Source organism: Neomonachus schauinslandi, chromosome 5, assembly GCF_002201575.2.
Source record: "Neomonachus schauinslandi chromosome 5, ASM220157v2, whole genome shotgun sequence".
Classification (NCBI taxonomy): Eukaryota; Metazoa; Chordata; class Mammalia; order Carnivora; family Phocidae; genus Neomonachus; species Neomonachus schauinslandi.
The window spans coordinates 62289924-62361420 of NC_058407.1; the positions used below are offsets into that span (position 1 = coordinate 62289924).

At 41.3% G+C, this 71497-nt stretch overlaps 2 protein-coding genes across 2 annotated transcripts; one reads left to right on the forward strand and one right to left on the reverse strand.

Moving 5' to 3' along the window:
- Positions 1–4072: 4072 nt before the first annotated feature.
- Positions 4073–41898, forward strand: SLC11A2 (solute carrier family 11 member 2). Its single transcript, XM_021704913.1, has 17 exons — positions 4073–4129; positions 20009–20080; positions 21557–21705; positions 22378–22503; positions 22940–23059; positions 24470–24576; positions 25107–25177; positions 25285–25352; positions 27032–27187; positions 27848–28006; positions 28805–28891; positions 29652–29771; positions 29930–30079; positions 31678–31751; positions 32347–32500; positions 34658–34711; positions 40625–41898. The coding sequence occupies exons 1-17, from the start codon at positions 4084–4086 to the stop codon at positions 40700–40702; spliced, it is 1791 nt and encodes a 596-aa protein (XP_021560588.1). The 5' UTR covers positions 4073–4083; the 3' UTR covers positions 40703–41898.
- A 2689-nt stretch (positions 41899–44587) lies between these two features.
- On the reverse strand, positions 44588–58716 carry HIGD1C (HIG1 hypoxia inducible domain family member 1C). The gene is made up of 3 exons (XM_021704912.1): positions 58623–58716; positions 54420–54554; positions 44588–44652 (listed from the first exon to the last, which is right to left on the reverse strand). Exons 1-3 carry the CDS (start codon positions 58714–58716, stop codon positions 44588–44590), a joined length of 294 nt encoding a protein of 97 aa, XP_021560587.1.
- Between the last annotated feature and the right edge of the window lie 12781 nt (positions 58717–71497).

Sequence of the window (71497 nt, forward strand, 5' to 3'; positions counted from 1 at the left end):
AACAAAAACATAGAGGGAGCATCCTTATGAGGTTGGTATCATACCCAGTTCAGATAAAGAAATGAAACACAAAGATTTAATAACATATCCATGGTTTCCCAGCTGGTGAGACCTGGAACCCAGGTCTACTTTACTCTTAAGAGGTTGTTCTTTCCATTATTCCAACCTGTCCCACAAATGTCTCTAATGCTGGGTGGGTCCTGGTACTATTACATTGAAGTTGCTGAGATTAGGTAGAGTTAGAGGACTAAGGATTGAAACTAAGGAATGCCTACATTTAAGGAGTAGGAGGAAAGAGAAGAAAAACAGCAGTTGAAGAAAGTCGAGCAAGAGCAATCCAAATAGGAGAACTAGGGACGCCTGGCTGGTGCAGCCAATCAAGCGTTTGACTCTTGGTTTTGGCTCAGGTTGTGATCTCAGGGTTGTGAGATCCAGCCCTGTGTCAGGCTCTGTGCAGAGTCTGCTTGAGGTTCTCTCTCCCTCTCCCTCTGCTTCTCCTGCTCATGCTCTTTTCTTCTCTCTCTCTCTAAAATAAATCTTTAAACGAAACAAAACAGAACTACCCAGCAAACAGAGCATGATGGATTCCAAAGAAAGAAAGAGCTGGAAGAGGAGCGGTACAACATTTCGAATGTGGCAAGAGCTGAAGAGTTTGTGGGTTCTGACCATAGGTGGCCAATGATGATATCACTTAGCTAACAAGAAAGTAATTTCAAGGGTGGATCACAAAGGGTGGAAAAATAAATGAGTGTTCAGGAAGTAGAGTGAGTGCAGATCACTTTTTCAGAAACACTGATTTTGGGTTACAGGAAGAATTAAGAAGAGAAGCCAACTCAGATGGAGGTAGCGGGTTTATTAGGAAGTGATCTTGAGATCACCAGTAAGGGAAGGGAAGGAAGCAAATCTGCACAGAAGTAGAAGCTGGGCTGTGACATAGGACAAAGTCTCAGCCAACCTTCAGAGCTGTCCCTGGTTGGGATGAGAAGGCTGAATCTTTATACTCCCACGTAAATCAGTCATTCATCGTGGGCTGCCTGAGAAAGGCGCATGACAGGACAGCTGAGGGCCATCTGCCAGCAGCATTCCCACTTCAAACAGCTGGAGTCCTAAGTCCTTCATTCTCAAAGGGGGTCCTGCCTGTGCATTCCAGCGTTTATCACAGGAATAGCCTTACAAGGCTAACAGAAGTCAAGGGAGGAATATTTTTAGGATTGGTAAGACTCAAGAAATAGATACATAAAACTTTAGAAATAGATACATAAATAGAAACAGATATATCCTAATTATTATTTTGTAATGCCCTGTCAGGCAACATGTCAGCCATAACATATTAAAAAGTGGGCTAATACATTTATGAAACACCTCCCATATATTTGGCCTTTGTTAGCAGCAGATGTACAAAGATAAGATAATCACCCCTCTATTGAGAAGTTTACAATTTATTATTGTTATTTTTATTTTTTCTTCTTCTTATTTTTTTTTAAGATTTTATTTATTTATTTGACAGAGACAGAGACAGCGAGAGCAGGAACACAAGCAGGGGGAGTGGGAGAGGGAGAAGCAGGCCTCCCGCCGAGCAGGGAGCCCGATGCGGGGCTCGATCCCAGGACCCCGGGATCATGACCTGAGCCGAAGGCAGTCGCCCAACCAACTGAGCCACCCAGGCGCCCTATTATTGTTATTTTTAAAGATTTTATTTATTTGACAGAGAGAGAGATAGCGAGAGAGGGAACACAAATAGGGGGAGAGGGAGAAGGAAAAGCAGGCTTCCCGCCCAGCAGGGAGCCCGATGCAGGGCTTGATCCCAGGACCCTGGGATCATGACCTGAGCCGAAGGCAGACGCTTAACGACTGAGCCACCCAGACACCCCGAAGCTTACAATTTAGTGGGAGAAGAAGAATGTACAAAAACAATAAGCCGGTAAGGGGCTATGCTTATCTTATTTGTGCTTGTATCTGTACCACCCCATGTATGCCCAGCACATAGTAGGCTCTCAAATATACACAGAATGAGCCAGTGGTAGAGTAAAATAAGAGGTCCTTGGGTAGAAGACAAAATGTAGGGCTAATACTGCCTGGAGGAGTCAGGGGGGGTATATTTTAAGGGAAGCTTAAATAATAATAATAATGATGATGATGTTTTCCAGATAAGGAAGGGGAGGGGTGGGAGTAGTTAAATTCCATGCAGCTGTTTCAGGGAAAACAAAAGCACCAAAAAGAATACTTGGAGAGTGAGTAGAAGGTAAGTATGGAAAGAAAAGTCTTCTATTTCAATAAAGGGCACACATGATGCAAATACATATTAACATCTACACAGAAATGAGTTGGCTAGGGTGGTAATGTGGAATGTTCAGGGAACTTACAATAGGATGTTACGAAAGATCATTTTTGAGCTAGATTTAAATGAAAGGGAATTGTTTTAGATGTACACAATAGAGGCAGTACGGTGTGGTAGTTGAGTGCTGGTTCTTGAAGAACAGATTTGTGTTCAAAGACTGGCTCTACCACTAACTAGGTGTATGTACTTAGGCAAGAAACCTTCCTAAGACTTACGTTCCTAAATTGCAAAATATAGTTCCCGCCTTACAAATCTCTTGTGAGGATAATTCATGTTTGTGATGTTAAATATGGTGTTTGATATAGATACATAAGAATTTAATTAATGTTGTCAGTAGGAATTGCAGACCTGGAGTATATATGAGTGGAGTGTGTATGTCGGGAGAAACTGCTGAGAAAGGAAACAGGAGATGTGGTAGAGTCTCATTGTAAAATCCATTCCTATTTTTGGAATTCCTCAAACAGGGCTTTTTCCTTCAACATTTTAGTTCGTGGATGATTTCATATGAACTTCTATTTTCCTGTGAAGCAGACAAATTGGTGGCCAACCCCATCTAAGGCAGCTCTATATTAGAGACATTGTCTGAAGTAGAACAAGGACAGGGAGCAGGTCAAGTTGTAATGATATGACTTTTAGTGCAGAGATCTTCATCTGGGTCCAGGGCAGGAGATCATAGATCCTTCTACTGACCCTATGACTGTTCTGAGTAGGAAGCAGAGCCATTTGCTAGAAGCCTACTTTGACTAATATAAATCTATTAGTCTTTTCTTTCTTTTCCATTCGAAGATTATTTCTTTCTATCATACATATTTGCATATGTTTCTTATGGTATTAAGCAGATTTTCTTTAAAACTTTAAAACTCCTCTCTGAAGGCAGCCACTTCTTGCTCCCAGTATCCCACCTCATTCTCCTCACCTCCCCCTTCTGTCTCCTTTCCACCTGTGCCTCCAGCTGGCCTACTAAACTATTTGCCAGAGGCATCATTTCCTCATTCTTTCAGTTCCCCTCCTCCCAGATTGAGAAATTCTGGACTTGTTCTGGATTTGTTTTTCTACAGTCTCAGGGTTTTGTTTTTTATCTTTTTCTTTTTTATCAGGCACCCCAGTCCTGGGTTTGCATGGCTTTGTGGTCGGCCTATGGATCACTGATTAACCAGGCTGATGCCAGCAGGTCCCTCAGATCCCAAGGAATAGACTAGGCGGTATTTTTACCCGCACGCTGAGACTCCTCATAATTGCATCAGTGCTGTACACACCTATGGAAAATACTAGTAGACTGTCGGGCTTGGGGTTAATTGGTTTCAGCTCACACCTTAGGGGAGCAGAGTCCTAGCACACATGCTAGCCTGGTACAAGTGCCCAGACTGGCTTCACACTAAGGGGAGTGGCATCCTGAAGGAACGCAATTCCTTTTCCTCCACCCCTTTTGTCCACTGGCACTCACAGGCCGGCCTCCAGCTCCTGCCAAACAGATCAAAGATGTAATCTTAGAATAAAAGTTTTCTTTCTTTAATATCCAGGAGTGGCCGATATATGATGCTTCCCTTTTCATGGCAGGTCAAAGGTGAAATTTGATCAGGCTTTGAAGGTGTGGCTTGCCTCTTGAAACTCACCGCGGTTGTCTTTACCAATGTGGTGTTGCTCAGGGCAGCCCAAAGTGCCCTTATCTAACCAAGGGAGGTGCACTTGTCTGCATATATAGAGGCAGGAGCCGACACTGGGAAAAGTCAAATCCAGTCGGCCCAATGAAGAAGCGACCTAAGATGGAGGAAGCTCCACACTGTGAGCTCAGTAAGTAGCCAGCAACTATACAAAAGCCCAAGGAGATTGCTCAGCTGAGCAGACCTGGAAGGGTGACAAGAATGGCTCCAGCCATTTTACTTTCTAGTTGCAGCAGAGGTTCCCAAAGGAAAGGTTCTGGTCTGGAGGGACTTCATCAAGTCTTGCTGAAACTACCCAGGTGTTTTGTTCAGAGATTGTCAGAACTAATTATTGTGTGTGTTTTTTTTCTCTCCAGGAGAAATTCTGTATGGAAACCAGCCTGTATCAGATAACTGATGATGCTCGGCCCACTTTTTTTGTCCCTGAGTTTTTTACTTTGTACTTGATTTGGATTTTTCTTTTTGCAGTTCACTCTCCTATCATCCTCTCTTGGACTCTTTTTACTATCTAATAAAATTTTCTCCTAGCAGTTTTTACATGAAGAAAGAAGTTGGAGGGGTTGATGCTTTTCCTTTCTAGGTCTACAATTTGGTCAAATAAGCTCGGTTATCTTTAATGTAAGCTGTAGGGGGGTGTCTAAGAATGTTTCTGGATGCTCTAAAGGACATTGTAGAAAGTGAGGGTGGCTTGTCAGACCATTTTTCTTCCCTCTAAAGCGCTACTAGTCTAGCCATTATCTTCAGGGAAAGACTGGCGCGTGAGGTTGAGGCTGGGGCTGGAGCGGGTTTGCTTTTAGGTAGATAGAGATAAAGCCTGGGGGAAGAAACGAGACAGACAGGTAGGATGGGAGTAGGGCACCTGATGCGGTGGAACTGGCCGCACTAGCTGATGTTCCGCGGTTCCTCCCAGGTGTAGATTGCTTTTGGTGAGGCTGCAGATACTATGATGTGACTCCAGGGACGAGAGGAGACGGTCCTGCCGGGTTGGCTAAACTTTATATAGTGGAGCCGTACCTCGTAGAGCAATGCCTACAGAAAAAAAGGGGCTCGACTGCCAGTATCTAATGTGAGGCAGCGGCTAACTACGGTAGGAAATTTAAGTGTCCCGGGAGCGCCCGCGCCGTGGGAACTTCCGAATCCGCACTCCGCGAGTAGGACCCACGCAAGCCAAAGGCTCCACTGGAGGCACCTCCCGCCGAGACCGCTGTGGCCCCGCCTCCAGCCTGACCCGGGGGCGGGCGGAGCCTCGGGACACCGTCAGCTGGCCACGCGCGCCCGCAGCTACGGGGAATACGAGGAATCCAGCCAATAGGAATGTGCAACTGCCGTCCTGTTGGCCAATCGCGGGGCGTGTGGGGGTTGGTCCGCTTGGCGCTAGCTCCGGGGATATGGAGCTGCCAGCGCGAGGGCATCTTGTCAGGTGGTTGCGGAGCGGGTAAGGCGGCGGGCAGGCGAGGTCAGGGGTCACGCGAACGCGCCGCTTTCCCTAGGCGGGCCGGGAGGGCGCAGGGCGGCTAGAGGGTGGGCGAGGGAGCAGGCGCCGGGGCCAGTATGGGGTGCGCGGGGCGTCGTGCGGAACAGCGAGGGGCGGTGCGGAATAGCGAGGGGCGGTGCGGGCCGGGAGGGCCTAAGGCGCGGGGGGCCAGACGGAGCCGCATTCTTCGAAGGAAGACGGAGAGCGGGGGTAAGGGGGGCGGGAAGCGGACGCCTGAGGTTGTGGGGGCCTCGTCCCTTCCCCGCCGAGGCCTAGGAGAAATGGCCGAACGCCCGGCTGGACCTGCCGCCGCGCCGGAACCCGTGACCGAGGGTGCGCTAACAAGCTTCACGCCGCGGAGGAGGCGACGGGCACAGGGCAAGGTCCCGGCACCCTCCTCCTTATCTGCAGAGCTCTGGGCCCGCGCCGGCTCCCTGGGCCTCCCGCCGCACCTCTCCAACAATAAAGTTCACTTTAGTGCAGCCGACATCCGTAGAGCGCTTTCCAGTGCAGGGCCTGGGGAGGCCGCTGAGTACTCGTGTGTAGATTGGTTTTAGGGCTGTTTGTGCGCCTGCCAGGCTCCAGGTACTATTACAGGGGGCACTGTAGCACAGGGTGTGTAAGTGGGGTGGATGCTCTCCGACTGTTGGGTTTCCTGTGTCCCTACTTTTAAAGCTGTCGCTTGTATTTTGATATTCCGTCTTTGGATTCCTTTCCACTTTTGATTCCCCCCAAGACCCCACTTCATGTATCCGAGGATTTCAAAGAGCTTCCTTAAGGGAGAAGTTGAGAAACTTGGGCTCAAGTTTTCCTATGCATAAAATGAACATATTTTCATATTGTCTATTGCCTTCAGAGGAGTGCTGTGAAGTTAAAGGAACGTGGCATATCTTTAAAGTGGAAAACAAAAGGAAAATTCTGTGGAAGGAGAGGCAAGGGCAGATAGGCTTCCAGAAACTTTTGCTGGCCATTAATTTTAGTGAATATTGGTGAAACCGGGGGCACTGTTTACCTTGACTCCTGTGAAATCGAAGGCCTACCAGTTTGCACCACTTCTTGGCTGTGTAACCCTTTGAGCAAGTTGCTTAGCCTCTTGGTTCTTTTGTTTCCAGGGACTTAAAATGGGGATTGATAATATCAGACTTACAGGGTTGTTGGTGAGTATAAAGTAACAATACACATAAGGTGTTTAGAACAGTTATTGGCATGTAGGAGTTTGTATTGCTTATCTGTGCCTTCCTTCCCCTAAAGATTCCAAACTGAAGAATTCTGACATTACTACTTATTTAATTTTTGCTCAGAATCCGGAGCCTATTGTGAAAGAACCCTTAGGGCCTTGTTTTCCATCTACGGCAGTAATGTTGACCTGAAGGTATAGTATAATTCCACATGATTAGAGGCTTTCTACTGGGTGTTTATTTTTACCATTAAATAAGGTTGGAAACTATCTCTATACTAGGTATGCCTGTGATAGCTGTGTTGGGTAAATGAAACCTCAGAACTTCTTTGTTTAGTTTTTCATCAGAAAATACTTCATTTACAGTCTTAGGCTAGGCACAGTTTGTTTTGGATCCAATACCAAAAAGGCCACGATTGCAGCATACTTGGTTTCTCATGTTTCCGGGATGGCTATGGGACTCGGGAGGGGAATTTCTGGGCAGCCTGGCAGCACTTCTTGTTAGTGAATGGGGAAGCTTGGTATGAATCTAATCTTTACTGTTAGGATCTCAGCAGTGGTTCCTTGGATTACTCTATAGAGCAACTACTAAGCAGCTTTATTTCAGTTTTGACTCAGGGAAGTGAGGGTTAGAGGTCAGAGAATGGTATCCATAAAGTAGCATCTTTTGAGTGGGTGCTGTGGAGTCAGACATCTTTATTCCTTGCCTTCTCTCCATATACACAAATACAAATGTCTGCTGACAGATACATAGCCTTTCTATGAGCTTAAAAGTCTCAAGTTTTCTTGTTATCTGGAAGGCACTACTGGAAGACTTCTGTCTTCTGATTCTTCCCTTCCATGAAAGCTGCTGTTTATACACATAGCATAATCACAAAATGAGAAACTCTGAATTTATGAAAAAGAGCATCGCTTACTGCAGCAGTATGCTGGCCCAATTTGGGTGAAGTATGGATGCTTTAAGTCCACTTATTTAGCTTTGGAATGAGATAGTTCAGTAGTTCTAAAGGGTTGAAAGTTGGATGTTGGTTTGTTGAGAGTACAGTGTCTTCTTGGAATCTCTTTACTTGTGCCTGAATAAAGAGGAAGGGGAGTGACATCTTCAAAGAGTTGAGTGTTTGAGGCAAAAGGGAAGCATTTTGCCCTAGTATTGTTGTCATCTTTGTCATCTGAGTCTCTGGTTTGAATAAAATATTTTGGAAAAGAAGGCAGGGAGCATTTGGATGTGCAGAATATAAGAATTTGGAAAACATTGACCCTTGTTGTCTCACTCATCAGATGACATTTATTCTTTTGAAAATTTAACAAACATATATGGAACAATTAACATTTATTGGCCCATGGAGACACAAAGAACAGCCCTTCAGCTATCATCAGGAATATCATGGATAAAATGCAACATTGTTTGTATTATAAACTATAATAACATCAGAATGGAATATTAAAACATTTGGCTGGGAATGATAAAAATACATTTATTGTCTAATTCCTCTTCCACTTTTAAGTCTAGAATAACTTACATTTTTTTTAATGTAAGGATCAAAATTTCCAGGAAAAACTTAAATTTGGGAAGTTAGGGTCTTTTCTTTGTGCTTATTGCTAGTAGGTCGTCTTGGATGGGTTATTTTTGTTTTTTTATTAAAATTTTTTTTTTTAAGATTTTATTTATTTGCGAGAGAGAGAATGAGAGACAGCATGAGAGGGAGGAGGGTCAGAGGGAGAAGCAGACTCCCTGCTGACCAGGGAGCCCGACGTGGGACTCGATCCCGGGACTCCAGGATCATGACCTGAGCCGAAGGCAGTCGCTTAACCAACTGAGCCACCCAGGTGCCCCGGGTTATTTTTGTTTGTTTTGGTCCCATTTATCACTAATGATCAAGTGTCTGTTAAAACTCCTAGGTAATGAAAGGAGAAGACTACAAGTTAATTATTAAGATTTTAACAGGCTCCAAAGAGCAAAAGGAGGCATATATGCAGTCAGAGAATCTTGTAGTAAGTGTTGTCTGTCTGTACATATAATTTTTCTTTGCTTTAAGAAAAGACATGTCGAGGAAAATTTGTACTCAAATTGTTAAGGCCAGGCTACATCCGAGAGACCAATATGTGTCATTGGAATAAATGAGTTGAATGTAGTCTAATAATAATCATTCTTCACATTTAATTACTCAAGCAAGTATGAGGGCAGAACATTTTTTCTGAGGCATGAGTGGGTATAAGTTGGTTTAATAGACTGTCTTATTTCAATATAAAGGGTCTCTGAAATTGTTCACAGAGCTTGGAGTTGTGTTCTGGGATTGATGTGTCAGGTCGGGAGGCCAGGTTGGTTCTCCCAAAGGGAAACATGCTGCTATATACCTCTGATCAGGAGGAAATCAGAGGAAGTTCTCTGTATGAGAACTGAGAGGAGCAAAGACCAAGCTATGTAGAAGTAAGACTTAGTGCCCCTGACATGTCAGCAGCCAAAGAGGTGTGCTGGTTAAGCCTCAGCAATGGGCAGAGAAAGTGTTCTGTTTAGTAGGTATCAGGCCCTTCTAATTCTGAAGTCTGGTTGATGAGTGATATTTTTGTCTAAGAGATCAGTACTTCTTGACAGCCTGGCCACATTTCTCCCAGCTGTTATCGTCTTTGACACCCAGGCAGCCAGTTTCATTATCAACTGTCCTCTTTCTCCCCATATCTGACTCCCTCCCTCCTTGCTGCTTAACATTTTCTTTTTCTTCTTTTTTATCATTAGATGTTCTCAATGTCAGGTTTTTCTTTCAACTCTAAAACATAGATTCTCAGAAGTCCAGCTCAGGTGAGAAACCACAGGCTTGATGTTGAGTTGAAATTGTGGTCTCTGGTAGATTAAGCAAGATTCTCCCAATTTTGAGATTATTCTATGGTATATAAAGTCAGTAAAATGAAGAACAGCCTAAGCTGGTATCTTAATGGCCATTGTGCTAGAGTGAGAAAGACACACACATACAGAAGCCCTGTTGTGTATTAAGTGCATGATACAATAGGAGTACTGTTTGTACTTTATGAATTGGGCGTGTTTGTGTGGCTTTTGGCTGAAGACATTCTCTACTTAGGTAGTGAAGATTAGAATTTCGAGACTTTTTTCTTTTTCTTTTTTTTGAGACTTTTTTCTTAAACTGACTCCACAGGGACTTTTCACTTTGCTTCTTCGCAGAGTAGGTGTAATCAGTCCTCAAACCTATCTTTTCTTCATTTTATGTCAAATTCATTTTCATAAGAGAAAAATAGGATACACTTATACCTAAATTTTAAAAATTCTAAACTTCACATCCTCAAGAATAATTTAGAAATTCACATGGCTTTTTAAAAAACTAATTATTATAGTTGACATACAATGTTACCTTAGTGTCAGGTGTACAACAATGATTTGACAATTCTATACATTATGGGATGCTTACCACTGGTAAGTGGAGTTACCATTTGTCACCATATAATGTTATTACAGTATTATTGACTATATTCCCTATGCTGTACTTTTCATCTCCATGATCTATTTATTTGATAACTGGAAGTTTGCACCTCTTAATCCCTTTTCACGTATTTTGCCTATCTTCCCTCCCACCTCCACTCTGATAACCATCAGTTTGTTGTCTATATTTAAGAGTCTGTTCATTTGTTTTGCTTTTTAGATTCCACATATAAGTGAAATCATATGGTATTTGTCTTTCTCTGACTTATTTCTCTTGGCATAATATCCTCTAGGTTCATCTGGGTTGTCACAAATGGCAAGATGTCATTCTTTTTTACGACTAAGTAATAGTCTTGTGTGTGTGTGTATTTATCACTTTTTCATTATCCTTTTATCTATCTATACACATTTGGGTTGCTTCCATATCTTGTCTATTATAAATAATTCTGCAATAAACCTAGGGGTGCATATATCTTTTTGAATTAGTGTTTTCATTTTCTTTGGGTAAATGCCCAGTAGTGGAAATACCAGATCATATGATATTTCTATTTTTAGTTTTTTGAGGAATCTCCATACTGTTTTCTACAGTGGTTGCACCAGTTCACATTCCCACAAACAGAGCACAAGGGTTCTCTTTTCTCCACATCGTCATAAACACTTGTTTCTTGTCTTTGATACTTGCCATTCTCACTGATATGAGGTGATAGCTCATTGTGATTTTGATTTGCATTTCACTGATGATTAGTCATGTTGAGCATCTTTTCATGTGTCTGTTGGTCATCTGTACGTATTTGGAAAAATGTCTATTCGTGTTCTCTGTCATTTTTAATCAGAATTTTTTTATTTGTTTTCAGTTTTAGAAGTCCTTTATATATTCTGGATATTAATCCCTTATCAGATATATCATTTGTAAATATCTTATCCCTTTCTGTAGGTTGCCTTTTTGTTTTGTTGATGTTTTCCTTTGCTGTGCAAAAGCTTTTTATTTTGTGTGGGGGCACCTGGGTGGCTCAGTTGGTTAGGCATCTGCCTTCGGCTCAGGTCGTAGTCCCAGGGTCCTGGGATCAAGCCCCACACCTGCTTCTCCTTCTGCCTCTCTCTCTCTCTCATGAATAAATAAATAAAATCTTAAAAAAAAAAAAAAAGAGGGGTGCCTGGGTGGCTCAGTCATTAAGCGTCTGCCTTCGGCTCAGGTCATGATCCCAGGGTCCTGGGATCGAGCCCCACATCGGGCTCCCTGCTCCGCGGGAAGCCTGCTTCTCCCTCTCCCGCTCCCCCTGCTTGTGTTCCCTTTCTCGCTGTGTATCTCTCTGTCAAATAAATAAATAAAATCTTTTAAAAAAAGAAAGAAAAATTTTTTATTTTGGTATCGTCCCAGTAGTTTATTTTGCTTTTGCTTCCCTTGCCTGAGTTATATCCATAACTATGTTGCTAAGGCCAGATGTCCAAGAGATTACTTCCTATATTTTCTTTTAGGAGTTTTATGGTTTCAGATCTCACATTTAGGTCTTTAAATCATTTTGAGTTTATTTTTGTGTATGGTGTAAGAAAGTGGCCCAGTTTCATTCTTTTGCATGTTGGCTATCCAGTTTTCCCAACACCATTTGTTGAAGAGACCGTCTTTTTTCCATTGGATAATCTTTCCTGCTTTGTTGAAGATAAATTGACCATATAGTTGTGGGTTCATTTCTGGGTTTTCTGTTCTATTCCACTGAACTATGTGTCTCTGTTTGTGCCAATACCATCATCAGGGAAGTACAAATCAAAACTATAAGGAGATATCACCTCACACCAGTCAGAATGGCTAAAATTAACAACACAGGAAATAAGAGGTGTTGGCGAGGATGTGGAGAAAGGGGAACCCGAACCATCTTGCACTGTTGGTGGGAATGCAAACTGGTGTAGCCACTCTGGAAAACAGTATGGGGGCTCCTCAAAAAGTTAAAAATAGAACTCCCTTAAGAGCCAGCAGTTGCACTACTAGTTGCTTACCCAAAGGATACAAAAATACAGATTCAAAGGGTTAGGTTAGGGATTTCATTGAATCTATAGACTGCTTTGGATAGTATGGACATTTTAACAATATTAATTCTTCCAACCCATGAGCGTTGGTGAATCTTTCCATTTGTTTGTGTCATCTTCAATTTGTTTTATCAATGTCTTGTAGTTTTCAGAGTACAGGTCTTTCACCTCATTGCTTAAATTTATTCCTAGATATTTTATTCTTTTTGGTGGAATTTTAAGTGGGATTGTTTTCTTAATTTCCCTTTCTGTTACTTTATTTTAGTGTATAGAAACACAACATATTTCTGTGTATTAATTTTGTATCCTGCGACTTTACTGAATTCATTTCTTAGTTGTAATAGTTTTTTGCTGGGGTCTTTAGGATATTCTGTATATAATATCCTGTCATCTGCTAATAGTGCCAGTTTTACTTCTTTACCAATTTGAATGCCTTTATTTCTCTCTGATTGTTGCAGCTAGGACTTCCAGTACTATGTTGAATAAAAGTGGTGAGAGTGGATGTCCTTGTCTTGCTCCTGATCTTAGAGGAAAGGCTTTCAGCTTTTTACTATTGAGTATGATGTTAGCTGTGGATTTGTCATATATGGCCTTTATTATGTTGAATTATGTTCATTCTATACCCACTTTGTTGAGTTTTTATGATGAACAGATGTCCTATTTTGTCAAATGCTTTTTCTGCATCTATTGAGATGATTTTATGGTTTTATCCTTCCTCTTGTTAATATGGTACAGCACATTGATTCGTAGATATTGAACCACCTTTGCATCCCTGAAATAAATCCCACTTGATCATGATGAATGATCCTATTAATGTATTGTTGAATTTGGTTTGCTGATATTTTGTTGAGGGTTTTGCATCTATATTCATCAGGGATGTTGGCCTGTAGTCTGTCTTTCTTTCTTTCTTTCTTTCTTTCTTTAGATTTATTTGAGAAAGAGAGAGTGGGTCAGGGTAGGGGCAGAGGGAGAGGGAGATATTGAGAATCTCATGCAGACTCCCCGCTGAGCACAGAGCCCAACATGGGGCTTGATCTCATGACCCTGAGATCTTGACCTGAGCTGAAATCAAGAGCTGGATGCTTAGCTGACTGAGCCCAGGTACCCCTGAAGTGTTTTGTTTTGTAGTATCTTTGGTTTTGGTATTGTAGGGTTATGCTGACCTTGTAGAATGAAATTAGAAGTTTTCCTTTCTCTTCTATATTTTGGAATAGTTTGAGAAAACTAGGTATTAACTGTTCTTTTTTTTTTTTTTTTTTATTAATGAAAGTCAGAGAGAGAGAGAGAGGCAGAGGGAGAGAAGCAGGCTCCCCGCCTAGCAGGGAGCCCGATGCGGGACTCTATCCCAGGACCCCGGGATCATGACCTGAGCCAAAGGCAGATGCTTAACCATCTGAGCCACCCAGGCGCCCCGGTATTAACTGTTCTTTAAATGTTTGGTAGAATTCACTTGTGAAGCCATCTGGTCCTGGACTTTTGTTTGTTGGGAGCTCTGATTACCATTTCAATTCCATTACTAGTAATTGGTTCACATGGCTTTTCTAAGCTGTTTCTTTCCCCCTCATTCCCAGTGGGGGCAAATTGAGTTTTGGAACTAATGAGATTGACATCCTCAATGGAATGACTCAGAAAATGGTACTTTTTTGTTGACCTGGAATGGAAAACAGAAAGCAATAATCTCTCTCTTTTTTTTTTTTTTAAGATTTTATTTATTTATTTGACAGAGACAGTGAGAGCAGGAACACAAGCAGGGGGAGTGGGAGAGGGAGAAGCAGGCTTCCCGCTGAGCAGGGAGCCCGATGTGGGACTCGATCCCAGGACTCTGGGATCATGACCTGAGCCGAAGGCAGACGCTTAACGACTGAGCCACCCGGGCGCCCAATAATCTCTTATTAAAAAAAAAAAAAGAAGTGGCTAGTAATTTTCCTTATTAAAATACATAGGGTTCAGAAAACAATTAGCCCTGTTCAAACCACTTGAATAATTCAGAGTTTTGTTGACTCCCGATCATCCAGGATAGGAGCTTACTTTCATGAAGAACATCTTATACGACATAGGTGTTAGATTAATAATAATGGTTTAATAGAAATATCAAGTACTTTAGCCATAAAGGAGACTTTTAGGGAAAAGGATTTTAGAAGGATCCGGAAATTTTTACATTTTCTTCAGGACAAATGGAATTTTTCTTTTTATCACAGCTCCTTGTTATTCTCAAACAACTCGGATATCACTTTCTAAAGCCTACATCTCTGCATTTGGCAGTTTTGACTGTGTCACAAGCATGTTGCTGGCACTGATAAATTGGCTGAGGGAAGCACCAAGAGGGAGAACAGGTGGCTTTGCCAGTCAACTTTATTTTATTTAATTTATTATAATCTCTATTTTATTTTTTTCCCAGAGAACAGTTTTTGGTCAGTGTTTAAGGACTTAGCTCCTTACATAGGCTTTGGTGGAGGTTTTGGGGCAGCCGGGTCTAAATCGGGGTGGAGGTGTTTGGTTCTTCCCTTTTGCGCAAGAGCGACCCCTGACTACCTTGCTGTGAATTTTGCCAGTCAACTTAAACATTCCTGTTCACATTTATTTAACCAGTTGCTACCATGCAAACACTTCTGGTTTCCTCTATGAGAGTTCTTTTCCTACTTTAATGCTTCCTTTGATTTTATTTATATAGGGAAGCAGAGGTAAAAAGAGGGGATGAATTAGAGGACTGTTCAAAAACATTCCTCTTTAAACCTTATAATTAATTTTAGGGAGACCTTTGCAATGTTGAACACAGCTCTGAAATCCAGTGAAATAATTTTGAGGACCTTTGTTCTCTATAGGGGAATTTTATAAGAAGTATTTCAAATTCAAACTTTTTTTTTAACCGTAGGGGGAAAACAGTTAAGTTATATGTTTTTTAGTATTCGGTATTTCAGACTTTCTTAGGGGCAAATTTTAAAACAGATTTGGGGGACGCCTGGGTGGCTTAGTCGGTTAAGCATCTGCCTTCAGCTCAGGTCATGATCCCAGGGTTCTGGGATTGAGTCTCTCATCGGGCTCCTTGCTCTGCGGGGGGCCTGCTTCTCCTCTGCCTCTGCCTCTCTCTCTTTCTGTCTCTTATGAATAAATTAAAAAATCTTAAAAAAAAAAAAAAAGACCAATTTGGGCTATCTAAGTTCTTTCTTTCTTTCTTTTTTTTTTTTTGAGAGAGAGAGAGAGAGCAAGAGTGAAAGAGTACAAGCAGGGGGGGGTGGCAGAGGGAGAGGGAGAAACAGGCTCCCCGCTGAGCAGGGAGCCCGACATGGGGCTCCATCCCAGGACTCTGGGATCATGACCTGAGCCTAGGACAGATGCCCAACCGACCGAGTCACCAAGATGCCCCTATCTAAATTGTTCTTAAAAAAATTGTTCTCGAGTTCTTGTGAATGTTAACAGAACACATGAATTCATGTTAATTAGATGTTCAGAATCGATTAAAGCTAGTATGTGTTTGGGGGGATACCCAAATTAAGGAGTCAGGAAACTCTTTCCTGATGACGTGGCCTCTAATTTTTTGCATTCAAGTGAAACTCCTAGTTCATAATTTCAGAGCATGGCTGTTTGGGCACTAAGACAAAGTAGTAGTAAGTTAAGGTTATGACAGTGTGTGCCTGCCAGCTGGATAGGTATAGATCTCTGATTATCCACGACCGAAGTTTTGTCAGACAGAGTTCAACTACACATCCTGAAAGTGTTTGTTCAGAAGCTGAGTGAATCCATATGACCTTTATATTTTTAAAAAATAAATAATACAAGTACATGACAAAAAAATTTTTTAAGTGCAAAATGGTATACAATGTATATTCAGTGAGAGGTCTTCCCTTCATCTGACCTTGTTTGTGCTCCCCCACTCCTTCATCTTGGGGACAGCATTAGCAGTTTTTGGCATGTCCCCGGGGGGTAGTCCATACATGTACAAGGGTGGATTATCTCTCTTTTTTTCTTGACATAAATGATTGCACACCATTCTATACAATGGGTTTTTTACTTGAAAACATATCTTGTTGTTTCCTATCAGTACATTTAGATTTGCTTTATTAAAATAGCTGCATGGCATTCCATCCTGTAAATGTACATAGTTTATTTAACCAGTCCTCGACTAATATCTAGGTTGTTTTTAGTCTTTTGATACCACAAACAATGTTACGGGAAACTTCCTTGCACATACTTCCTTGTGTGAGTATTTCTTTAAGATCCATTCTTAGAATTGCTGGGTCAAAGGGTATGTGCACTTCTGGCATTTTAGACAAAAAGTGTAATTTTATTAGTCTTTTTATCTTGTAAAACTTTTTTTTTTTTTTAAGTAATCTCTACACCCAGTGTGGGGCTTGGACTCCTGACCCTGAAATCAAGAGTCACGGGCTCTACTGACTGAGCCAGCCAGGCACCCCACTTGTAAAACATTCTTACAACCTTTTTTGGGTGGGGGGGAAGGAAGAGCAGAGGGAGAGAGAGAATCTTAAGGAGGCTCCGCACTGGGCGATGTGGGGTTTGATCTTACGACCCTGAGTTGGACACTTAACCGGCTGAGCCACCCAGGCACCCCCATTCTTAACAACTTTTGATAAGGAATGGGATAAAATAGTTATATTACATTTAACCAAGAGTGCCATTTTTTCTGTTGTTGACTGCTGTTTGACAGGAGGAAACTTACTGGATTTGGAAGAAGGTGACACTTTATGGTTGAGGGTGAACTAGAATATAAAACCTATGTTACTGATAATTATCAAAGTATTGCTGGATTGATTCTGGTTGCTTGTATTTCAACTTGATCTTTTCATTAATGTAGTTAAATGACTGAAACAACCTGGTGGTATGGTCCTAGAGAGCAAAACTGTTTTAATATTAACTGCTTCTGTATGGGTCTTAAGTTTTCAAGGAGATTAAATACTGTGCAGCTCACCAGGTATAACTGACCCACTCTGTTTCCTGCCCTAATTATGTTCTGTAGGCACTGGAAGCAATAGAGCTTATAGTTTGCTGACTAAAAGTTTTGATGAGAAAGTTGGAATCTAGAATCGTTTTTTCTTTCTTGGAATAATACATTCCTGAGATTTCAGAGAAGACCAGACTTCTTGTATTTATTAGCTCTGTATGTAACGAATATAGAAATAATCCCTTAGGATACTAAAAATAATTGTTTAAAATTTTATCATGAAATATTTCTGCCTAAAATTATTTAACTATAACCTTTTTTTTAATTTAATTTTTTTTAAAGATTTTATTGATTTATTTGACAGAGAGAGACACAGCGAGAGAGGGAACACAAGCAGGGGGAGTGGGAGAGGGAGAAGGAGAAGCAGGCCTCCCGCCGAGCAGGGAGCCTGACGCGGGACTCCATCCCAGGACCCTGGGATCACGACCTGAGCCGAAGGCAGACGCCTAACCGACTGAGCCACCCAGGCGCCCTATAACCTTTTTTTTAAAAAAAAGATTTTATTTATTTGAGAGAGAGCGAGAGCATGAACACAAGTGGGGGGAGGTAGAGGGAGAAGCAGACTCCCCACTGAGCAGGGAGCGTGATGCGATGTGGGACTCCATCCCAGGACCTGGAGATCATGACCTGAGCCGAAGGCAGAGCTTAACCGACTGAGCCACCCAGGCGCCCCTAACTATCACCTTTATAGACTACAGGCTCAGGGGAAAACACTACTATCTCAATTGTTAAAAGCTTATTTTGGGTAGGAAATTTCCTCAGATGCATTAAACACTTCTGTGACTTACACAGGATATCAATCATCACTGCAAAAGTAATCTAATTTAGTCAGTTCTTGGTGAGTAGGGCCACATTAGAAGAAACCTGAGTTATTCTTTTTTTTTTTTTTAATATTTTATTTATTTATTTGACAGACAGAGACACAGCAAGAGAGGGAACACAAGCAGGGGGAGTGGGAGAGGGAGAAGCAGGCTTCCCGCAGACCAGGGAGCCTGATGTGGGGCTCGATCCCAGGACCCTAGGATCTTGACCTGAGCCAAAGGCAGACGCTTAACGACGGAGCCACCCGGGCGCCCCAACTTGAGTTATTCTTAATAATAATATAATTAATAATAATAAAATATTAATAACATTATTTTTAACAACAACAATAATAATGTTCTCAGAGTTGGTCAAAGTATAAAGAAGGGCTCTTTGCCTCATATTAAGTGGTCCAAGACCTTTTCCTGTAAGAGTTAAAGTCCCAGAGCTGATTTGTGGTGTCTAATTTATTATGGGTTAGGATAACCTTATAACCTGGCTTCTTAGAATTATATGTAAAATAAAAGGATAAAAGCTCTGGGTGGGGCCAAGGGGCTGAGCTGTGATTGGAATCCAAGTGTCTAGGGCTAGTCTCAGTGGTCAGATATGTAAATCCCATTCAGATAAGGTGCTAAAGAGGGTTTGAATGTAGTCAGTATTACTGGCATCTACTGGCTGGTGTTAGCCATCTAGTGGCTTAAAACCTGATAGGAGGGACATGGCTAGTTGTCCACTGTAACAAAATACTTGATATTGGTGATTATAGAGGTAAAAGATTATGTTTTCCAAATTAGCAAGTGGTGGTATGTTTTACATCTGGGAAGATGGATGAAACCTAGAACCCTTCAGCTCTGAATTCTTTAAAACAGGTACAGAATATATTGGTAGATTATCTAAGAAAAGAAAGTACAAGAATGTTCAGATAGGAACAAGGGAGAAGAGAGAAAGACTTTTCAGTAAAAGATAACTAAGGAGAGGCTTTATAACCTTTTCAGTAGGATCGTTCTTAGTGGGATTTAAGTAGGGGTTGGGGCTAACAAATATTACGTCTTTCTCCTTCTAAATTTGAAATCAACTGCGAAATAGATTCCTTAATCAGTAGATTGAAATGTAAAAAAAGTCAGCCTTATTGGTGGGGTTGACTGGAGAATATTCCATAGATCTGTGGCCAAATGGGCTTACGACCATCCTCCTCCTCCTCCCCAATTAAACTTAACCTATCAGGGCGCTAGACCTCTGGACAACCCCTCATCGTTAACTCCCTTGCATGATGGAGAGAAGTGCTGGCATCCTGCAGACTATGCCTAGTCCTCCTGGTGCCTCATCTCTCCCTGAGTGCCCAGGAAGGGAGAGCCATGGCGATGAGTTTCTTTTGGTTGTTGAAGGGTTGGGGAATGAGAAACGTTATAGGGGAAGTCTCTCTATCCTCAGGGAAATAGGAGGCTGGGAAATAATGGCCCTCCACGACTAGTATGGTGGTGAGGTGCTATTCTCCCCCCTTTCCAGAAAATTGAATCGTGAGTTTAAATTGTTTCTTAGATCAAAAAGAGTCATAGATCTTTGTCCTTAAAAACTTGTGAAAGTTGGGGGAAATCCATCTGGTTTGGGGGCACCTGGGTGGCTCAGTCGTTAAGCGTCTGCCTTCGGCTCGGGTCGTGGTCCCAGGGTCCTGGGATCAAGCCCCGCATCGGGCTCCCTGCTCAGCGGGAAGCCTGCTTCTCCCTCTCCCACTCGCCCTGCTTGTGTTCCCTCTCTCGCTGTGTCTCTCTCTGTCAAATAAATAAATAAAATCTTAAAAAAAAAATATTTGAGTTAATCTGGAAGCAAAGGCAGAGACTGGGGGATTGCTTAGCAGCCTCTTTGTGGATGCTTATTAAAAAGTACTTGCCTACTTCCCTGAAATATCTTTTGCTTCAGTTTGGTTTTAAAGTCTTGCTAGCAAAAAGTGATTAAGACTTTTTAATTTTTATTAAATATCTCTTATTAATCATACTCTGAAAATTGTAATTATTTTCAAGGTTCTTTAATTTAGTAGAAGAATTATTCTTTTCATCTAGTATGGGGTCAGTTGTATAGAGTAACAAAATGCTGGTTCTGAACTTGTTAGTTTATTCTTGCTGATTCCTGTCTCCCTTTTCTCCTTTCCAGAATCCTATTCTAAGGACTTGGACACTCAGGCATCCACCATGGTGTTGGGTCCTGAACAGAAGATGCCAGATGGTAATTTACAGCTGTGTTATTGTCTGATTTTTACTAGGAATTAGGTTTAAATCGGTAATAGAAATTGACCACATTTTCCTTCTTGTCATCTATTACAAGCAAAATTGTCCATAAATCCTCTTCCCTAGCTAAGAGTATCATCATAGAGACCTGCTCCAATCAGGTCCAATCCAGTCACCATCTAGTAATTTAGGCTGTAAATGATAATCATAAATATCTGTCTCGTATCTTATTTCCAATTCTGAGATGAGCCAAGATGAGCTGCAAGTTTGGTTTCTGTAGCAGTAATGCTTGCAAGGGCAAGTATTCATCACAGGCCTGGCATAAAAACCTTTAGAATGCTTTGGCTTTTCACAGCACTGCAGATACTTACATTAAGGAGCAGTAAAATACCGAGCAAGCGCATTAAACTTTGTATTCCATTAGAGCTTCTGGAGTGTTTTGACTAATTCTTTCTAATTCTAAATTTCCCCTTTGGAATTTTCATTCCTTTTCTTTAAATTTCCTCATCAATTCAGGGCCATTTCACAGTTCCTATAGAAAGAAAGCTTTTGTTTTTCTAGTTGGGTGTTGCAAGGATTTCTTGGAAACCCTGACATTAGAGCTCTGTGTTTTGAAATTGCCGTTTGATGGCTACCAAACTGGGCTTTGTATCCTTCTGGCAGATTAGCCCTTTTCTCTCAGACCCTCCCCTTCCCAGCATTTAAGATTACCTGCAAAATGCAGGACTCGGAAACACTCATAAGCAGTCTAAGATGAGCCCTCCTGTCACAAGGGTGCCCACACCCCGTGACCCGAAGCTCTTCATTGCAGGCCTTAGTCAGGAGGCAAAGGGTTCCTGTTTGGTGGTTTCCCTGCAGCTTCAGATTTTAGCCTAACCATGGCAGGATTTGTCAACTTCCACATTTTTTGAGAAGCCTGACAGAGATATAATGTCCAAGGACGATTCTTTGGCTAAGTCCTACCAAATAATGGATGGGGGTGGGGGCGGAGGAGGGTAGTAACCCACTAGACGGACTTAGTTCTGTTCTTCGAAAAGTTAGGATTTTAGGTTACCAGCGTGGCTAGTCGGGGAATGTTATATTTTGAGCCCTAGGCATCAGTGTTTTTAGAAGAAAATGAAATGGTTCTAAAAATTGCCAACTGGGTATATAGAAGTGTGAAAGTAGGAAAACCATTGTGAGATGAGCGTGAAAACTGATCTAGAGCAAAGTGGCTGGGGAGGAGGGGTGAGAGGGAGCTTTTTTACCATAAGCTTTTTTTATTTCCTGAATTTCCATCCATGTGAATATACTGCCTAGGTAAGAATTAATTTATTAAAAATATAGATGAAAATAAAATATTAGAAATAAATCGAGTAGAGCCAGGTTGGTCTTGTGCATTTAGGTATTAAAAAGATTTAATTTAAACGTTACTAAGGACAAGTTGTTGGTATATTTTGTTTTTTTTAATTTCTTCTCAAACCTGTTAATTTAGATGATGTTTCTGGAGACCATGGGGACTCTCCCAGTCTTGGTACCCTCAACCCTGCCTATAGTACCTCATCTCTGCCCCAGTCCACTGAGCACTCACAGGAGCCCTTTACCACCTACTTTGATGAGAAGATCACCATTCCTGAGGAGGAGGTTAGTGACAAATCCTTGGAGGAAAACATTATTTAGGGAAGACTTAGGATGAAAAGTCTGCTGGACAACTTAAGGTCAACAGCCTCAGATCTAATTTGGGCAAGCAGTCTCTGAAGGCTTTTGTAATCAGAGTAACTGTTTACAGTAACTGTTCAGGAAAATGAGGGCCTTGAAAACAGTTGCCACATTGTACTAGTGATTATTTTTTGATCTAGTAAGTATGAATTTCATGTTCTTTTTTTACCATGGCTTTTGACCCTTTTGGGTAGTGATTGGGCATAAGGGTACTGATACTGTTACTTAGGTTTTAGAATGAGAGGCTGATTGATGGAAAGAGCAGGTAAGGGAATGGTTCCTATTTGGACAGAGAAGTGGCCAGTTTATTGATAAGAAGTGGGTAAGATGGGAGTGCCTGGGTGGCTCATTCAGTTAAGCGGCTGCCTTCAGCTCAGGTCATGATCCCAGAGTCCTGGGATCGGGCCCCGCATCGGGCTCCTTGCTCGGCGGGAGCCTGCTTCTCCCTCTGCCTGCCACTCTCCCTGCTTGTGCTTGCTCTCTCCCCTTCCTCTCTCTGTGTCAAATAAATAAATAAAATCTTAAAAAAAAAATAACATAAATTAGATCAGTAGTTTGGAGGTGATAATTAGTTTGATCTCTTCCTCTCTTGTATAGTATTCTTGTTTTAGCTTTCGTAAACTCTGGGCTTTCACGGGACCCGGTTTTCTTATGAGCATTGCCTACTTGGATCCAGGAAACATCGAATCTGATTTGCAGTCTGGAGCAGTGGCTGGATTTAAGGTGAACATCTAGTCCTACCCCTGTCCCTTTTAAAAACACACAGTACACCCTCACATCCTTTCCCCCTGCTCTGCCTGTTGGATATCATCAGCCTTGGTGGTTATATGCAGACACTTCATTGGCAGTGACACTTAGGTGAAAAGTACTTTGCCATCTGGTTTTTAAAATTTACTTTATACACGTAGTTAGCTTTAACATTTATTTTATTTTATCCACTCCACATAGTTTTCCTTGAACAAGGGAGAAACTAAGGCTCAGAAAGGTCTGAGGTGACCTAACAGGTTATGTGTAGACCCTGAAACAGAACTCAGGTTATTTGATTCCTGACCTGGGCTCGTTCCTGAATGTAGTATTTCTCATTCACATTACCAAACAACCAAACGAAAACACTCCAGTTGTGTAGTAAGTGTTATGATGGGATTTTGTTCTTCTCTAGTTGCTCTGGGTTCTTCTGTTGGCCACCCTCGTGGGGCTTCTGCTCCAGCGCCTTGCAGCCAGACTGGGAGTGGTCACGGGGTTGCATCTTGCTGAAGTGTGTCACCGTCAATATCCCAAGGTGAGCCTGTTTGTCACTCATCTCAGAGGAACCTGTGTGCTTGGTGGAACGTGCTGGCGTCGTGGTATACTGAAATAGTGGAGGACTTGGTGGTCAGTGCCCTGCTGATGAGTTCCAGGGGAAACTCCATAGCCCTTCTTGCTGCCAGCCCATATTTCTGTACTACTTCAGAATTTAACTTGAGATTCACTTTTTGCCAGAAAGCTTCCTTAGAAAAATTCAGTTTGAGTAAATATTTACCATTCATTCTGCCTTCTGACATCTAGCAAGTGCCCAGCCCATGGAGGGGTGGGAGTGCTCTTTCATTCATACATCCATATTCCTATTATACACACTTTTTTTGTTTGACTTTGTCATCAATTTGAAAAATAAGGTTTTCTCTTTTACTGCAAACTCTCTGTGGCAGGATCTTTGGATTTGTTAATAATTATTTTTCAATTTGCCCTGACCCTGGAGGTTACATTGTCTTCCACAGCTTTTTTCTGGACATTTTGGGCCTTTCCTGGTATCTAAGGCAGGAATGGACTGGAAGATAGTTTTAACCTAGCTTCACCTTTAGATAAGATAATGATTTGCCTCTGGTTTGACCTAAATGTTTAATCTCCTTTCCTGGCTGTGAAAAACTGTGCTTATCTGCTTTTTTCCCCCTTATATGCTTCTTTAAAAAACCTTAGTAATTTATAATTTCTTGTAGTTTCTCTTCGTGTATCTTAACAGTTGTTTTTTTGTAACAATTTTTTTTGTGTAGTAGATACCTGGAAGGTGTTTTTTTTTTTTTCCTTGGCCTCTGTGAGCCAGTATTAACTAAATTTGTCTTTCAGCTGGATTCTTTGACCAGATTAGGTTTCTGTTTTGTTATATGCAACTCAATTTCAACCAGTTTGCCCTGAGTCCCTTTACATATTTGTCCTTTTTCACTTGCTTATATATTGTCATTACATTAAAGTTGACTCCAGCCTCTTCATTTTTGTTTTGTCTCTTCGGCCACGGTCAGGATATTTTCTTCTATGGTCATTTTCTGTTCTCTCCTGAACAATACTTTGACCATATTAGCATCCTCATTTTCCCCTAAAACTTTTGGATTGTTTTTAGGCAGGAAATTAAGTGGAAATTAATGATTGGAAATTCCCGTTCCTCTATTGAGTGGAAGGTAAGAGAAAAAAATTAGGATTAGCTGTTGTCCTGACCTTGGCCCATAGGCACCACCACACAGAAGCACCCTTGCTTTCTCCAGGTGGGGGCCACAGTGCAATGATGGGCTAGGTGGAGCTCAGTTCTGGTTCTTCATCTCTAGACCGAAGCCTATGGAGGACTGTTGATGGGTCAGTGCCAAATGTGAATTCCAAACTATAGGGAAAGTTCTTAGAAATGATTAATTGGAACCATGTTTTTCTGCTGTTTGGTATTTAGGTCCCACGAATTATCCTATGGCTGATGGTGGAGTTGGCTATCATTGGCTCAGATATGCAAGAAGTTATTGGCTCAGCCATTGCCATCAATCTCCTGTCTGTAGGAAGGTGAGGGGGTTTTCCTCCAGAAAGTAATATTTTGCTAGATTTCAAAGCAAATGTAAAAACAAAAACCAAACTAATTTTTAGTTTTCAAGATTCAATTTAAGTATTATTTTTTCTGTGGAACCTTTCTGGAGCCACCTTCTCTCCTAGCAGCTGTAGGCTCTATATGTTCTATGTTCTCATGTCAGGTTATGTATCCCTCTGTTATACAGTGTGGCCTTGTGTGTTACAATTATTTATTTGTATATCAGTTTGTCCCACTAGAGAGTGAGCTCCTTGAGGGGTAAGACCCATACTTTTCAGCTTTGTATCCTAAATGTCTGACTTAGTAGACAGTCAATGTTTGAATGAATGTAGTTCATTCAGTTGGTGCTGTGATCCTAAACTACCCAAGGCCTGACTTCCTGCCACTGTCCCCTCTCCCGCGAGTCCTTGCTTTTCCAAGTGTTGTGTATCCGGAAAGCTGTTGGAAAGAAAGTGTTTTGAACATTTCCTTTCTTCCTGTTAATCTCCATTTCTTATCTCTGACCTAGGGTTCCTCTGTGGGGTGGAGTTCTCATCACCATTGCAGATACCTTCGTATTTCTCTTTTTGGACAAATATGGTAAGGAGAGTGGGAATGGAGGGGTCAGTCACACGAGCTACTTTCCATCATGAGGCTGATGGAGAAGTCTGCATTCTGTGAGCTCACTGTTGCATTTTCCCCTGTAGGCTTACGGAAGCTAGAAGCATTTTTTGGCTTTCTCATCACCATTATGGCCCTCACATTTGGATATGAGGCAAGTGTTGCAGGCTATTTACATTACTTTTTATAACCAAAAAAGATTTTTTTTGCCTTTTCTTTTAAAACTGTATAATGCTAAGATGGTTTAATTGTATCACATGTGTTAACAAAAAGCCAAGTCAGCCTAGGCCAGTTTTGAAGAAATATGATCTATAGAGACTAGTCTCTGGGAAAGCCTGCTGGGTCTCCTAGGTCAAAAATAACAGATTTTTTAGGACTTTGTAGACTAGCCTCCTTGGTTCCAGGTTGGTTAGCCCCACAACGAGCAGCCTCGGAGAGGGTTCGGGAGGGAGCTGCAGGGTTATTCCTGGCTGTTAACTTGGGGAGGAGTTCTGGTTTTGCTTATCCTGGCTTATACCAACTGCAGCTTGAATTTTCTCTGTATTGCGACAGTTAATGAACTATAAAGGATATAGTGGATGTTTCCTGGTTTGTGCCCCAACCCAGATACTCCTAGGAATCAGTACCATTATATGCAGTAATAGTAGCTTTCTATGTCCAGTTGTTATAAACTCATTTTTGCTCATTGGCCTGGCTAAACTTTTTTTTTTTTTTAAGATTTTATTTATTTATTTGACAGAGAGATAGCTAGAGCAGAAACAAGCAGGGGGAGTGGGATAGGGAGAAGCAGGCTTCCCGCTGAGCAGGGAGCCTGATGTGGGGCTCAATCCCAGGACCCTGGGATCATGACCTGAGCTGAAGGCAGACGCTTAACAACTGAGCCACCCAGGCGCCCTGGCCTGCTAAACTTTTAAAAGTACATGTAATCTGGGGCGCCTGGGTGGCTCAGTTGGTTAAGCGTCTGACTCTTGATTTTGGCTCAGGTCATGATCTCAGGGATCTGATTCTCTCTCTTCCTCTGCCCCTCCCTCTGCTCACGCTCTCTGTCTCTCCATTTCCAAAAGAAATAAAATCTTAAAAAAAAAAAAAAAGCACATCTAATCTGTCAGTAGATTATGCAATAGATTAGTCTAAGGCTTCCAAGAGAAATGCTGAACCAGGAAAAAGTATGTATGAGAAGTATTTATGAATGAGTCTCAGCATACATTAGTGGCAAACGTAAGTGATTTTTAGATAAACATAGGTGAATAGAGGCGTAAGTATGGATAATCAAGAATTGACTGTATTTTTTTTTTTTTTAAGATTTTATTTATTTATTTGACAGAGAGAAACACGGCGAGAGAGGGAACACAAGCAGGGGGAGTGGGAGAGGGAGAAGCAGGCTTCCCGTGGAGCAGGGAACCTGATGCGGGGCTCGATCCCAGGACCCTGGGATCATGACCTGAGCCAAAGGCAGACGCTTAATGACTGAGCCACCCAGGCGCCCCAAGAATTGACTATATTCTTGGGTCTGTCTCATAGGAGTTGTTGTGAAGCTAATATCAATGAGGCCCTTAGCAGCCATCTAATTCTTTAGAATATAAATGACATTCTCCACACATCTACTTTGTATATCTAAAATATGATGTAAAATATTTGGATATCCCAGTCCTGAATTCTCAGACCTGGAAGCAAGTCCCTCGTACTGCTTGGTTTTCTGATGGTTCTATGTTCCTCATTATTCTAGGTGGTTGTTGAAGAGAGTGTTGTAAGGAGCAATGGATGCTGAGTGTTTCCTAGTACTGTGTTACACCCTTGGTCTCACATTCTAATAGTTGTTATGTTGGTGTGTAGTATGTTACAGTGAAACCCAGCCAGAGCCAGGTACTCAAGGGCATGTTCCTGCCATCCTGTTCAGGCTGTCACACCCCACAGGTTGAGCAGGCTGTGGGCATCGTGGGAGCGGTCATCATGCCACACAATATGTACTTGCATTCTGCCTTAGTCAAGGTGAGTATGGCCCTTATATCCGTGTCATCCAGATAGTTCATGTTTCCTTTAGTTGCAGGGGACACTAGTTTAAAAGCATTAGAGCCCTAAAGGAGTGAAAGGTTTTTCCACGGTTGGATGTTTATAAATTTTACACACTCAGACTCTGTTTTTGTCACAAAGGTTGCCAGAAATAAGTGACCCCACAGAGAAACTGGGACTAAAATTCTTCATAGAAGGTCCAAAAGTACACCAGATCTCTTGTGTTTAAATCCCAAAAGACTGAGTGACCTTGAGGAGATGAGGAGTAAAGAGCCCAACCAAGGTTTTATCAGTCAGTCTTATACAGTAGTTTCCTGGAAGATTTCAGAGACCTTTATAATTAAGGTTGTTAGGACTGAAAATCAGGTTGTTTTTGTATGTCAGTGGTTCTTCTAACCACAATAACTGAGAGCTCAGTAGTACATAGTCATCATTTCCTGTTTGGGGAACGTGCAGTGTTGTCAGAGGGTCATGAAGTCCTTACTCACTTAATGAACTGGGATGTAAGTCAGTTTTCTCACATTTCTTATGGTCAGTTGTTTGCCCTCTAAATCTTTCAGCTAACTCCAAACTCATGAAATGTTACTAGGAATCTTGTTCTAACTAATCAAAAATGACTACTGGTGTTTATCTCTCTAGTCCAGACAGGTAAACCGAGCCAATAAGCAGGAAGTTCGAGAAGCTAATAAGTACTTTTTCATTGAATCCTGCATTGCACTCTTTGTTTCCTTCATCATCAACGTCTTTGTCGTCTCAGTCTTTGCCGAAGCATTTTTTGAAAAAACCAACGACCAGGTGGTGAGTAAGCCAGAGTCATGAGTGGTAGTGAATGTGAGGGTAGTGAAGGCTGGAATGGGGTAGGCAAAATAACAGTGACTTGGAGCTCAGGGAAAACAGATCTCCAGCCTCAGGGCTGCCCCCTCATCACTGCACTAGTCAGGGTCTAGGGTCTGGGGGCAGACCAAGCCTGGACCCATGTTTCCCAGCTATTGGCTCAGAAGGGAGTTTGCCTCAGAATAAAGGTTGCCTTACGCTGTTGTGTTTGTGGCTTCATGTCTCTTTGGCTCTTTGTCATCCCTCTTTGTTTCCTGTTTATCAACTGCCAGCCTGCTTGCCAGTCCTGCCATTTGGAGGTGAGGACAGGTAGGGAGGAGTCAACAAACAGAAAGCAGAAACTGGCTAAGATATACTCTTTTGCATTTTGAATTCTCTATCATCTTGATTCCTGATTGCCTATCTATAGGACCTCTGACTCCTGGCTCTGCTTTGACTAAGGAGTCCTCTCATATTTCTTAAGGGCCCTTTCTTCCTGCCATCACTTAAAGCCAGCCAGCAATCACATATTACCATGTACACTCTTAACTCAGTAAATGTTTTTGATGGCATGAGGGTATAGAAGGATTATGGAAGAAGACCACAAGTGCTTTTGCCGCCAGTCCCTGCTCCCATTACAACCTGTATCCAGTGTCTTACCTCCAGCCTGTGTCTCCTAGATAACTTGAATGTAACCTGTAGTTTGTGATCTGCAGGAGAATTCTTCTGGTCTGGTCCTTGCCTCAAAAATAAAAGTTGCCCCTAAACTGCTTTGCGTTCCAGATTGCAGTCTGTAGAAATAACAGTAGTCCCCACACTCACCTTTTTCCTGACGATAACTCGACACTGACTGTGGACATCTACAAAGGGGTAAGCCTTTTCAGATTTGTGATCACTACTCCTGAATCAGTATTCTTGGCACAGTGTCTGATCTTTCCTGTGGGTTCACTTCGGAGCTGAACCTATCTTCTCTGGAGTGTCATTTATTTCAGAGGTCTAGATGCCAGACAAGCATTTCTGGATTACATGGGAGGGAATAGAGGATCAGCTGAAAGAAGAACTGTATCAGCAATTCCCAGAGTTATGTTGATATTGTATTGTTTTATAGGATGTTAATTGGGGGAGACTAAAGAAAGTACTCCTAGTAAAGTATTCTTCATTGGGATCTCTCAGTCCTTTTTATGCTGGTTATGTTATGAACCTCCCAAGAGTAGAATACCTAATTTATGTAGTATTTCCTGAATGTATTTGCCCTTTCTCTTCATTCCTGTTACTACCTTCCAGAATAGTGTGTTAAGTAATATAATTTGGGAAATGTTGTGTAGACTTACTTTCTTTTTTTTTTTTTTTTTTAACATATTTAAGATATAAGTTGAGGATGAAGGCTTTAGGAACTTGGAGAAAAGACTAAGCAGAGGAATGAAGGAATATCCAGCAAAGTTTAGGTTGAAGGCCTCTAAAATGAGGTCAGGTCCTGAGTCTAGCTGCTGGGGAGTAGTGCCCAGCACAGTACTTGGTGTAGGTTGGTACATAGTAAAAGAAGAGGGAGAAATGCTGCAGAGAAATTCTGTTTTGGTCATTGTCTAAGCAGATCATTGACACAAACATCTTTCTCTCTTGCTTCTCCCAGGGTGTTGTACTGGGATGTTACTTTGGGCCGGCTGCACTCTACATCTGGGCAGTGGGGATCCTGGCTGCAGGACAGAGCTCCACCATGACAGGAACTTATTCTGGCCAGTTTGTCATGGAGGTATGTGCTGTTTTGACTGGTATAGATTAGAGGAAGAAAACATTGATTGCCCTTTTGTTACTTCTTAATCCCATGTTTCTAGGGTCCTCCTGAACCTCCCCAAACCTTTCTTTGTTTCCTGTTCTAGGCATTCATCCTGCTTCTGTGTTTTCTTCCAGGGATTCCTGAACCTAAAATGGTCACGCTTTGCCCGAGTGATTCTCACCCGCTCTATTGCCATCATCCCTACTCTGCTTGTTGCTATCTTCCAGGATGTAGAGCATCTAACAGGGATGAATGACTTCCTGAATGTTCTGCAGAGCTTACAGGTGAGGAGGGAGCCGGAAACTCCCATCCCATTTATTTTTTATTTTATTTTATTTTTAAAGATTTTATTTATTTTTCAACAGAGAGAGAGACAGCGAGAGAGGGAACACAAGCAGGGGGAGTTGGAGAGGGAGAACCAGGCTTCCTGCCGAGCAGGAAGTCCGATGCGGGACTCGATCCCCGGACCCTGGGATCATGACCTGAGCTGAACGCAGATGCTTAATGACTGAGCCAACCAGGCACCCACTCCCATCCCTTTTAATCAGGCAGCATTATGTATTGCCTGTAGGTACCAAGCCTATAGTGCTGGGTGCTGGGGAAAATTCAGAGGAAGAAAGAGGCATAGTCTCAGTCTGCAGTAAATGTATGGAATCCCTGGTATCTAAAAAGCTTTTAGAAATGGTTTGGTTTATAAAAGCGTGTTGAGGGGCGCCTGGGTGGCTCAGTCGGTTAAGCATCTGCCTTCAGCTCAGGTCATGATCCCAGGGTCCTGGAATGGAGCCCTGTGTTGAGCCCCGCATCGGGCTTCCTGCTTAGTGGGGAGCCTGCTTCTCCCTCTGCCTCTGCCTGCAGCTCCCCTGCTTGTGCTCTCTATCTCTCTGTCCAATAAATAAATCACATCTTTTAAAAAAGGGGCGCTTGGGTGGCTCAGTTGGTTAAGCATCTGGCTCGGCTCGGTTTGTGATCCCAGGGTCCTGGTATCGAGCCCTGTGTCAGGCTCCTTGCTCAGTGGGGAGCCTCCTCCCTCTGCCTGCTGCTCCCCCTGCTTGTGTTCTTTCTCTCTCTCAAATAAATAATATCTTAAAAGAAAAAAAAAAATCTTAAAAAAAAAAAGCCTGGGGCACCTGGGTGGCTCAGTCGTTAAGCGTCTGCCTTCGGCTCAGGTCATGATCCCCCGGGTCCTGGGATCGAGCCCCACATCAGGCTCCCTGGTCTGCAGGAAGCCTGCTTCTCCCTCTCCCACTCCCCATGCTGTGTTCCCTCTCTCGCTGTCTATCAAATAAATAAATAAAATCTTTAAATAAAATAAAATAAAAGCCTGTTGAATGGGAATTATCTGCTATAATTACATATAGAGTATAAAATTACTGTTTTTTTTTTTTTAAAGATTTTTTTATTTCTTTATTTGACAGAGAGAGAGACAGCGAGAGAGGGAACACAAGCAGAGGGAGTGGGAGAGGGAGAAGCAGGCCTCCCCGCTGAGCAGGGGGCCCGATGCGGGGCTTGATCCCAGGACCCCGGGATCATGACCTGAGCCGCAGGCAGACGCTTAACGACTGAGCCACCCAGGCGCCCCTAAAATTACTGTTTTTAATCCAAGCAAACATTAAATAACATAGGACACTGCTAGGTGCTATTGAGGTTAAAAAGGCAAGGCAGATATGAATGTTTATAAAGACACAGGATCAGAATCAGTGCTAAGTTAATGACGGCTCTACAGGTTTCAGCATAAGGCGTGAGCATCTTGGGATGATAGGAATAATTTCTCTTGGGGTGGATGAGGCAGGATGTGTGTTTCCCTTGTGCTAACAGTGCTGCTCTTGGGGATAATACAAGGATTTCCAGGAGCGCCATCTGATCCTCATTCTTTCTTTTCCAGCTTCCCTTTGCTCTGATACCCATCCTCACGTTTACGAGCTTGCGGCCAGTTATGAATGACTTTGCCAATGGAATGTGAGTGTACTTCTCTCAGTTCCCCAAAAATATGTGGGGGAAGCATGTCTTCATTGAATAGGCCAGTCAGAAAATGAGTCATGTAGGGGAACCACATGTTTTGAGAGGTGAATGCTGGAGCTGCCCCTCAGTCTTTGGCTCAGAGAACAAAGACTGTGAATGTGGTAAAGAAGGCACACACGTTTTTCATTTCTAGCAGGAGAAAGTTCCGCTCTTAGGGCTTTAATTCTTCAGCTTCAGTCACTGAAGTGTAAAGCACCTTAATTCCATGTTAAATGATCTTGATGAGAAAACCATAAACAAATAACCTTTTATATATATCTTGAAAGGGTATGGGGTTTTTTAAATTGTTTGTTGCATCTCTAGGTACTCAGGACTTGTTGAATTTCTAGGGAGTTAAATATTAAGGATTATCTGAGAGTATTTTCCCCCCTCTTTCTCCCTATTGGTGTCTTACTTGGGACATAGTAAGAACAATTTTCAGTTCATTTTGAGATGCCTCTTACTCCTGTCCTGTCTACCCCACCAGACAGTGTCCTTTTCTGCTTGTGAATGGGTTGGATTGTTCCAGCAGTGACTGATGATTCTTTTACAGAGGCTGGAGGATTGCAGGCGGGATATTGGTCCTTATCGTCTGTTCCATCAACATGTACTTTGTCCTGGTTTATGTCCAGGAACTCGGGCATGTGGCATTGTATGTGGTAGCTGCTGTGGTCAGTGTGGCTTATCTGAGCTTTGTGTTTTACCTGGTAAGTCAATTCAGGAGGGGCAGAGGTGTAGGTATCAGAGATGGTAGAGATGGGGCTTATTAACACCAAAATGAAAGGACCCAAAAGAGCACATAGCAATCTTTTCTTTCTTTTTTTTTTTTTAAAGATTTTATTTATTTATTTGAGAGAGAGAGTGAGAGAGAGAGATAGAGCACAAGAGGGGGGAGCGGGAGAGGGAGAAGCAGGCTCCCCGCCGAGCAGGGAGCCCGATATGGGACTCGATCCAGGGACTCCAGGATCATGACCTGAGCCGAAGGCAGTCGCTTAACCAACTGAGCCACCCAGGCGCCCCAATCTTTTCTTTTTAAAGCACATAGCAATCCTATCTCCAGGTTAATGAGACAGTTTACATGAAATTAAGTCACCTGTGGTTAAACGGTATTTTTAACCCATAAGATTTATTTTGATTCTTAAGAGCTGTCATGTCACTTCTGTCTGGTTTCCATTCTTAATAATTCCTGATAAGAGGAGCACCTGGGTGGCTCAGTCAGTTAGGCATCTGCCTTTGGCTCAGGTCATGATCTCAGGGTTCTGGGATTAAGCCTCATTTCGGGCTCCCTGCTCAGTGGGGAGTCTGCTTCTCCCTCTCCCTCTGCCCACTCACGCTTGTGCTCGCTCCCTCTCAAATAAATAAATAAATAACTTTAAAAAAATTCCTGTTAAGAGAGTGTAGTGTGTTTGAGGAATTAAAAGAACAGTATAGAAAGTAGGGAGTGGCACAAGATTTTAATAGCTGTCTACTGAAGAAAGAATAGTGATATTCTCTCATTGAATTACTCTAGAGTTATTTAAAAATGATGGTTATAAAATCATAGCTACACAGAAAATGAATGCAGAATAATGTATTCCAAGATAATAAATTTTTTTTTTAAAGATCGGGTAAATTATGTAAAAAATGGTGATAGTAGTTGTGTTAGGATGTTTCCTTGATGGATGGATATATTCTTTTGTTTATTTTCCAAATCTTCTGTAACATTACTTATAGTAATGGAAGATAGTTCTAGCAACAAAAACAACAAATGTTCCTCCCTGTTCTGTACAGATTTCTCTGAAAAAATGCATGTGTGCAGGGTTAGGGACAGCAGAATTTATACCATACATGCTGCAGAGAATGGTTAAGGATGGAGGCTGGAGACCTGCTGATCTTTTTAGCTCTTACCTAGTCCCCATGCCAGTAGATTGAGAAAATCACTTTAGTGACTATTGAAAAATTATGTCCTGGATTTATTTATTTTTTCTTCTTTCTTCCCCAGTAAACCTTGAGCACTCTAGGGTTATGCTGAACCTATATTCTAGGGATTTACTCCAAGGAAACCCAAGTAACTGAACATGTCCTTGACAGGAATTATTTTAAAAATTCACTATAGAAGTTAAGGGAATCCTTCCTTCCTACAAATTAGCTATGAAGAGACTGAGTTGTCCTCAGTCACCCTGAGACTGTCAAGGTTGTTGAAGGCCCATTTTTAGGCTGAACACTGATCCAGGGTCGGTTACTGCTGTTAAGCCCCAAAACACGTATTTCATAGAGCAGTTTGGGATACTATCCCAGTTGTATTGGTCTGTCGGTCATTACCTCCACCTCTGCCTGCATCATGAGAGGAATGGGGTAGGACTGAAGAAAAATGGTCTTCAGGGAACTCCCAGTTGGCAAAAGAAACGAATGACAAACACAAAGCAGCAGGAACTGGCAACTCGATACTGAAAATAGTATGAAGAAACTTTGTTGAGGAAGGCAGATTCCAGGATGTCTTGAAGGGGGTATGGGGTTGGGAGAATGACTTGTGTAACCTGGGTGGTAGGAGATGAGCAGAGCTAGATAGATGTTCAAGGAAGAGAGCAGGGGGGCACCTGGGTGGCTCAGTCAGTTGAGTGTCTGCCTTTGGCTCAGGTCATGATCCCAGGGTCCTGGGATCCCGCTTCTCCCTCTGCCTGCCTGTCGCCCTGTTCGTGCTCTCTCGCTCTCTCTCTCTCTCCCCCCGCCTTCCTCTCTCTCTCTCTTTGACAAAGAAAGAAAGAAATCTTAAAAAAAAAAGGGAAGAGAGCAGTTTGCATCTGAGCAGTGCAGTTTGAGCCATCATGATGGGAAGAGGGATCTGCAGAGAGGTTGGTGAATGATGACCATACTTTATCTTTCAGGGCTGGCAATGTTTGATTGCATTGGGCATGTCCTTCCTGGACTGTGGGCACACGGTAAGCATCTCTAAAGTCCTGCTGACTGGAGAAGTCACTGGTGGCTATACTAAGTAAATACTGGATCGGTCTGGCTGTCTTCCACACGTATAGCCATCAGAGCCAGTGTGTTTCTGTGGTTTACTGTGTGAACATAGCCAAAAGTATGTGCTGTTGCACAGACTGCATTTAAGACTCAACTCTTTGTTGGGAAAGACTTTGTTTCAATATATGTTTGAAAGACGGAATTTTTTTTTTCTTCCTGACCTTCTAACCTGGGAACTAGATTAGATAGGATCTTTGAAAAGCTGACATCTGCTGCTATCATTCCAACACAAACTCTTAAGTAGCTGCCCAAGGGCCAGCTTGTTTTATCCTTTTGAGAGATAATCCTATATGCATGCTTCTTAACCAGGCTATGTGTTAAAAAAAAACCAAAAAACATATTTGAGAAATATAATAAAGTTCTCATAAGATAAATTACAGGATGGGTATGCAGGTTTTGTTTATAAAAAGATAAAAGGCTGAGAAAAACTTCTTCTTACGCATACCCTGTTAGTTATTTTGATTATAAAAAAAAAAAAACTCAACGAAACTGGTTTCATCCATATTAAATACAAAATTATGAAACATCTCCCTCTTTCAGGTTCAGGATTCTTTTAACTTATTTCCACTTTAAATTTCTTGGTGGAAGTTAAGAGGGATGAGAAAGGATAAAGCTGGTGCTAAACAAATAGCAAAGCTGACATGTAGGTGGTGGATATTAATCACCTTGGAAAATCACTGAGCAGATTTTCCTCAGAGATCGAAAGCTTATCAGGATTTTCTTTTGAGTCCTGATTTTCTTAACTTTCATGTTAGTACAGAGCTTTCCTGATGATATTTACTCTTGAGCACATAGAGTTGTAAAACCTTCACCTTCCTCATTCAGGAGGTTGGTTATAGAAAAAGATGGTAGCATTTATGAACTGACATGAGATTTTGGAATGAGAAGAGACTTTAAAGGAAAGAAGAGCCATCTGTTTTATTCCTAAAAGACACCTCCTACCAGAATTGTCATGGTTTTCTGAAGCATGCCCAAGACAACTTGCAATGGAATCTCAGGAGCTGTGGACCTAACCGTTGCAAAGCTCTTTCTCTCTCTCAGCAAGTCAGTAGGAACCACTGTGATTGAAAAGTTCTCTCAGCAAGGTTGCACTGGGCTACCTCTCTTCAGCCATTCCCTCAGAGGGAAAAACTTTGAGACCAGATGGTGGAGCTCTGGAGTCAGAGGACATGGGTCCCTTCAGCATGAAGCTGCTGCTCTTCAGCCACTGCTGACATTTTTACATGTGGAGCCTGAGATTATGTGATTATATCCAGTCAAATCACATTTGTCTGGTGGAGATAAATAATCAAGTCTGTTATAGCCATTGACTTGATGAGAACAGTAATGGGAATGGCATTGAAGGACTTCTCATTTTGGGGGCTTTCCTTCTAGAGTCCCAGTTGATTGACATTCTCTATTCATCTGAGCCCCTAAATGCATTATTGCTGATATTTTGCACACAGTCAAGAGTACAGATTGGATGGATTGTCTTTCAAAAGGCATTAAGGATAAACTGCTGTGTATCACTGACCATACCTTATCTTAGCCCCTCAAGTAATAGAGCACAGGATCATGAAAGATAAATTTCCCTCACTGTTTGTCCTCACATCTGCCCCTCTCCATGTCATTATTCCCCAAACTGGTCATAAGGGCACTCTGTGAAGATACTAGGGACTGACATCTTCGTCTCTCATCTGGCTGGACTAGGTGAAGGCAAAATTGACAAGAAAAATTTTTTGTAAAGACAGTACAATAACACTTACAACCTTTGCCCTGAGTCTGGGTAGGTCCAGTCAGTCTCAGATTCACAATATTTAGAAGTTCAGGTAAAGCTGCTTATTTTCTTTTAAAAGTTTTGCTTATGACTTAAGATGATGGAAAATTTCTTCCCAGTTAAATGGTGTTTTATATGTGTGGTGTTTGACAGTTAAAAATAACTCCTATACTGTATTCCATTTGATCCTGTCAGAGCGAAAGTATACTTCAACCAGTACTCTGGGTGCAATAAACAATGCTGTGAAGTCTCCCAGTGCCCGCATGTGGTGTTTGTGCTGAATGTTAAGGGTATACAGTTGTACTTTTATGTAAAGTGGTCCTTGTTCTCCATAAATGTGACATGAAGTAATTGTGCTGTTACAGCACACTGGGAGTTAATGGATGGGGAAGAGCTGTAGTTTGGCTCCTGTGAGGTCCTACTAGTGGTATTACAAGTGGTTACAACTGAGCTGTTTGTGCCCATTTAACAGTATGTAAACTTGGTTTGTAATTAAAAATTTTTCCTTTTCCTGTTTGGTTTCCTGGGTATTTTTTTAACCTTGAAAATACTTCCGGGGATGCCTGGGTGGCTCAGTCAGTTAAGTGTCTGCCTTCGGCTCAGGTCATGATCCAAAGGTCCTGAGACCAAGCCCAGCATCGGGCTCCTTGCTCAGCAGGGAGCCTGCCGCTCCTCATACTTGCACTTGCGCGCTCTCTCTGACAAATAAATAATAAAAATAAAATCTTAAAAAGAAAAGAAAATATTTCCAAAATACTGCAGCATCAGCCACCACCTAGATGACATTTTAAGCCCACATTGTTAGTGATTCTTTTAAAAGGATGGAGGTGTAAATAGGTTTAGTCCCGAGAAGACTTGATGAACTGCAGACCCCAAACACTAATACCAGTTTACCCACTTAGTCAAATAGTTTTGCTGTTGCTAAAGGTCACATCATTGCCATATTTAAACTCGAAAAAAATTGTTACTCTGCCTTTCTTTGCTCTAAGCTGAACATTTTTCTATCTGTAGTCTTGTTTCACCATTGAAGTATGCTTTTATATTCCGTATGTGCTGCCAATAAAAAGTATGAGTATTTGAAAAGAAAAACCAAAATTGCTTAGCTTAAAAATTGAAAGCATTTTGGCAGAACTGATATAAATGGAAATATTGTCACCATGTAATAAAACAAAGCTCAGGCATAGTAAACTACAGGCCCTGTCACCATACAGATGACAGGAAAGTCAGCACTTCATTTATCCCAAGGTTGTCGCTAGAACTTCATTTTCCCTTTCTCTGTTGTAAGCTTTTCCTGTGTGTCTTGCAGGAGCCAAATACTGTAACAGGACAGAAGTAATCTGGGAATTGCGTTCTCGGTGTTGTCCTCCCTCATTTAGCTCTCCCTTCTTAATCTGGGTTTAATTTCAGAACTAAAATAAGATGTAACAATTTGAAGATCCTGATTTGAGACGTTTCTTTTAGCTCCGCCCTCTGGAATGCTTCTTTATTGGATAGGACCAATGAATCTAAATGTATCAGCTTCTCTTGGCACCTTAGTTTATGAGTGTTAAAAACGGCTAACACTGACTACTATGTGCTAGTCCTGGTCTGAGCACTCCTATGACCTCATTTAATAGTTATAACAAGGGGATCAGCCTCTCTATAGATGAGGCGATTGAAAGGCCAAAAAGTAACTTTCCCACATCACATTGCTGGTAAATAGGCAATTGGCGTTTCAACTTGAATAGCTTAGCTCCAGGGCCCACATTGTCATTACCAAACCATCCTATATAATACATAGTACACGTTTCATGCAAGGTTAAGACACCAAGCTGGGTTTTTGGCAGGACCAGGAACACATCAAAGCATTTGCGTGATGCTCTGATTATAGAGTATGTTTTAGCTCACAAGTTGCCAACTGGTAAACTAATTTTGTTTGGCCTGTGCTAAATTTGAAACAACTTTGAATGCTTTTGGGTAAGCGTTTGTCTGCCAGATGAACAGGGCAGGTCCCTCTGTGATCCTACCCCAGTGGTAGCTAAGAAATATTAAGCTTACTCATTTGCACTACCTCTCTGCCCCTGACAGTATTTAGCCTATTCCTGTGTCATTTTTCAGTGTCTCAGACAAACTTCAACAAGGAGGTTCTGTCTAGTAAGTCATCTATGAGTGACTGGGGATCACAGGACTAATAATGCAACCCTTGCCTACTACATAATGAGGAAGCCCACCACCTCAGCTCTTGTGAAAAGGCTGCAGTGAATTTATAGTGTATCTGACAATCGCTCTTGGTTACTAAAACCTGAGACGTAAGACCTGAAGTGAATAAGGAGGCTTGTCTGAAGAGTTGTCTTTGCCCCAAAGCTAGTGTTAGTCACTGTTCTTAGAATAGTTTTATCTTGGGCTTCATCTGGGGTCATCTTCACATAGTCATCACAAGCCTGTGAGGTATACGGGGCAATTTGTAATATGTTAAAAAGTTACATTTGTTGAAGACTAATAGCACATTAATGTACTCAGCATTTTCAAATGTAGCATTTATTCCATTTTACAAATAAGTAGGATAAGGCTCCAAAAGGGTACATGAACTTGCTCAAGGTCACAGGAAGTGGCAGAGTTAGAGCTTGAAACCAACTCTGGTGCCTTTTCTACTATACTATAATAGGGATATTCTCCTTCTATGGATTTATAGTCTACATTCTACATTAACTCATAGGCTATTGATGCCAAGGGGTGATGACATTCCTAAAGCCCTAAGTAATAACAGTAGGGCTAAAATGAGATTCAGTGATTGTCTCACGGTGTATGCAGAGGAGAGAAAAGGAGTAAACTACAACTTCACAGATCCCAACACAAACCATACGGATTCAGAGAAAAAAAAAAGGTGGGGCACCTGGCTGACTCAGTCAGTTAAGCAATCAACTCTTGATCTCATCTTAGGTCTCCATCTCGGTCATGAGTGCAAGCTTGGTGCTGGGCTCTGTTCTGGGTTGTGGAGCCTACTTCAAAACAGAATAAACCATAGGGATTCAGGTTTCCAGGAAGGCAGTCTGGCACTGTTTTAAAAGCAGTCCAAGCGATTCCAATTCAGCCTGACAAACATTTGAGACCCATAGGTCATTTCCCTCCCTCAGCGCTTTTTTTTTTTTTTTTTTTTTAATGAAAGGCTTTTCTCTGCTCAGGTGCCAAAAGATCATGAGACCTGGATAATACAGCTCAGGATTTAGACTGAGCTCAGGATTTAGAATTACTATTTAATTCTAATAATTTAGAATTAGTATTCTAATATTTATTTTAATTATTTAGAATTTATTTGATTTCTAAAACAGTACTAGAATACAAAAGCACTCAGTGTGTTGGCTCTCAGTGTCCTTATCAGAAGTAGCCATCCTGGGGTGTCTGGTTGCCTCAGTCAGTTAAGCGGCTCAGGTCATGATCCTGGGGTCCTGGGATCCAGTCCCAGAGTCGGAGTTGGAGTCCTGGCTTCCTGCTCAGCGGGGAGCCTGCTTCTCCCTCTTCCTCTGCCCCTCCCCCTGCTTGTGCTCTCTCTTTCTGTCAAATAAATAAAATCTTTAAAAAAAAAATGCAGCCAAGTGTATTACAAGAATAGTCAAAGTGCAAGTTTTGCTGAGGGCATTTAGCACTATCGCAGCTCCCAGTTATTAACTCATAGGCTGTTTCAGCTCCCAGTTATTATTTTATGTGCCATAAACCATTCATGTATCTGTAAGCTATTTCTTTTCTGAAATAAAAATCAGTATAGCTGTACTGAATAAAGGCCTCTATTGACGTGCTGATTATAGGTCCTACATGCCAGTTACAATATTTAAATACTTGCAAATGCAGGGAGTGCCTGGGTGGCTCAGTCGGTTGAGTGTCTGCCTTCTGCTAGGTTTGTGGTCCCAGGGTCCTGGGATCGAGTCCCACGTCGGGCTCCCTGCTCAGCGGGAAGCCTGCTTCTCACTCTGCCTGCCACTTCCCCTGCTTGTGCTCTTTCTCTCTGTCAAATAAATAAAATCTTTTAACAATAAATACATAAATAAACAAATCCTTGGAAATCAGTCTAACCCTTTCCCATTTTTTTTGTCCTTAGTACCGTCTGGGATTGACAGCTCAGCCTGAACTCTACCTTCTGAACACTGTGGATACTGACTCACTTGTGTCTAGATGACTGACAGCCTGAGAGACTGTATAAGAACCACTTTGTCTTAATCCTTTTGTGCCAGGTGTCCTGTTAACATATCTCTGTTAGTTCAGAGGTGAGTTTTGTTCAGATTTTGAACAAAAGGCAAAGATTTCCTCGTGGGAAGGGTGTTAAAAGCTGACAGCTGTAATTGTAGGACAGAGACCCACCCACCTCAACGGTCCTACAGTAGCCAGAGTTAAATGATTGGCCTATCATGGCTACACACCCCTATGGGCTTGTGTCTTGACTTCTGGCATTTATAAAATATATATGTGTATATATTTATGTAAACCTGAACATATCCATTTGGGTAGAGTTTTAAGGTTATATAAAATTGATAGGTCTTATTTTTTTTAAAGATAGTATTCAGATAAATCAGATATTTGTTTTATCTGGGTCACAAGTGAGAAAGGAGAGGGAGTAATGCTCTTTTTCAGAATGATCTGGTCAAATTAACTTACCTTTTTTAAAGTGATACTTGACTATGGCCAGTTAAATTCCATCGGTCGGTTTTAATTGACCAGACCTTTATCAACTACTTCATATCAGCACATCATTTCTAAGGAAAACATTTCTTCTTTTCAAGGAGTCATATTTGGTCCTGGCCATTGGTGTGCTTTGTAATTATAATTCTCTCTATTGCTTTTCTTGAAATCTTGTCAGAGGTATGATGGTATTTTCCAAAGAGCCTAATATCTTGTAATAAGTTCAGAAACAATGCTCTAACCAATGATCAGTCTTCCATGTGACATTGTAACTCAGCCCATTCTAGCATTCAGGTTTTAGGTATAAAAAGAAGAAACTTCTAACATTTAATTTTGTAAAGACCTAATAGAAGATGATGGAGGTATTTGTTTTCTTTCTAATGTTTGTAGAGTTCTACCAAGTCTTTTCTTCCCATTTTTCCCATTAAAACTCCAAACACTATTTCTAGGTCCAAAATCTATTTCTAGGAATGGCTAATATTTCTAATGTTGAATTTCCCTGAATGCTAAGCATTTTACTTTAAGATATTTATACCAAGTAATATGAGATTAGAACTAGACTAGGACTTAGACGACTAGTTCTCATGTCATAAACTGCCTGCCTGCATGTGGGTTATAGACGCTTTTTGACCCCTTTTCTTAACTGGGACTTTTTTCTGTAAGATTTTTATAATAAAAATGTTAATACTTAAAAATGGAAAGACTTTGCATAATTATTTGATGGAAAAGGAGATTTTCAACACGGGGCTCACATTCCTGCATGGAGTTACAGTTGGCTGGAGTGAGTGGTAGCTGTCCATCTTCATGGACTATACTGCAGGGCGGCACACACTCCCATTTCCTTCTAGCCGCAGAGGCATGCGTTTGCAAACACTGAAGCTTTCGTATGACTTTGAGCATCATTTTTCTCTTTCAGCTTAAAAGGTAAATACCTGTCTTATTTTAAAATTTAGTGCTTTTCAGTAAGACGTTTGTTGTTGTTAAATCCAGACATTTTCATTTATAAAGACTTGGCCCTCTAAGTGGCAAGTTTTCTAAGATGATACTTTAAAATTTTCTCATTTCTACGTCGGGGGCCCTTGAAACTTCTGGTAAGAGTAGCATCCTTACAATGTAGTTTAGCATCCTTCTGATCTTAAAAATGAAACTGAATTAGTATCAATTAACAGCTTTCACTTGAAAAAGATTTTTAGGGCGCCTGGGTGGCTCAGTTGGTTGAGCGACTGCCTTTGGCTCAGGTCATGATCCTGGAGTCCCGGGATCAAGTCCCACATCGGGCTCCCTACTCAGCAGGGAGTCTGCTTCTCCCTCTGACCCTCCCCCCTCTCATGTGCTCTCTCTCTCATTCTCTCTCTCAAATAAATAAATAAAAATCTTTAAAAAAAAAAAAAAGAAAAAGATTTTTAAAATGAGTTTCAGTATTGTAGATTCTTTATACACAGATAGCAACTCTAGATGGACCAATTTGGATTTTCCTCCCTTCTTGGGCAATTAAGTTTCTCAGTTTCATTACTAGAGAGTGTTAGGAGAAAGAAAAAAAAAAAAAGGTTAAAAAATCCTGTTTTGCCACTCCTAAAAAGTTGAGGTGCTTGGTTAAACAGAGACTAAATACTTGGGGGATTCTTTAACTCATCTCCCTCCTTTAGCTATATGTTACTAGGAAGAGACTGGAGTTTACAAAAGTTTATAAGTATATCCGTCAGGTCATATAATTCCTGTAATCAAAAAATTTGATCACCTGAGTCATGCTAAAACCAGGAGAAGAGAGTGATTTCTAAAGAGTGAGTCTTGGGTACGCTTCTTTTCTAAGTTAAGAACATTTAATCATTCTCTAATTTATGTACAAATCTAGATTTCTTTTCTTTTCCTTTTTTTTTTTTTTTGGTTTTATTTATTTATTTGACAGAGAGAGAGCACAAGCAGGGGGAGTGGGAGAGGGAGAAGCAGACCCCCCTCTGAGCAGGGAGCCTGGTGCAGGACTTGATCATGAGCTGAAGGCAGACACTTAACTGACTGAGCCACCCAGGCGCCCCCTTAAGTCTGTTTTTAGTGCACAGTATATATTGAGAGAGTAGAATCTTCCCAGTAGCCTGATAAGAAATACCTTTTCGTTGTGTAATCAACTTGAAGGGTGACATTTCTATGCCAGCTGTTCTCAGTTTCGCTGACCTCCATGGAGCATATTTGATCCAGCTGCTGGACTATGTAGTGGAATAAAGCAGTTGGATTCTTTCCTTGCCTATTTTCCAAAGAGGACAGTGTTGACCAAAATAGGTATACTTGTTGGTGGCACTAGAAGAGCCTCCATCAGGAGGTAAATGACAATTTCAAAAATTATTACCGGTGCCAATGGAGAGAAGTGTATATAATACACAGAATAGTGGGCTAATATCTGGAATGCAGACATATTTTCAGATATTCTTACATCTTTTCCTTTCCCAAATACTAGACTTTACCTTCCTGTCAGATTAACCTACCACTAAAGGAGACCTCAAGGAAAAGGAAATAACCACCACAGATCATTTTATAGTACATTCTTGATTTTATTTCAGTGAATATTTTTTCATTTGTTTTTTTCCCAGGCTTGGAGTCTTAGGGGAGTAAATTGGAGTCACAGCAGTTAGGACTTCAACAAAGTCTAGTTAATTTTTTAGAACCTTAGGGCAGTTATAGAGGAGTTTGAGGTCACAGGTATAGTTAACATTTAACGTCTACTTTGGTTTCTAGTGTCATACCAGACTAACTCCTTTCACCCCCACAATTGCCATCTGGGGGAAAGGGATTTTTTTTTTTTTTTAGCAATTTACCTTTGTGATCCTAGAAATACTGTCAAGAAGTATAAAAATACACAGATATATTAAAATGTTAAACATTGATGTTTGTGGCAAAATAGTCAAGTTTTTAGATTAGAGTGAGGTGCACAGTGGTAAACCAAATTTTAATAACAACATGACCATTCTCCTCTGATACAATTATTTCCCATTCTCAAAAGGAATTTATGAAAGCTCTAATTACCTTGCCCTATATGGAGAGAATTAAGTGATGAATAGAGTATCACATTTAATATGGATATAGATAATTTTTCTGTAGCCACTATTATAACTCCTAATTTTCAGATTGGTTTGGCATAATATAGATTATTTTCTGCCACTAACTAGAAAGTAAAAATTCTAAAAGTCAGAAAATCATATCCTAGGTTCTGAAAGACAATAAGGATATTTTTGAGTTGACTGTGATTTGGAAATCAACTATGTAAACAATTGAGACTTACTATACAAGGCTATGAGAATCCTGTCTCATTCTTCTGCAGTATAATTTGCTACATATTGAGAATTTATTCTTCATAATAAATAGTTTTCAGAAGCCTCTTGTCTTAGATGCAGCTTCATTTTTTGGACACATTGAAGAATCGAGGTCTGATGTAATCCTTATACATAGAATAGAGAACACCTAGAAACAAAAAGATGTATATAAATATGGTATTTGTGGAAAACAAACGCTGAATTTCTTCCACTTGTATTTTCCCAAAACTATCCCTCAACTTAAAAAACAAACAGATGCCTTCCATCTTCTTAACTTTTGGCTTGGATCATATAAGCGGCTCCAGACAAACAAACAAACCCAAAAAAGTTAGAGCCCTTTAAGATCAATATAAATCAAAACCCAAATTTATCATGTTACTATGCCACCCTAGAATTTGAATTTTAAAATACGGGTGAAAAAGTTAGGAGAGTGGGGAGATTTGGCTAGATACTAAGATAAAAACAATAGACATCTCAACCTAGCACACCTCTCTTCAGCGCCTACTTGTGTTCAGTGTCTCGAGGGAAACGAAGGTGAAAGGGATAGAATCCTCGCTTCTAGAGGTTTACAGTCTAGTGGGTGAATTAGCTAGTAGTCAAGGGGAATAGCCTGAGGGATAGAGTTGTTTCACTGCCGTGCAGGAATGTCACCAAATGTGTCACCAAGTGTTCGTACCCAAAGGAAGTTAAGGAGTCCGCTCACCTCCCACCCCCAACCATATCAGTTATCAAGACGCCAGCTATCTAGTAGATTGTCTAAACTAAATCCTTTACTTCCTTTCCTTCTGCTTTTTTTTCTGACGCTGCTTGTTGGTATCTTCAAAGAGTGCACAGAGAATAAAGGGTGGGTAAAGTTGTTCTCATCTACACACTGTAACCAAGCGAGGCAGCTGTTGGCACAATTTTCTAACACAATAGTAGTATAACTGTCACAGGTGTATAAAATCCAAGGCAAAAACATGTTTACTTGATGCATTGTGGTACCAATGGAAACATTCTCAGATGCAGAGAGAATTGTAGAACTCATTTCCCTGTGCTTATTAGACACAGGTAATTCTTACCTCTTGCCTATCTCTTAAATGTTGGTGTTCCCTGGAGCTCTGATCTCAGCTTTTTTCTCACCTCATTCATACCTGTTGCTTCACTGGTAAGCAAGTTAGACCTCTCTTCTGAATGTGAGACCCATATACTCATTATACCATATGTGAAATTTCCACATACATAGGGGGCTGCCAAACTTTTAAATTGTGCATAAATAAATAAGTTGAGAATGCCCCTCGAAGTGTTCGTTTATTTGTAAACAATATAAATGTACTCTGGCCAATCTATATATGAGTAAAGCTTTTTTGTTTTCAAGATAAAAATATTTTCAGGCAGCCCTCTCGGATCTGCCCCCTCTTCAGAAGCTTTTGTACTCTCACTCAATAAACTTTACTATCGCTCAATAAACTTTGCATTGCTGCCCACAAAAAAAAAAAAAAAAAAAAAAGATAAAAATATTTTCTTCCCGCATACCCATGGATCTCCTTATACATCTTCTAGGGTATGAGTACTCTAATTTGGAGACATCTGCCATAGACATCTCAGTCAGTATAATATAAAAGTAAGAGTTCAGGCTCTGGAGTAGATAGCCCATGCAATTGTGAGCAAGAAGTTGTTTTCCTCTCTAAGCCTTGGTTTCCTTATCTGGAAATGGGATTATAACAGCACCTACCTCTTAGGGTATTGTTAATAAAGACTTTGGACTTTGTCCGGAGTTCTTGGGATAGAGCTTTTAAAATGCTTGGAATTTCCCAGATAGAGAGGGGCACCTGGGTGGTCAGTTGTTGAACATCTGCCTTCGGCTCAGGTCATGATCCCAGGGTCCTGGGATCGAGCCCTGCATCGGGCTCTCTGCTCAATGGGGAGCCTACTTCTCCCTCTGCCTGCCACTTCCCCTGCTTATGCGTGCTCTCTTTCTCTCAGTCAAATAAATAAATAAAATCTTTAAAAAAACTTCCCAGAGCGCCTGGGTGGCTCAGTTGGTTAAGCGACTGCCTTCGGCTCAGGTCATGATCCTGGAGTCCCTGGATCGAGTCCCGCATCGGGCTCCCTGCTCGGCAGGGAGCCTGCTTCTCCCTCTGACCCTCCCCCCTCTCATGTGCTCTCTCTCTCTCATTCTCTCTGTCTCAAATAAATAAATAAAATCTTTAAAAAAAAAAAAAAACTTCCCGGATAGAGGAGTATCTTTGTTACTCATGAGCCCCTTGGATTATACCTGAATTTATGTTAATGGGGTGACCCATGGTGGGCTCCTAGATAACTTCAGGATGTCGCTAGTCATGCCAGAAAGACCAACCATATGATTAGAGGGTTCTTAGACCTCCAGGGAGGGGAGTAGGACTGGAGATTAAGTTCTGTCATGAGGCCAGTGATTCAGTCAGTCATGCCTACATAATGAAGCCACAATAAAAAACTCTGGATGCTGAAGCTCAGTAGAGTTTCTTGGTTGGTAGACACATTGATGTGCTGGAAGGGTGGCATGCCCTGATTCCATAGGGAAAGGGTATAAAGCTTTGAGTTTGGGACCCTCCCATACCTTACCCTACATGTCTCAATTTGCCTGGTCTTGATTTATATACTTCTTAATAAAACTGTAGTAAGTATAGAGCTTTCCTGAGTTCGTAAGTTGTTCTAGTGAAATATCAAACCTGAGGGAGTCTTGGGAACCTCTGAATTTGCAGCCAGTTGGTCAGAAGTGCAGGTGGCCTGGGCACCTCCCCGGTGGCTGGTGTCTGCAGTAACAGCAGTCTCTGGGAACCATGTCCGTAAACCTGTGGCATCTAAGGTGAGCTGCAGGTGGTTGGCATCGGTACTGAAGTGTATTGTGGTACACCAGGTGGTGTGAAGGAGGTTATTAAGCTTAAATCACTGTAGTGTACACCTAACAGAACACTATATGTTAACTGTACTGGAATGAAAATAAAAACTTAATAATAAAGTTTACCTACAAAAAAGGATTAAATGAGATAGTAGTATATAAGTTGCACATCATAAACACTCATTACTATCAGCTATTACTGTTCTGTCCAGTATGCACTTGTCCTCCCGCAAAACCTGTTCTTCGTACTTTTTAGTAGTGAAAGCACACCTTTTATCTGGTTGCCCAAACCAGAAACCTAGGAATCATCCTTGACTCCTCCTTCCTTCCTTCTTTTTCCCAATCACTTAGTTGGTGAGTCCTGAATGTTTCTAGAATCCATCTCCTCCCCAGTTTCACTATTCGTGCTTTAACTCAGACCTAGTTCATCGTCTAAGTGACTTCTCTGCCTTTGTTCTCACCCCTACTTTACAAATCCTCTCTAATCATTTTCCTTTTCCTCACAGTGAAATGTAATATGCATGGAAAATGGTGGACACGATCTAAACAACCAGATTAACAGATAGTTGTAGAGTGAATTACCTGGAATTGCGGGTCAAGAAATAGAATATAGGAAGCATCCTGGAAGCCCCCCAGCTTTCCCTCTCTGACCATACCTCCCCTCCCTTCCACAGATAACCACTGTTCTGTCTTTTGTTAGTGTGACCCTCTGTTTAAACAGTTTCATATTGCCCGTGTTTGGGCAGGCATCTTTCTCAGCTGCCATCATGACTACCTTACTCCCCTGTTTAAATCTTCCACTGACTCATGTCATCTTGTTAATGCCTCAGCTTGCAACCATATACATCTATCGGGGATTTGTTTTCTATCAGTTTAGCTATGCTGTAACTGTTTTTTGCAGAATTCCCGTCCCTGCATATTTCTGGGTTAGCTTGGCTCATAAGAGACATTTTGCTTGAGATTTGAAGGTGAAAGTCGAAGCAGCAGCTGCTATATGCTTTTACACTTGGAGGGCTTGGTGCAGGGTACCAGGCGCTGTTACAGCTTGTGCATGTTGTTGTTTACCTGCTGGCTCACCTTGCCATTGTTGGGCAGCAGTCAGACCCACAGATCTTTCAGCTCCTTCTGGATCTCCTCCTTTAGCTTCTTCAGCTCCTAGGCCAGGGGATGAGCGCCATGATAGGGGGTCCAGCTTCTCCTACAGGTCACACCGTGATCAAAGTTGGAGTCAGTAAAAGACTGACCCAAGTTTTTCTTTGTGAGTTCCAGCTCTTCCTTGAAGATCCCAGTTTATTTTTCCTTCCAACTGCTGCCTTGCTAACTTTAGGTCCCCGCCTTAGAAACGTAAGCAACAGTCTAACATGGACTGTTTAACCAGCTCTCAAAATTGGTTAGGGTCATATTTCTATAATAAATCCCTTTTTGTATATCACTACTGGTAGTTTTGCTTCTCTGACTGAACCCTGACTGATACAGATTTTGGTATCAGAAGCTTCCAGAGGAACATGACCATGAGGATAGGTTCTGGGTCATCTGGAATTCGTTCTCTGATCTGATTAGATTTAAAGATATTAATGGCCTTTTTTTTTTTTCAGTAGTAAAGAGGATGCTAGCAGTCCATGGCATGCAGTAGTAAAATTTTTTTTTAGATTGTCACTATAAATAACCTTAATCAGATGCCTATAGAAACCAGGCTTTGGGTGATCAGATACTTACTGTCATAGGACATTTAGTGGAGATAAGGGGTATAATTTGGCTGGTTTCTTCTAAGTGTGCTGGAGAACTTGGGAACACAAAATGATAGACTCAGGGCTTTTAATTCCTTAATCCAGGTTCTGTGAGGGACCTGAAAGCTGTATGACTTTCCAGAAAAAAACTCAGCTCCCATAGTTATGAGGCTGATATATTTTTTTTTTAAGATTTTTATTTATTTATCTGAGAGAGAGAATGAGAGACAGCATGAGAGGGAGGAGGGTCAGAGGGAGAAGCAGACTCCCCGCTGAGCAGGGAGCCCGACGCAGGACTCGATCCGGGGACTCCAGGATCATGACCTGAGCTGAAGGCAGTTGCTTAACCACCTGAGCCACCCAGGCGCCCAAGGCTGATATTTTTGAAAAACATACACAGGAACTAATCCTGTTGGTGACTAATTACAACAGTAATAAAACTCCCAACCTCACAGAGTCTCTTATGTCCAAATTAGGGCATTTCTTTGGAAAGAGTGGGATCCTGAAAATCAGGAAGGGGACCTATGGGCAGGTTTCCGTGAAACGGGGTCCTTGGATCCCTGTATCTGAGACTCCTTTGCACTCCTTCCTGCGAATGACTAAAACTTGGCCTGAAAGGTAATCTCCACTAAATGAAGTTGAAATACCAGAGCTTTCTTGGTTTACGTCCAGGGTACAGCAGTATGGCAGTCATTCTTCTTTACGGGGGGAATTTCATTCCCCAGGGAAATCTGGCAATGTCTGGAGGCATTTTTGGTTGTCACACTGGAGGTGGATAGGGGCTATTTGCATGGTAGATGCTGGGGATGCTGCTGAACATCCTGTAAAGCACATGACAGCCCTCCACAACAAAGAATATTCAGTCCAAAATGTCAGTAGTGCTGAGATTGAGAAACCCTGCTGTTAAGGAGGGTACCCAAGGGCTTAGGGAGATTGGAATGTTCCAGTGGATTTATCCTGCTCCCTCACCCCCTAAATAGATCTATTTCCTTCACCAAGGCTGTGCGAATTATCCTTATATTTGTGACAGGAGTCCCTGGCATCCTTGGAGAGTTCTGTGCGCCTGTCTTCTGTAAGCCAGAAATGACAGTGGGAATTGCTAGGCTTTCTGAAGTCAGTGGAGATGATGGGATCCTGAGTGGCAGGGGTCAAGTGGCATCATTTAATTGACAAAGACAGGAAAAGCATGATTACTCTAATGCGCAGCAAAGACTAAACAGTAATCCGCATAGTCTAAGCCACAAAGATCTTTGGCATTGGCTGATTGATTATGGTGTCCCTAGAGTTGAAAGTGGTGGGCAGCATATAAGCAGAAAAGCTCTAGGTTTGGTGAGTAGAAGTTTCACTTGAATCATCACAGTAGACAGCCATGGCCCCCTGCCCAAGTCCCAGATTCGAGTCACTTTACAGACCTAGAGTCCCTTGAATAAAGGAGAGGTCAGACCTCCTTAAGAAAAGACCCTGTTACACAGCCAAAAATATAAATACTGTAAATGCTCCGTCTAGCCTTTCCTAAAGGGATCTGTGACCGTTCAGCAAGGTGCCTGTGCACGAGGAAGGGCAAATAATCACATTTGTGAGAGATTATTAAATATTGGTTCTGAATTGATACTGATGCCTTGAGAATTAGGGTGGTCTACCAGTCAAGCTAGGAGTTTATGGAGGTCAGGTTGGGCTGGTGGGTCCCTGAATTATTTCGCCAGTTCTGGAATGTGTAATTGGAATGGACAAACCCAGCAACTGTCAGAATCCTCACGTTGGTTCCCTGTGGTGTAAGGGCTATTATGGTTGGGAAAGCCCACTGTAAGCCATTCTACTTGCCATAATCTAGACTGCAAGGACCTTGATCATCTCTCCATTCCACAGGACATTGCGTTAGTCCATTGAATCGATCTGATCTATCAAGGGGAAATTAGGTTACTACTATACTGTACAAAGGTAGGGTAAGGAGGTGTCTGTCTGGAATGCATATCTTCTGGGGCATTTTTTAGTACTCTCATATCCTGTGGTTAAAGACAACGGAAAACTATACCCAGTACAAGCAGGATGGCTAGTGACCCAGACCATTTAGGAATAAGGTATGGGTCAGCATACCAGTCAAATAACCTTGAATAGCCAAGGTGCTTACTGAAGGCAAAGGGAGTATGAAATGGCTAGAACATGGTTAGAACACCAGCCATGGTATTCTACTACCAGTTGTAGAAACAAGGTCTGATAGCTATGAATATTTCTTCCTTATTTTGATTTGAATACATTTGTGTATACATTAACCATTTTTTTTCCTATTTGCTACTTCCCTTTTTATTTATTTATTTATTTATTTGAGAGAGAGAATGAGAGACAGAGAGCATGAGAGGGAGGAGGGTCAGAGGGAGAAGCAGACTCCCTGCTAAGCAGGGAGCCCGATGCGGGACTTGATCCTGGGACTCCAGGATCATGACCTGAGCCGAAGGCAGACGCTTAACCGACTGAGCCACCCAGGCGCCCTTGCTACTTCCCTTTATCTGCCATCGAATGTAAGAAGTGTTACTAATAATTATCCTTATATTTCAGAATTTAGCTTACAGGATATCAAAGGAGAATGTGACTCTGCTCAAAGACAAATCAACACCACTCAAAGATGGATCAAGGGATTTTGTATCACCTTTTGGGAGAGAATTAGCATGTTTTTGGTTATACATTGGATGGTTGATTTTGCCATTGTTTTAATTTCAAAGTTAAGTGTAATAAAAGAGGTGTTATAAGGATGCCAGGTTGACAAGGGGTAGACAATGGTGAATTTGTATTGTGTCAACTTAGCTAAACTGTAACTACATTTTCCGGAATTCCTTTCCTTTTATTCCCTGAGTTCTTGCAGAAGGGAAATTTGCATAAGATTTAGAAGGCAGAAGTGAAGCAGCAGCCAAATTCATTTTATGCTCGGAAGGCCCTGTTGCAGCATATTTTTGCTTATCTGCTGGTCCCCTTTGTTGGTATGGGGCAGCAGCTAGGATTACAGCTACTGTGGCTTCTGCTGAATTTCCTCCTTCACCTTTTCTGACTCCTTGGCCAGGTCCATGTTTGGCTCCAAGATGAAGGGCATCATTTTTTCCCCTGTCACTCCCATCATCGAATTTAGAGGCTTAGAAATGGTGAGAAATCCACAAGGGTTCCAAACAGTTCATCCTGTGTGTTCCCAGCTCATCCTTGCAGGTTCCAGATTTTTCTTGCTTCTCTCACTTTATATCTCCTTTTGCATTCTAAGTGCTTGCCCTGCCCACTTCGGGCCCCAGCTGCTGATACATACGCAAGAGCCTCACAATTACGTAATTCCAAATGCCTATAATAAATCTCTTATTATAGATTACTACTAGTAGCTTTGCTTCTCTCATCAAACACCGATTGATTCACTTACCACACCAAGCTACGTTGAGTTCCACTAATGTGCCATGCTTCTGTGCCTTTGTTTTGTCCTCTGTCTAGAATCCTGATCTCCTTCTCTGACCAGCTAATTCTTCCACATGCTTGGCTCGTATAATTTACATCCTGGGGAAAGCCTCCCCTGGACCCTCAGCACTAGTTAAAGGCCCCTCCTTTGTGTTTGTGCTTCCAGAGCAAACTGTGCTATCTCTGTCAGAGTATCTGTGATTTATACTGGCTTCTTCTGTTCTTGGTCGTTCTCCCTGAGGAGACCAGCCTCTTTGAGGGAAGGGACTGAGTCTTATCTTTGTGTCTCTAGACTGGCACAGGGCCTTGCACGTAGCAAGTGCACAGCAGATGTTTGCTACATGATGAAAATGGCACTCTAATTCTGTGGTGAAGTTTCTCGTATTTTGTTCAACACCTGCATATCACAGGTCATGGTAATAAGATAATTACCATATAACTCCCTATACGCAAGCCCCACACCCATCATTCCATAATCCTAGACCTCCTCTTAGGCTGACTCTACCCTGCACAGCATGAAGGAGAACCAAGAACATTGTAACTTGTTCTCATTAATGTAGACAAAAAGAAAGTTAGATAATTAAGGTCCTAAAGTGGACTTCTTGTTAGAACTATCTGGTTTAGCTGTTGATATAACTGGAATTAACCAGATAATTTTACAGCTGTTCTTTGGATTTGACTGTATTAAGTATTACTTAATTTACAGACTAATTAGAAAAGGTTTGCCTATTGCTCAGACTGGGAATAAAAGGAGAACAGATACTGAGACTTGTGGGCTCTAAAAATGTATTCTTCCCAGTTAAACTACATTAATAATTATATCTGCTATTCACGTAGGCTGGGAACTTGACTTAGAGAGCGTTAAAGGCTGGAATCTAGAACCACTGCTTTAGTTGGGTTACAGAGGGTACAAACTATTCACTGCTCCTTTCACTATACAAGATAACAGACCCCATAACCTAGTTCTCTACCTTTTTAAAATTTTTTTAGGTATAATTGACCTACAACATTATATTAGTTTCAGGTGTACAACAAGGATTCATTACTTGCATGTACTGTAGTGATCACCACAGTAAGTCCGTTAACATTTGTAACCTGCATAGTTAAAGGATTTTTTTTCTTGTGATGAGAACTTTTAAGATCTACTCTCTTAGCAACTTTCAGATATACCAAACAGTATCATTAACTATAGTCAGAATGCGGTACATTACATCCCCAGGACTTACTTATTTTATTTTATTATTTTTATTATTATTATTATTATTTTTAAAGATTTTATTTATTTATTTGAGAGAGAGAGAATGAGAGAGAGCACATGAGAGTGGGGAGGGTCAGAGGGAGAAGCAGACTCCCCTCCGAGCAGGGAGCCCGATGCGGGACTCGATCCCGGGACTCCAGGATCATGACCTGAGCCGAAGGCAGTCGCTTAACCGACTGAGCCACCCAGGCGCCCTTATTATTTTTATTATTTAAGATTTTATTTATTTGAGAGACAGAGCGTGTGCGAGAGCGGGGGGGAGGAGGAAGGGTGAGGGACAGGCAGACTCCCCACTGAGTGCAGAGCCCAATGTGGGGCTTGATCCCATGACCCTGAGATCATGACCTGAGCCGAAATCAAGAGTTGGACGCTCAATGGATTAAACCCCCAGATTCCCCAGGACTTACTTATTTTATAACTGGAAGTTTGTACCTTTTGTCTACTGTTTTTTTTTTTTTTCTTTCAGTGCTTAAAATACCAAGAAATTAAAGCCTCTTACGGGGAAGCAACTTCAGCCAAGTGAAGTTTGCTGTCTTTCTTACCATTCCGCCTGTTATATCACCTTGACCCAATATTCATTTTCTAAAATAAGTTAAAATATACTCAAAGATAGCTGAACACAAGACAGAAATTAAGCAGGTTACCTAGAGTCACAGCTCCTACAACAAATCCTTGGGCAGCAACTCTCATGTGAATAAGATGAATGGACATTTTCTGATCTTTTCTGTACTTTAACTTGTAAAGACCATAGGACACCACAGTCATAAAACCTGCTATTCCTGTGAATTAAAAAAGTAGAGGTTATGTAAATAGTAGGCTAGAATCCCCAAGATTTAGAGGGCTGAATAGAAGACTGTCCAAAGGATCAGTACTTGGAAGAGAAGCAGGCCAGATACCAAAGAATACTTTAAGAAGAACTATGCTGGATTTGATCCACCAGATTTTAAAATAGACTCATGGATTCAATATTTGCAGTTTTGACTCTTCCCAAAAAAACCTGAATCATGTAGTGTAGTAATTTCTAATATTCCTGAGGCATGATTTCATATTGTGCATGGTGAAAGGCTTTTATTTAGGGGCAAGTCACTAAGCCGGCGAGCAAACCAACCAAACATTCCAGCATCCATAGCTTTTAAATGTTTGGCTTTACTCCTCTCTACTTGCTATCAAATAAGGAGTAAATATTTTGATCTTCTATAAAAATGAGATATTTAAATTTTAATGAGATGAAAAGGTATGAATATTTGCCTAAGAAGTATGTGACTCCAGAAAGATCTGTGACTCTTCTAAACTCCAGAGGTACACACAAATATTTCTGTATTCCCTACAAATTTCAAGGGGTGAATATACTGCTGTGACAACCAAGATCCTATGTAATTGGCTCTAAGACAGAAAACTGATCAACTGAATAGGAAAGATTCTAGAAAGAGATTTAAAACACTGTGAGAACATAATTCATGACAAATCAAAATAACCAAATAACAGATCAAGGAATAGTTACTTAATAAATACCATCAGTACAATCTTTTGGTAGGGTGAACTAATTTGGATTTGTATATCACAGCAGACCTACAAAAAAAATTCTGCATGGGTTAGAATTAAATGTAAAAACAAAAAAAAAATCAATAAAAACTAGAAGAAAACAGAATAGCATATTTATAACATCTAAAAGAAGGTAAAGTAGACTTTAGAGAAAATGAGGACAAAATGCCATATTTTGACATAAGAATAGAGAAAACTTTGCATAATAAAAGCATGGGTCTATATTTTGGCTTCTCTCATATCTTTTTTTTTTTTAAGATTTTATTTATTTATTTGATAGAGAGAGAGACACAGCAAGAGAGGGAACACAAGCAGGAGGATTGGGAGAGGGAGAAGCAGGCTTCCCACTGAGCAGGGAGCCCGATGTGGGGCTTGATGTGGGGCTTGATCCCAGGACCCGGGGATCATGACCCAAGCCAAAGGCAGACGCTTAACGACTGAGCCACCCAGGCGCCCCTTCTCTCTTATATCTTGTTGATGTATGTATTTATCCCTCTAGCAACACCACACTGTCTTGATTACTGTAGCCATATAGTACGCCTCTATCAGGTACAGTGATTTCTGCCACTTTATCCTTTTTTTTTTTTTCAAAGATCATTTTAGCCATTCTAGGACTTCTGCCTTCACATGTAAATTTTAGAATAAGCGTGTCTTATCTACAAAAAACCTTGCTGGGATTTTGATAGGAATTAACGAAACCTATAGATCAATTTGGAGAGAACTGACATATATTCTTTATATTTATATTCTTCTTTACTATATATATTTAGTCTTGCAATCCATAGACCCAATACTACATGTAGTCTTTACATTATTTAGGTCCTTTCTGATTTCTTTCATTAACATTTTGTAATTTTCAGCATACAGATTGTATACATGTTTTGTTAAGCATATATCTATGCATTTCATTTTCTTTGGAGTGATTGTGAATGGTGTTATGTTTTTAATTTCAGTTTCCGTATGTTGTTAATATATAGACATGCAATTGATATTTATGTAGGATAGCAAGTTTTGATTAGTTGGCACATGTGTGTCTCTATGGGTGGGTGAGAATATATTCTTTCAGAATCCATTTAATAGATGGAAGTAAGAGTAATTGCATTTACATGTATATTTTATAGGCCAATAGCAAATGAAATAAAAATTAAAATGACAAACAAAAACAGCAAAAAACAAATACTAGTAAAACAGTGGTAGGCACGTTGACAAACAGGTACAATGCTGAAAGCTCTGTAAGTTTAGCCAAATCTTAAGAACTCTGGAAATATATAAGTGGTATTAAACTGAACATGCTTCCTGCCCTGGAAATTCATATTCCAAGGAAATAAGCAAAAGAAACATCAGGAAGTTGACACAAAGATGTTTATGGCTACACTACATATGAGGAAAAACTAAACAACAACAAAAACTGAACAACAACAAACTGAAATGGCCCAGAGGAAAGACTACCATAGCTATGAAAAAAATTGCAAGTATAGGAAATACTAATACACAGAAATGTACATATGAAAATGTTAAGTGAAAGGAGCAAAAACAAATTATCAACAGAGTTTCAATATATGTATATAATATATGCACAGGCCTTGACAGTGATCATAAGACAAATTTAAACAATATAAATAGATTATAACGATGGAAGTTGTTTAATAAATAAAAATGTTTTGTAAATTTTATGCACAGGACACTCTATCCTGCAGTAGGAAATACATAGTAGATATTATTAAAATAACAATAGCTAAACTATTCAACAGTATATATTCAAATTTTATCATTTATTTTTCTAGCAAAATCTTGATTCTCTTCCCTTATCAAATCAAGGCTCTGTTCTTAGTCAAATTGGTTTTGTTTCCTTTGGAGATTAAAGTCAGAACCTTTACTGTTTTCCATATAGTGTCTCTGCAGTTTGTATATAATTGAATTTAGCTGGAAACACTTTTATCTTTCTACTTTAATCACCCTAAATGTCTCTGGAAAAATAATTCAATTTATGATAGGTACAGTGATTAATCTCTGTTCACGAAAGTGATCTGTTCAAGTGGCATCAAGTTCTTGAATTGTTTTTCTAGTTAAAAATGCTAAGGAGGATGAATTAATCACTATAACATTATTTGCTTCCATTTTTTATAGATGCTATTATCAAGTTTTAACCAAATTAAATTAAACTTCTAAACAGCATATTACTATAAAGTAAAATTTTTATTCTTTCTGATATGGGAATCATGACACAAAGTTGCTAGATTTGCAGTGACAATGAAAACCTAATGACATACCTATTCGGAAGGTTTTAAGGAATTAATCACTTATGTAAGTGTAACTTACATAATGTCTCATTTAAATAAGTTATTTTAATAGTTTCCAGGCCAAACGAATACCAGGGAAGACTCAATCAAGGCTGCAGTATATAATAATGCTTAGATTAGTTTAAGCATCCAAAAGAAGAAAGAGAAAGCTTAGGTTTTTAAAACATAATATTGGTGCTTAGATTTTGTGGGTTTTTTTTAAAGTCCAGATACATATAGTATTTGTTCTAAATGTAAACATATTAAATCTGTGTTGGGAAAGGAAAAAGAGGCTAAGACTCCAGGTCTAATTATAATAACACTTCTTTAATCTAGAGTTTACTTAACCATCAACCTCAACATCTGGAACACATCAGGAAACCAGCAAAAAGGGCCACTGAACATGCACATCACAAAGTTCATGCCCTCAAGTGTCCAGACAGGTAGGTAGCCTAAGCTTTCACTCAGAGCTTCTTGACTCTGAATTGACTCACAATTCCTTTAAACTTATGTATCTAGCTTCTGGTGCCACAGAATACTAGAGGCAGAAATTTTTGATTGTACTCAACATTAATTGGAAAAGACAGAAAAATCTGTAAACATCAGACACAAGACCTTAAAGGTTGGAGTTAGGGGACAAAGAGACACCGACATCTCAGTCACTAACAGACTTTCAATATAATAAGCTGATGCTGCTGATGATCTTGCATCATCACAGAAATGTTAAAGTGCATTCAATCTAGTCCAGTTAGAGTGGGTAGGAATTAGTAATTTGAGACAGACCTCTAATGAAGGGCAGTTAAATAAATAAGATTTGAAGCTTCCTAATAAGAATAATAGCTAACATTTATTGGGGATTTGCCATATACTGGAAACTGTTCTGAAAGTTTAACTCACCTTAGAGGGGGTTAGCTTCAATTACCTGAAAAAATTCAATGATACAAAACATTTCATTCCTCAAAGATACTGGATAAAGCATTGTGATTGCAGACAGTTCTCCATTGTCCAGTCAAGGCTCATACTTACCTACGGGGACAAATGGGGAGTCCCTAGATTTCCTGATCAGCCGGGAGAGTTGGCCTTCTTCCTCATCTGCTGACCACTGGTTATCTGAAGACATTTTTCTCTGTGGTTGCTGCAAATCATTAAAAATCCATTTATCCTCTCCCAATATATTGTTGATCATGTGTTCATCTGTCTTCAATTTGCTTGATCTGCCTGTCTGCCCAACTGAAATAAAGTCATGTTTCCTTCACCCTTTTCATTATGGAATCCTTTCGTTTTGTTTGGGGTAAAGGGTAAAAGTAAAGAGAGGTGATGATAATCAGATTCCATGAATACAGAGTAAAGACATCATAATTGGGTTTTTCAGTCTCCTTTCACTGCTAAGCATTTGAGGTCATTGGGAACCTCAGAACTTCTTCCACAAACAGTAAGAGAATACTTTTACAAAATATCATTTTAAAGAATGATGGCAGTGCCAACATAGGCAAAATTACCTCCAAATTTACAGGGATGGGAGAATGATCACTGCAATTCTTCAGAATGTGCAGGGCGTTATAAAGTCATTGAGATATTTACCGAGCACCCACCACGTGACAGGTGCTATGCTAGACAATGGAAATAATCTTCCTTGTCTACACAGGAATGAGGAAACTCGCAAGAGCAAACATAATCACAGTCACCAGTTTAGCAAGCACCTTAGTCCGTTATCCATGCAACCCACCATTTTCACCTAATACGGTGGCTTCATCCTATGAATCAGCTTTCATCAGAAAATGTAACCTGGTAAGTGGCAGAAGCACCATACCTGTGGCGTACCCCACCACCTGCTGTCTGTCTCCTGGTGTTCCTTCAGCAGGAAGCTGTAGATCAGAAGAGGGTTTGTAAGGCCGGGACACATTTATGTGCAATTTCCTACTAATTGACAATGGGAAAGCCCAGAAACAACCCTCCCCAAACGCCCGGGGGGGGCGTGGCCATCTGCTATTGGCCAAGGTTTCCACATCCCCTGCTTGGAAACTCACAAGTAACAGCACCTGGACCACAAACACTAGGTTTTCAAAGACATTAAGGAAACATTAAGGCTTTGAAGAACATGCTTTTACTTTAACTCTGCCTTCACAGGGAGCTCCCAACTTCCCTCTATGGCTGTGAGTCCCACTACCTGATTCCAGGACCCCAAATCAAGAGGAAAGTGGGCCCACTGTACAACACTGGGCTTGGGTGGCAGCAGGCATTTTTAGCTATCTGAGGCCAAGATTCTTGTCTTTAAAGAATATGCACTTGCTAGAGGGGCACCCACTGCGGCCCGGATCCTGGGTCCAGGTGCCACGGGCCTGTCTGGGGTCACCTGGAGGCGAGGCCCTCACACCTGCAACCATTGCAGAGCCTCGAGCTGCACGAGCGCCCAGCTGCGAAGGACGTGATGTCACTAGGCCCGCGGCCAATCGGAGGGCCGGGCAGGTGGGCGGGCGCAGGAAGGTGCTGAGTGAGCCGCTGCCCTGCGCCTGTGCGGGGAGCATGTGGGGAGTCATGTGGCTCCCGGGGCGGGTTGGTGGTGGACGCTGCTTTCGCTTCTGTTGTACCCCGCAGCCTTCCGGCGCTTGAGGCCTCGGGGACGTCCTGGCTCACCGCCTCTTTCTGACCGCAGACACAAAGATGAGCGCAGAAGACCAGGTAGCGTTCACGGTTTTTTCCTTATAACGCTAATATTTTAAATAATTTCAAATTTGCAGAGAAATTCCCAGAATACTGCACAGAATTGCATGTCCCACACCCAGATTCCCTTTTGCTAACATTTAGCCACATTTGCTTTATCATTTTTTCTCAAGAAAAATTTCTCTTTCTTCCTGAGAACCATCTGAGAGCAAGTTGCATACTGAGGCGCCCTAACCCCTAAAACTTCTGTAGGAATAGTACCATGGTCAAAATCGGAATATTAGTATGCTGTAATACTGTAATCGAAAGGTTTTATTCGTATTTCACCAGATTAGTTCCCAATGATGACCTTAATGACAATTTTTTTCCTAGTCTAAGATTCGATCAGGAATGCATACTGCGTTTGGTTGTCAAGTCTCTCTCTTCTCCTCTAACTTGGAACATTTCCTTAGTCGTTGTATTAGTCAAGATTCTCTAGACAAACAGAACCAATAGGAGATATATATGCATACATATAAACACACATACATATATACACACGTATATATGTATGAGCTTGCATATCTCCATATGCGTATATTCATGTATATATACATATAGATGAGATTTATTGTAGGAATTGGCTCATGATTGTGGGGGCTGAGAAGTCTCATGATCTGCCATCTGCAAGCTGGCAATGGTGTAAGTCCCTGTCCAAGTCTGAAGGCCTGAGAACCAGGAGCATTGACGTCTGAGGTCAGAAGATGGATGTCCCAGCTTAGGCAGGGAGCAAATTCACCCTTCCTCTGCCTTTTTGTTCTGTTCAGGCCCTCAGTTGATTTGATGATGCTCAGCTGCATTGGTGAGGGTGATCTTTATTCAGTCTACCAATTCAAATGCTAATCTCTGCTGGAAACACCCCACAGACACACCCAGAAATAACGTTTTACCGGGCATCCCTTAGCCCAGTCAAGTTGACATATAAAGCTCATCCTCACAATCTTCTTTTGTCTCATGACCCTGATATTTTGCTAATGCAGGCCAGTTATTTTGTAGGATGTTTCTCAATTTAGTTTTTTCTGATACTTTCTCATCGTTAGGTTGAAGTTATAGATTTTTGGCAGAATGCCACAAAAGTGATCCCGTGTCCTTGGTGTGCGATATCAGAGGCACATAAGTTAGTCTGTCTGGTGGTAGTAATTTTGATCCACTATTATTCCGCTAAGTGTCTAACAACTGGTTACCCAGAGGGAAAAAAAGCCCTGATTTGTAATATTTGCCAATTTACATGGTGTAAATATTCCCACAGTGGCCAATTTCAGGCTACTGTTATGTCATCACTAAACACAAAATTGGGAAGAGATGTGCCACTCCTGAGTTGGTGTGAGTTGACTCTGGCACACCACAATTTTATCACTTGGATTAAGGTGGTGTCTGCCAATTTCTCTGCTGTAAAGTTACCATTTTTTCCCTTTGTACTAAATAAGTATTTTGTGAGGAGATACTTTAGTATTATATAAATATACTGTTATTTATCAGACTTTTACCCATTAATTTCAGCATCCATTGATGATCCTTGCCTGAATCAATTAATATTATGTTTGCCAGATGGTCATTTTCTAAATCTATCATTCTTTTTATAGTTTATAGTTTTCAGTTGGCATTCTAATATAAAGAATTGCTTCCCCTTCTTTCCTATTTTATTTTTTTTAATTTTTAAAAAAGATTTATTTATTAGAGAGAGCACATGCATGTGTGCACATGCTGAGGGGGTGGGGAGCAGAGGGGGAGAGAGAATCCCAAGCAGACTCCCTACTGAGCTCAATCCCACAACCCTGAAATCATGATCTGAGCTGAAATCAAGAGTCGGATGCTGGGGCGCCTGGGTGACTCAGTTGTTAAGCATCTGCCTTTGGCTTAGGTCATGATCCCAGGGTCCTGGGATCGAGCCCCGCATCGGGCTCCCTGCTCAGTGGGAAGCCTGCTTCTCCCTCTCCTGCTCCCCCTGCTTGTGTTCCCTCTCTCGCTGTGTCTCTCTCTGTCAAATAAATAAATAAAATCTTAAAAAAAAAAAAAAAGTCAGATGCTTAACTGATCGAGCACCCAGGGGCTCCTCCCTCCCCCACATTTATTTTTTTTTCTTCTTTCCTATATAATTATTCATTTATATCATTTTGGACTCATGAATTTCTGTTTCAGTGGCTTATAATCCATTGCTATCATTATTTATTTTGATAGTCAAATTGTCCCAGATTTGGCTAGTGGTAGCCCCTTTAAGCTGGCTTCTATGTCCTATTGACATGACCCCATCTTTCTTCAAACATTCTCTTTATATTCTGGCATAACAAGATGTTCCAGGCTAAACTTGTACTTTTTCTGCCCCAGCCCTGAAATCAGCCATTTTTTTATGGAGCCCTGATTCATTTTAGTGGAGAATGGTATTTAGAAACCAAGTTCTGGGCATTAGAGGTGTTCATTGTTACTGGAGTGTCATTATTTCTAGACCCTCTCAGCAGACAGAATTAGGATTTATATCTATGTCTATTTCTATTCCTATGTATCTATCTATATTAAAATCATGAGTGGGTAGTAACATCTCCAAGTTCAACCCAATTCCACAAGGTTCATTCTAGTCTTCCCCTTTTCATATTTGTGATTCCTTTCTCTCTGAGAGACCTGGCTCCCGCTATCTTCAGGATATTTACTTATTTGCTTAATTCTAGAGTACACAAAAGTTCATTTCAGAATTTCTGACCCATACTTATGTGAAAAACAAGCCCATTAAATATTTTTTATAGTTCTTTTTTGTCAGAGGGAAAATAGTCAAAATACTATCTTCAAAAATCACTTGGAATGAAAACATATTTCTATACAAAAACTGTGCGCAGATATCCATAGCATCATTATTCTCAATAGCCAATAAATGGAAACAACCCAAATATCCATCATTTGATGGAGAAAAAAAATGTGATATAGCCATACAATGGAGTATTATTTGGGCATAGAAAGAAATGAAGTACTGATATGTGCTAAATGATAGATGAATCTTGAAAACATGCTAAATGAAAGAAGACTGTCACAGAAGACCATATAATGTGTGAATCCATTTATATGAAATGTCCAGAATAGGCAAATCTATAGAGAAAGAAAATAGATTAGTGGTTGCCTACAGCTCTGAGACAGTGGGGGGGGAAATAGGGAGTGACAGCTCATGATCACAGAGTCTTTGCAGGGGTTAATGAAAATAATTTTAAATAGATTGTGATGGGGGCACCTGGGTGGCTCAGTAAGCTAAGTGTCTGCCTCTGGCTCAGGTCATGATCCTGGGGTCCTGGCATCGAGTCCTACGTTGGGCTCCCTGCTCAGCAGGGAGCCTGCTTCTCCCTCTCCTTCTGCCTGCCGCTCCCCCTGCTTGTGCTCTCTTTCTCTCTCTCTCTCTGTCAAATAAATAAAAGCTTTAAAAATAAAATAAATAGATTGTGATGATGGTTGCACAACTCTGAATATAATAAAAACCACTAGGGGTGCCTGGGTGGCTCAGTTGGTTAAGCGTCTGCCTTCAGCTCAGGTCATGATCTCAGAGTCCTGGGATCGAGCCCTGCGTTGGGTTCTGCACTCAGCGGGGGGTCTGCTTGAGGATTCTCTCCCTCTGCCCTCCCACTGCTCATGCTCTCTCTCTCTCAAATAAATTTAAAAATCTTTTAAAACCCCACTTAATTGTATACTTTAAATTTTATGATATGTGAATTATATGTTAATAAAGTTGTTATTTTTTTATTTATTTTTTATTTTTTTATTTATTTTTTAAAGATTTTATTTATTTGACAGAGCACAAGCAGAAGGAGAGAGAGGGAGAAGCAGGCTCCCCGTCGAGCAAGGAGCCCAATGCGGGACTCGATCCCAGGACCCTGGGATCATGACCTGGGCCGAAGGCAGCCGCTTAACCAACTGAGCCACCCAGGCGTCCCAGTTGTTATTTTTTTAAAAAGTTACTTGGAAAAAAGTCTATTTGGGTTGATTTTTTTTTTTTCTCTCTCCTGCATCAATGTGGTTAGTCTTCATTTGGAATACAATTAGATGTTTTTTATTTTTCCATCTTAGGGTCCCCCTCATTTTTCATTTTATTTTACATAAGACATTCTTTTGTGTATTTTATGTAAGACATTAACATGGTTCCAAAAATCAAAACTAAAAGGATACATTAAAAAATGTATCACTTCTCTCTCCCCTTTATTTCTACTCTCTTCCCACCCACCCACTATATATAGTAACCAATCTCCCTAGTGTCTGGTTTATTCTTCTGAAGTTTATTTTTGCAAAAATAAATATGTACATATGTATTTTCTTACTTACCTTTCTTTTTTAATGGAGAAGGTACCACACTATAGATAGTTTTACCTAACACAGCTCTTGTTTACTTGACAATATCTCCTTGAAATCACACCTTATCACTTCATAGAGCTCTGTGTCATCCTGCTTTGCAGGTATGTAGTACTCCTCTATGCAGAAGCCATAGTTTATTCAAGCACTCATATGTACAGGCAATGCTATAATGAATTATCTTGTGCATCTATATTTTCGTGTTGTTGGAAATGTATCTTCAGGATGAATTTCTAGAGTTAGGATTGCTGAGCCAAAAGGTAAATGCAGGTATACTTTTGTTAGATATTGCCAAATTCCACAAGAGTTGTACAAGTTTGCCTTCCCATCAGCAATATATGGAAATGTCTGTCTCTCCATGGCCTGCTCACCTGAATGTTTTGTCAGACTTTTTGAAGTCTTTGCAGATCCGATTATGTGAGAAATGGTATCTAACAGTAGTTTTAATTAGCATTTCATGTATTGTGAGTGAGCTCAAACATATTTTCAAATGTTTAAGGCCATTTTTGCATATTAAAAATTATTTGTTAGGTTTCATAATTTTAAGGTTCCTGAAGAATTTTGGGGAAGGTTGGAAGATATCCTCACACTCATCAAAGGATTCCAAGTTAAGGGATTAATATGGGAAGGCTCCAGAAATAGAAATGATCATTTTAGCATGGGGAGATTTGTCAGGGACAAACATGAATTGTCCTATAAAATGAAGCCTAATTTTCTTCTTGAAACCTAGAGTGTACAGCAGTTTGTCCCTTTGTATCCCTCATTCAATTCTTCCCACAACTATTTTGCCATTCCATACTGTTCTCACCTTGGCTCTATGTTAGTCCAATCTGGCACCTCATTCAAGTTCCTGCTATCATTTACATACTTTTCTTTCTTGTCCAGTCTAGCTGAGATGGTAGACAGAATAATGCTTCCTCTTCCCCACTCCCAGATATGTCCACATCCTAATCCCCACAACCTGTTGGATGTGTTATGTTACATGGCAAAGGGAAATTAAGGTTGCAGATGGAATGAAGGTTGCTATCCAGCTGACCTGGGGATGGGAGGTTATTCTGGATTATCTGGGTGGAGCCAGTGTAATCACAAGGGCCCTTATAAGTGAAACTGGGAAGTCAGTTTCAGAGAGAGATTTGAAGATGGAGGAAGGGACCATGTGCCAAGGAACCAGTGTGGCCTCTAGAAGCTAGAGAAGGCAAGAGAACAGATTCTCCCTAGGGTCTCCAGAAAAAGCAACCCGGCCAACACCTTGATTTTAGCCCAGTGAGACCCATTTTGGACTTTTGTCCTCCAGAACTGTAAGATAATAATACATTTGTATTGTTTTAAACCACTAAGTTTGTGGTAATTCGTTATGGCAGCAATAGAAAACTATTATGGCTGACATGTACCTGGCATTCTGTTCAGCCAGTCTGCCCCAAAGGCCAGGAGAGGGTGGTGATGGGGAATTGGACATGACCGCTCTGTTGAACTCCACAAAGGGAAATCTATAGGAATGGAGAGGACTAAAGCTGGAATCCTGGGGAAGTAGAGGGTAGCAAAGGAGCTTGAGATGGAGCAGCCAGAGAGTCAAGAAGACGCACAAGAGAAAGGAGGAAGATCTCAAGAAGGGAAGCCAGAATTGGATATTACAGAGCTCATCCAGAGGACGAAGCCTTTATATTTGGAAAGCAGTAATGACTTTGTGGAGAACAGTTTCAGATAGGGCTGGAAACCCAATGATAATGGATTGAAGAGTGAGTGGAAAGTAGGGAAAAAACAAAACAAAACTGGATTTGATATTTTTAAGATTTGACAGTGAAGGGAGGAAAAGAGCATAGTAATTTCAGGGGAAAGCGAAGCTAAGTTTTTTGTTTTGGGTTGTGTTTTGTTGTTTTTGTTTTTGCTTTTTGGTGTTTTGTTTTTCTGGAGGAAGGTGTGTAGATTTTAGGATATTTGAACACAAGGGAAGAGTGAAGATGCAAAAGGAGTATGACTTGTTAGAAAACAGACCTGAAAGAGATGAATCAAAAGGCTAGGGCTGGCCTTGCAGGTCTGGTCAGGAGAGGGCATCTGCGAGGTTCTTAAATTTCCAGACCCACTCAGTGGCTCTCTTTTTGTTTTTCCTCTGTGAAGTGAGTAGTGAAGTCATCTGCTGAGAGAAGTGTGGAAATGAGGGTAGCTGAGGTTTGACCTCTGTGGCAGCTGAGGGTAAATGACGAGATTTCTGAGCAGCCCTAAAAAGTCTAACTCAGGCTTCATACTGTCTCCTGACAACAGCCAAAGAGGCGGCAAATGGCTGGGATCGTTGGTGCGTTTCCCAGATAGTGAGTGCTGCGGATACAAAGCTGAGTTAAGACCAGTGCCCTGTCCCCAAGAAGCTTCGAGTCAGGCTGGGGAGACAGATGAGTAGCACCACATGGCAGCACATCGTGGAGGTTTGAGGAGGAGGCCTGGGCTTGGCTGAAGGGCCTGAAAATCAAACTGGAGAGAAAAGGAAGTTCTTTTTGGAGAAAGTGACCTACGGGATGTTATAGAGAACTAGTACATTTGAGATGAAGAGAGGAGACGGTAGGGGTATTCAAGGCAGCGGGCAGACAGCCCAGACAGCGCAGTGTGTAGAGCCGGGGATGGGAGTGCCTTGAGGAGGTGAGCTACACGGCCAGTGCGGCCAGATCACAAGAGCCTTGCATTTTAGGCTAAGGATTTTGAGGTTTCATCTGAAAACCGTGAGAAGCCACCAAAGGATTTGAGGCAGGAAGTGATTTTTAAATTTCGGTTCCAGGGCACAGCCCAGAGGACAGATCGGAGGGGTCAGGCTGAGGCCAGTTAATCCAAGTAAGGAGGGATGTGAGCAGCCGTGTTGGGGGAAGAAAGGAACGGACAGTGTCTGACTGGCTGTGGGAGGCGAGGAAGAGAGAAAGCCAGGATGATGTCCTGGTTTCCAGCTTGAGTGAGAGGGACAAAAATAGTTTTGCCATTTACTAAGATAAAAAAAAAAAAAAAAAAAAAGCAGCAGCAGCAGATTAGGGGTAAAGGAGACCCCGCAGTCAGAAATTGGCAGGTTTGTATGGCAATAGGAAAAGGAGGCATGAGTAGGAGCGTGAAGAGGGACTGATTTTTGCCTGCTGGCTTTTGTCCAGCCTGGTTAGAAAAGGGATGCCATGCTGGCTGGCAGCCAGAGACAGCCCAAGGCAGGGTGGCAGCATTATAGGTCTCTAAGCTGAAGAATAGATTTAATGGGGGAGGTAAAAAGCTAAAAGCTATTTCAAGAATAGGATTTCAGAGTTTTAATTTTCATATGTGGCAATTTGGAAATGATGACCGTATACTCAGGCACTTGGCATGTCTGTTTTCCTCTAGAAATGGTAGGTTTATTTGTAGGAGCATTTTTCCAGGGAGAGGATGTAGACCTTTCATCAGATTCTCAAGAAGTTTCCTAGGACCCTATAAAAATTAAGAATTGATACCAGGTGGCACCATTTTTCCCTAATCCTCACACTTTCAGACATATCTGTCATCCAGGTATGGATGTGCCCTGGCTGTGTGAGCAAAAGGCAAATGTTTCTTCATAAAATTTTACTCGGGGTCCCAGAAGGCCTCCTTCCCAGAATATGAAGGGAAGAAAATAAAAGCACAAGAGCAAAAATGCGGGCTGACAGGTTAATGATTTATTAGTTGTGTCCACTTTTTCCAATGTTTTCTCCCATTTTCAACATTTGGGCAGATGAGGTTGCATGGATTGGTAAGCAATTTGATATATGGCAACATTTATATTACATATTTTATTTTATTTTATTTATTTATTTATTTATTTATTTATTTATTTTAAAGATTTTATTTGATAGAGAGCACAAGCAGGGGGAGTGGCAGGCAGAGAGAGAGGGAGAAGCAGGCTCCCCGCGGAGCAGGGAGCCCGATGCGGGGCTCGATCCCAGGACACTGGGATCATGACCTGAGCCGAAGGCAGCCGCTTAACCAGCTGAGCCACCCAGGCACCCCTATATTACATATTTTAATACTGCAGCTTTTGCTTTAAAAAAAAAAAAGTTTTTAGATTTCTTTGTTCCTAAGCTTTGGTGGACAATAAAATTGAAAAGAAACTCTTCCTCTGGGATCAGAGTAAATGATCTGTTCCCATAACCTGAGAGGTGAGCTAGAACTTGAACTGAGCGCTGCCGCTTTCATGGTCCTAATACTGCCTGCTTAGCCTGACGGATAAAGTGTGAGCCAAGATTAAAGGGATTTGGGGAATGATGTCTGTATCTTTAGCACTCTGTATAGAAGTTCTTTGCAGCATCTCATGTAGGTGCCAAACTTTCTACTGTCAGATGCAGAAATTAGAGCTTTGCCAAGTTAGTTTTTGAAAAAATTTTTAAAGATTTTATTTATTTGACAGACGCACGTGCACAAGCAGGCAGAGGGAGAGGGAGAAGCAGGTTGCAGAGAGCCCGATGTGGGGCTCAATCCCAGGACCCTGAGATCACGACCTGAGCCGAAGGCAGACGCCCAACCGACTGAGCCACCCAGGAGCCCCCAGTGCCAAGTTTTTTTTAATGGGAGATTTCTTTAAAAGTGTACCAAGTCGGGCGCCTGGGTGGCTCAGATGGTTAAGCGTCTGCCTTCGGCTCAGGTCATGATCCCAGGGTCCTGGGATCGAGTCCTACGTCGGGCTCTCTGCTCCTTGGGAGCCTGCTTCTCCCTCTGCCTCTCTCTCTCTCTGTCTCTCATGAATAAATAAATAAAATCTTAAAAAAAAAAAAGTGTACCAAGTCTCCAGAGGGGCTTCTGGGTGGCACAGTTGGTTAGGTGTCCAACTCTTGGTTTTGGCTCAGGGCATGACCTCAGGGTCATGGGATCAAGCCCTGAGTGAGCCCTGAGTCAGGCCCTGCACTCAGCAGGAAGTTTGCTTAAGATTTTCTCTCTGCCTCTGCCCACCCCCCCCACCCCCCGCTTGTACCCACAAATGTGCTCGAGCTCGCTCGCTCTCTCTCTCTCAAATAAATAAATAAATAAATAAAATCGTAAAAAGTGTACTGAGTCTCCAGAAAACATTATGGTATCTAATAATCCAGTTGGTTGGAATTCCAGGACCACATTTATAGAAGTAAAATATCTTTTCCTATATAGAAAGATAAACTCCATTCTGTTCTTCTCAGAAATGTTTACGGAGGCTGGGCCCTGACCCAAGTAAGGGACCATGTGAAGAAACCCCAGCACACGTGACCAGCAATTTGATAGTTTACAAAGCACCTTTTGCATTTATGTCCTTCATCTTCACAAGAATCCTAGGAGATGTAGGTGGTGGTATCTTCTTATACTAAGTGGACAAAATATTAGTAAGATGCAGTGATGAGATTTGGATTCAAATGTTCTGACCCCAAACCCCATGCTTTTCCCATCGGCCTACAAAGCTAGGAGAAGTGGTGAGATATGTCTATGGACAGATACTCCTAAATGCAGAGCTGAGAAACCTCAAGTCAACTTCTTGCTGAGGAGCTTCCTTTATAATTTTGAGTTGCAGGAATGCAAAAGTGTTCTGGAAATTATGGGCATGAAGATGGGTGGTAAAGGTCTGGAGACCCATTTGAAGCATTTTCTAGCATGAGAGATTGTGACTTGGATCAGACATTCATGCCTTCCAAGGAAACCGCTTCTTTTTTTTTTTTTTTTTTTAAAGATCTTATTTATTTATTTGAGAGAGAATGAGATAGCGAGAGAGAGAGCATGAGAGGGGGGAGGGTCAGAGGGAGAAGCAGACTCCCCGCCGAGCAAGGAGCCCGACGCGGGACTCGATCCTGGGACTCCAGGATCATGACCTGAGTCGAAGGCAGTCGCTTAACCAACTGAGCCACCCAGGCGCCCAAGGAAACCGCTTCTTTGTGCCCCAGGAAAGTTATTTGCTGAGCTTCTGTTTTTCCATCATAGGTTAGTGGGGCGAATTGGGTGAAGGAAGGCAAAGAAAGTTGAGTCCATTGCAAAGGGCATGTTTTTTGACTACCATATCCAGATGTAGTATCTTCCTCTCACCTTAGAGCTACTTTTCTGCCATATCCCTGAATCATGCAATTCCTAGCAAGTTCAGAGGTAAATGGTTTGTCATTCCAGCTGTCCACACTCAGTCTATGTGTGTGGTCATCCAGAGCTTAGTTCTCAGACTAAGATGGCAGCTGTGGAAATACAGTAGAAGGGACCATCTGAGAGGTGTGTAGAAGAGGCAGGACTTGATGAGGAATGAATCGGTAAATACTTTTGGAGCCCCTGCTATCTAGTAAGCACTGTGTCTGGCATGTAGAAGAAAGGAAGAAGAGATTGGTGGTGTAAAATCACACCTGTGGGTATTAGTGAATGTGAAGAGATTTCTCTAGGAGGAATCTTCTTGAAACAGCCAGCAAATGCTTTCTAGAAGGGCATCTCTTTATCTGGTCCTTGGGAAATAATTATAGGTGTTGAAGAAATTGGAAAGTGTTGCTTATTTAGGGAAGGACCCAGTGAATTTTGTTTTTGACATGTTCAATTCTCAATATCATAGGAATGGCAAAAGTGTGAGGTTTAAGAATCTTTTTCAAGTAGGTGATGGCTCACAACCTAGGAGTATAAGCAAGGCTCAAGGGATTGAACACAGACTGAATGAGTCTTGGGGGACCATTCACCACAGGCTCTTGGGTTCGAGAAGACCTCAAGAAGCACTGTAACATTGTGGGGAGGCCTGGGCTTTGGAATCATGTAAGCTATGTAGGCATACTGGTGTGACCACTCACCATGTGGCTTTGGGCAAGTGATAGAACATCACTGGTCTGCTTTCTCCTTTGTCAGTTGTAGGTAATTTACCTGCCTTGTAGAGTTATGAGTACTATATGAAATAATTGTTTAGGGGAGCTGGGTGGCTCAGTAGGTTAAGC

Excerpts from the sequence above, each read along its gene's own strand:
- SLC11A2 (XM_021704913.1), top strand. The coding sequence starts at position 4,084 with ATGAAGAAGCGACCTAAGATGGAGGAAGCTCCACACTGTGAGCTCA. Across the intron at positions 23,060-24,469 it reads GTCACCGTCAATATCCCAAG|GTCCCACGAATTATCCTATG; the intron begins GTGAGCCTGTTT and ends TTTGGTATTTAG. Across the intron at positions 30,080-31,677 it reads ATGTTCTGCAGAGCTTACAG|CTTCCCTTTGCTCTGATACC; the intron begins GTGAGGAGGGAG and ends TTTCTTTTCCAG.
- HIGD1C (XM_021704912.1), bottom strand. The coding sequence starts at position 58,716 with ATGTCTTCAGATAACCAGTGGTCAGCAGATGAGGAAGAAGGCCAACTC. Across the intron at positions 54,555-58,622 it reads CTCCCCATTTGTCCCCGTAG|GAATAGCAGGTTTTATGACT; the intron begins GTAAGTATGAGC and ends TTTAATTCACAG. Across the intron at positions 44,653-54,419 it reads TGTAGGAGCTGTGACTCTAG|GTGTTCTCTATTCTATGTAT; the intron begins GTAACCTGCTTA and ends TTTTGTTTCTAG.